General features: G+C 40.6%; 3 protein-coding genes across 5 annotated transcripts in view; 1 reads left to right on the top strand and 2 right to left on the bottom strand.

Annotated features, from left to right (window-relative positions):
- CLTRN (collectrin, amino acid transport regulator) overlaps window positions 1-9,039 on the bottom strand; it is a 19,902-nt gene extending 10,863 nt beyond the window's left edge. Inside the window, exons 1-3 of the mRNA XM_009980112.2 lie at window positions 8,973-9,039; window positions 8,534-8,592; window positions 2,733-2,818 (exon numbers count right to left, since the gene is read on the bottom strand). Of these exons, the coding sequence (XP_009978414.1) occupies window positions 2,733-2,818; window positions 8,534-8,592; window positions 8,973-9,039 (212 nt within the window). The remainder of the gene's footprint in view (window positions 1-2,732; window positions 2,819-8,533; window positions 8,593-8,972) is intronic.
- A 7,300-nt stretch (window positions 9,040-16,339) lies between these two features.
- Window positions 16,340-32,589, top strand: ZRSR2 (zinc finger CCCH-type, RNA binding motif and serine/arginine rich 2). Its single transcript, XM_086618898.1, is given in 12 exon segments — window positions 16,340-16,404; window positions 18,157-18,196; window positions 18,198-18,237; window positions 18,386-18,485; window positions 18,779-18,887; window positions 19,225-19,311; window positions 21,504-21,542; window positions 23,339-23,454; window positions 26,227-26,440; window positions 28,719-28,774; window positions 28,949-29,058; window positions 29,688-32,589. Coding segments are annotated over 12 exon segments (1,440 nt in total). The 5' UTR covers window positions 16,340-16,357; the 3' UTR covers window positions 30,170-32,589.
- Window positions 32,590-34,976: 2,387 nt separating this feature from the next.
- AP1S2 (adaptor related protein complex 1 subunit sigma 2) lies at window positions 34,977-70,420 on the bottom strand. Of its 3 annotated transcripts, XR_015222477.1 has the most exons (6): window positions 70,314-70,397; window positions 68,690-68,868; window positions 60,593-60,701; window positions 59,499-59,636; window positions 48,703-48,797; window positions 37,015-37,053 (listed from the first exon to the last, which is right to left on the bottom strand). XR_015222477.1 is itself a non-coding variant. In XM_086618919.1 (5 exons), exons 2-5 carry the CDS (start codon window positions 68,866-68,868, stop codon window positions 37,006-37,008), a joined length of 474 nt encoding a protein of 157 aa, XP_086475045.1. In that variant the 5' UTR covers window positions 70,314-70,420; the 3' UTR covers window positions 34,977-37,005. The 3 variants fall into 3 exon arrangements, 2 of the variants coding, with proteins under 2 accessions (XP_086475045.1, XP_086475038.1); XM_086618919.1 differs by lacking the exon at window positions 48,703-48,797 and having other exon boundaries at window positions 34,977-37,053; window positions 70,314-70,420; XM_086618912.1 differs by lacking the exons at window positions 37,015-37,053; window positions 48,703-48,797 and adding an exon at window positions 40,140-40,850.
- Window positions 70,421-72,089: the final 1,669 nt, after the last annotated feature.

Here is a 72,089-nt window from a genome sequence, read left to right as displayed (position 1 = left end):
ATGTAATGTGCAATCCTGTCCATTTTGCATTGCATCAGTCCGTGGTTACAGAAGGGCAACAACAGCATCAACTGCTGTTTCCAGCAGCACATTCAAATGCTTGTCATTACAGCTTCAGAAGCCTAACAAAAGGTGACTTTGGATCTCAAAAATGACAGGACAGGCTGCAACAATAGTTATGCTGATCCACCAGACAAATTAACTGCGGCCTGGTCCAGCTTGCTGAAGTCAATGGCATTTGGTTTCATGTGGGAGTTAGTTACTGCAGGGCTGTGGGTGTGTTAGAAATTAATAGGATGTTAAAGGGAAGGTTTGTCACATCCTGATTATGGCCCTGTGCAGAATTTATACCCTGGCAGAACCAGTATTTAGTTGTGTAAAATGCTGGTGAATTTTTCATAAGTCTTTATTTTGACAAAAATATTCAATTAACCAGATGCAAAATTTGGGTAAATTTAGATGCTACTAGAATGCAGTCACCAGCAATTTGTTTGTTCTTTTATGACGGAATAATTGATGGTTGGTCTTTTACAGCTCCTGAAGAAAATCTGCTGGCATTAATCTGTAAAAGTTCATGTAATGTAATTTATTTGCTACAAGCTCCTGCCTCTGCCTCCCTCTTCGCCACACTGCAAGCCCCCACCACCGCACACTGCTCTGCCCTCTGGGATGATGAGTGTTCCCACACCTCCATATCCATCACAGAGGAGATGGATCACCCTCCTTCTTCTGTACCTTGTTCCTTCCAGCTGCCAGCCAGGGGGGTGGGGAAAGGAGTGCGTTATTTCCAGGACTTCTAACAGGGTGGAGGCTTTCATAGCTTTCCCGCTCCCACATAACAGGCAGGTTATTTGGGGTGTGTTAGGAGGTTCATCTAGCTCTCCATTACAGAAGAGGGATTCTGAAGTCCCTTGGGATTTGAAGGAGATCTATGGATAGGAAACTCCTCAGCCTGCTGCCTAGTAAGTCACATCAGGTCTCATTGCTGCAGAGCTGTACTACAGCTGACATGCTGTCTACACATGACCCCAAAGGTACCTAGAAGTCCAAGAAAATTTATTAGTTATACCTCCAAGGTACGCCCAAACAAGTTAGACCCCATGAGGAAGTCCTGAACCATCTTAAAAAGAGGAAATGATGCTTCCACCTAGCTGTTTCCAAATACTATACTGACTTCTCCTTTTGACAAAATTAGTAGCAGGAAATTATTGATGTGTGCAACTCCACCTCCAAACTGGAGTAACACTGACACTATCATATTTGTCCAGGAAACGGAATTAAATAAGCATAAATTCTGTGATTTCTCAGAGTCGATAGAGATAAATTTCATTAAAATTTTAACTCGCTTCATATTGGCTTGGTTTTTTCCCTTTCCTGCACCAAGACTTCTAGTATTAGTTGAGTCTGCAAAGAGTCATGGTGCTTGAGGAGGAAAAACATCACTGGCTTCTGACACAGGTTTTTTCTGTGTAAAAGCACCATGACTTTGAAGGAAGAGAATAATTTAAAAAAAGGACTGGGACTAAAATAAGTATACAAAAGTAAATCTTTATGGATCAGATACTGGATGAAAACTCTGCTAATTTGAAAACCTGAGAAAAAGTACTGCATAATCACCTTCAATTAGCTTGTATCTCAAACTGATTTTTTGTGTCATTTTAATCGCGTGCAGTAGCGTACTTGGCTGTTTTCGTTAAGCTTGGTGTAATAGCTCTCTTGCTCAAAGGAGACAACTTCTGAGAAATAAAAATGAAACAGCAAGGAACGAAACACTCCTGTTATATGGAAGAGGAAAGTATCTTCTATTTAAAAGAAAGTGTGGCAGCCACAATAATCACCATGTGACTAAAGTTAACTAATATCTTTGCAAATGTGGAATATGCTTCATCTGATGCAAATGACAGCCTGAAGCAGGTTTTTTTTGAGTAAATTGAGAACCTTCTGCTCATTAGCCTACCAGAACCATAAATCTTTCCTTTGAGATTGAAAAACAATGAAAAAATAATAGGCCTCTAGAAATACATTTACAAGGTTTTTTGTTTAAGAAAGATAAGAACTCATTGAAAACACAGCTTGCTAAATGGTCTGTCTAATCTGGTATCTAATTTCCTAAGTAGCAAGAATCAGAAGCCTGAGAAGAATATTCAATACCTCAGGGTATATTTAATCCCCAAACCAATTAAAGGCTGATTTATGTCTGAACTGCAACATCTGAAACTTCTTGATGTTAGGTAACTCAACCGCTGCAATATTAGGGATAGATACCCCCAGCAGAACACAACACTAGCATAACTATCTACCCTCCAGTTCTCTGAGTCAGCTCATCTTCAGCATACTGCCGAAGCTGTGCTCTAAGAAAACATGCACCAAAGCTGCTTATTCAAGGATCTATACTGTATTTCTTGATCTTGCCAGTGTGTCCCTTCGCCTCCTCCCAGCATGGTCTCCAGAAGGTATCATGCCTTACTGCCAGATTCTGCTAGAGTGGATTGGCACAATCCCACTGAGATCCACAGCTGTGACACTTCACGTCGACAGGGATACTGGTCCAAAGACAGAACATTGCTTAAGACAGAGACTGTGATGTTTAACGTATATCTGGTGTCAAAATACTGGAACAGTCTGTTGTCAGAAACTGCGTATAACGATTTCTGCAGTTCAGCACAGCAGAGTATGGGCCACTATGTGCAGCACTGTTAATATGTATAAGGCAAATCAGAGTAGATGCTTACTGAGTTGTGCTCTTGCTGGAGTATCTTCTCATTGCAAAAGCCACCATTGCTTTGAAGAGGTACTCTTCATTAGCATCCCAGGCGTACTGTAAAGAAAGATGGAAAATAATCAGTTTCAGCAGCAGTGCTGGCAGTACAGAGAGGGAAAGGAGTCACTGAACTTGAAATGCTATATTGATGAAGAAAATGAATAAATTCTCTGGTTCCACTACGAAAATAAAGCCCTGCTCAGTATTTAGTGTGCACAAAGGACTTTTTCTAACGGCTGTTATAAAGTGCCCTATAAAGTGCAAAGAATGTTTCCAAAAACTGAATGAACTGAATGTTGCTGAAAGCTGACCAAACTGGAGATGTAAAGTTTCTTATACCAAAGACTAGGCACGTTACTAGAATTCTCCCTACACAGCTGCACCCATGGTCTTGCCTCTTTTGCTGGATAAGCTCTGCTAAAGTAGAAGGTTTAAATCCACTCTCAAAGACCGTTTGGCTCTGCCCAAAAATATAAAAAGAAAAAAAAAAAGTGTGAATGTTGAAGGTACTTTCTGGGATTTAGATGTCAGGACTCCAGGAAATTAAATGAGACTATGGCCTTATTGCTGCACGCCATCCTTGCAACAGGAAGACAGACTCAACTGTAGCACAAATTACTACATCGCATGTGAGACAAAAGTAAGAAAAGAGCATCCTTACTACTTCAATAAGAAGTAAAATGCAGGCTCCAAAAACCGTTCTCTGTTGTCTTGATGAAAAATCGTGCTGCCATAATTTCACTTTTCTGAGATAGCTTCTGTGGGTTCCCCTGGGCTTTCATTCACATACACAATTCTAATGACCTGTAAGAACTGCACCTATTACATTTTTATAACAAGAGCCATGACTGAAGCATACCGATTGAATTTCCCCTTTCAGTAGATTACAAAGATTAATAGTTTCTTGGAATGATATTAATGGAGGTTAAAGGCAGCTTTCTTCAGTCAATCAGAACACAAATCTAATCTTTAACTTTCAACATTAAAAAAATCTGCACTGTAATCATCCAAACCAGAAACCCAATGGTGTGGATACTTAATCCTGTTGGCTACTTAGACCTACTTTTTCATGGGCTTTTATAACACATTCAAAAACCACCAAAGCACATCAAAAAGCAGTTGAGTACACAGCACTGAAAACGCTAAATCTTAATTCTGGTTTTTAAATTCTGATATTGGATGCATGGAGCTGCAACCTCTCCACAGAAAGAAGGAATCCAACTTCCAGGCATCAGCCCTTATTTTGCTCTGACACCCTGTGGACTAGGAACATAAGCAGGGAAGCAAGCAGTCATGTAAAGGGCAGAAAGTCATACTGATCATATTTATCATCCCTAGACAAATGACGGGTTGTGACATAAGCTCTTTGAGATTTGGTAGGACAAGGACAACAAAGCTGAGCAACAGACAACTTCAATAGCATTAAAATCCAGATGCAGTGCTGAAAATCTGGGTTCTGACTCACCACTCTTGCCTTGTGAATTAAGGGAGGTATAAGCACACTGTGATAAGGCATGCCAGTCTGGGAACTAAAACTGAAAAATAAAAAGAGAGACTTTTCGAAAATAAATTATAAAAGCTTGTATTTTGATCCCACCGCACTGATGAAAACGTGCCAGTAATGACAGCAACTAGTACTAAAAGAGATAACATAGTAGAGGACCTAATACAGATGAGAGCCATAAAACTATTTATTGTAATTTTAAAGACATCAGTATTTAAACCATGGAGCACAATTTGCAGCACTAAAAGGGAAGATCTTCCTTTTTCTGTGTGTAGTACTGTTGACTGAATCCCTACACGCCATCTGCAATCTTTAAGATAGGGTCCAAAAAGACAGAAAAAAAAATCACTTGTTATCCACTGGATTAAACCAGCTGTAGAGATAATTTAATCAGTTGTCTCAAAAATGGATAATGATGAAGCACACTCCATTTGACACTTGCACAGACACGAATGCAATGCAGCACTACCAAGTATATGTACTTGATATGTTCATGTTTAGTGCAGTACATGCACAATTGGTCACTAACAAGTATTCAGTTTTCATAAATAATGCAGTATCTTAAAGCTTCTTTAAGTCAAAGTAACAAACAGGGTATCTCAAAACAGGGAAGATAATTTGGAATGAGGAACTCCAGCTCTAGCTGAAAGAGTAAGCACTTTAAAAAAGACAGAATAAACAGAAAGGTGCAAGAAATGGAGAAGGAGAGCAGCAGAGAAAGTTCAGCAGAAATCATGAGTCTGCTGAGTGAAGAGAAGATGCTGCAGACAACTTTCTGGGCAGAAGGGCAAGAAGCCCCAGGAAAACAGTGATCAGATGGGAGGTAGAGGAGATGGAGATGGGTGTGGTCTCCATATGAACAAGAACCCCTGTACACGACTGCATGCAGGAATATGCAGGGGGAAGTGACATAATGAGAAGGAAAAGTATGGCAAGAATACTTTTGAGCTGATAAACTCTATCAACTCAGGACAAGTGGGCACGAATTGCCAGAAGGCAATTTCTAATCCTCAGCTTTCTCCAGTCAGAGGGATAGGTGCAAAGAAACCTGAATCGTTCTACGATGGGGCTTTATCAGTTCCATCTTTATCCTCCAATTGCAAAGGCCTGGACCGCAGCTGACGACTGAGGATGTTGCTTCTGTTCTTATGTTCCTATGAAGTGCAGCTATTGATGCACATTTTGTGCTGCTATAGAGGAAATGTATTAAATATCATTTACAACCACACACTATAAACATATGATAATTCTGTTATCAACGAAACCTTACATTATGGTATCAGAACTATTAATGTTTACCATCATCTTTGCTCTACAAAGGAACGGACAAAAAGACCTTGGCTCAGTTGCACTTGCCATCCTTTACATGTTAAGGAGGAGCAGAATCAGACACAGCTGACTGTGAAAGCCAGTCTTAAGTGCCTGCTAGTGAAAGAGGAGGTTGATGAGATAATGGATAAAAGATGATGAGCACAGATTGTCGGTGGGATGAAATGCTATAGCAGCGCTCTAAGGAAGACAAAAATTAAGCTCGTAGAATGAGATTATAATGTCACAAGACTTCCCTGAGCAACCTGATCTGATTTCAGTATTGACCTGGCTTTGAGCAGCAGGGGACTAGGGACCCTCCAAGGTTCCTTCCCTCCTAAACAGTTCTGTGCTTTAACTAGACAGCCATTCAGACTGCAGTGTGGCTATGGACACACGAACCCATTTCTGGGCCCCATTTGGTGGCAAGACACCAGGTGCACGTCAGCCTTTCTCCCCTTCCTCTTTTACCCTGAAAACAGCCCAAATACATGAACCAGAAGGGCAGTGCACCTTCTACTTCAGCTGGCTACAGCCCCTGATGTCACAGCTCTTTGACTCTTAGGGTTAAACTGAGCAGTGACACAGAGTTATGCAGACTTTTCAGTGCACATCACTTCTGCTCACTCCCTAGTTGTCTTTGGCCCTTTTGAATTAACTCTCTACCACTCTGCTAACTCCACGAGTAGGAAGCAACTATGACTACCAGCTATTCCAGAAGCCACTCATAGAGTCAACACCATCCTCACAGAGACTCATTGATCACCTTCCTTCCATTTAGGCTTACAGATACCACGTTTTCTCCCATCAGTCAGCAAACAACATCTCTGTCAAGTACACCCATTATTTGCAAATAAAATAACAGCTAAATACTTACTGTATCTTAGCTGCTCTTTCCAGCTCCATTATGATAAGAACTATATGCATACATTAAATGGCACTACCTGCCTCAAAGTACAGCCTGTCTTGTGAACAAATTAAAATATTGTGTCCTGTCTTTATTGGCCTCACAAAAAGTGGATGGCATGCACTAAACAATGTGGAAAACTACACTAACCCATTTCCTATGCCCTTGAACGTATGTTGGAGTTATCCTGCCAGTCCTAGAACAAAATGTCCACAGTGTCAGGGTTTTCTGTTACCATCTAGCTTGAAGTGACTTGGAAATGAATGAAACAGAATTCAGTAGAAGAGCATCATGCCAAGATAGTCTAAGCTGGCTGCATCCTATTGTGATATCATGACAGTATTACATTTTAATTTGCTAAAATAAAAAAATAAAATAAAAAAAGGAAAGTGTTCCAAATTCTTCAAAATGAATTTCAGTTTGATAGTAGTTTCGGTTTTCAATTTCAGTCACTTGCAGAGAAGATTGCAATGGCTATGAAAAGGAACTACTATCTATGCACTTAGTAAATTGTTCATTATTTGTGGGTAATTTTGTATGGCATCATACCACTTTCAGCATGTTTTTGTTCTAAAATGCTCTTCTAGATTGTCTCATTCTTAGGCCTTTCACATACTTTCTTATATGAAATAAACTACCATCTATCTATAAAAAAACAATAGACTCCTCAGTTACAGCTTTTTTCTTGTAATATGAAGTGCCTTTAAGATTAACGATTTGTATCATACCCTTTTTGGATGAAAAATAAAAAAAAAATCACAAATGATCAAACAAAACCCCCTTATTTTATTACCGTTGGAGAAGTAAACAGAACTAAGAAAGAACATTATGGGAAGTGTAATTTTCATTCTTTGCTACTATTTTGAACCAAGATTAAATCAAAATATTAGCAGTTACTATCAATAGGGGTTTCAATAATGATTTAGACAATTTTTCAGCCACATGATTACGCTATTTTTAATAAATTTTTAAACAGACAGGCTCACTCTACTGTTTACTTAAAGCCTCTCACCCAAGAGAATTGACTTCAACACGAATTTCCACAAATACTTTAGTATATATTTTGAATATTTCTTCCCAGTTTGTCTGGTTTATGAAGTTACCAGCAGAATTAGGTCCCTGCTAAAATTAGTTTAAATTACCTGATATTTCAAGGTAATTTTAGAATGGCTTCTACAGTCAGAGGGAGATTGTCATACCTCAAGTCTCTTACAACATGTAATGCTTGTTTTTTCCCAGACCTGCTAACATAATCAGACACTAGGCTTCTAGTGGAGATGACTGTCCAAGACATTTCATATCTAATTTTATGCTGAGCCTTGTAACAGGCTGCAAATTTGCTCTATGCATTCAAAACTGCAAAGTACTAGGCTCTGCCATATCTCATAGCGCTTTAGATCAGGGAGGACCATTCTGCCATCTAATCTCCCAATCTCTTATGTATCACAGACCCTTATTGCTCACACCAGTATTTCTACATTAAGCCCAAGGGCTTGAATTAAACCAAAGCACTTCAGTCCTCATGAGACTGTGCACCACCAGCAGAGAAGAAAGGCCACTATCCGAAGTGCTACCTAAGTGGGGAACTGATGAGATATGCTTTAATGATCTCTACAGATCATGCTTGTCTGAGAGCCTGACACAAAGTCCCATTTCATAAAGACCTAACAATCTTTTTCTGCTTCTCCTCCCAGACATGCTTAACTTTACAACACTCTCAAGCAGAAGTGCTTTTCTCAAAACACAGATTTATGCAGCACCTGTCATGCATAAAGTGTAACATCTCTACTGTCTTTCCAGGAAAAAAAAAAAATCTGTCAGAAAATTATCTTCGTGAAAAGGCAAGCTATATACTTCTTTTAAAGGATGCCATTTAAGGAGTGGGCTACTGAAATGTCAAGAAATGGATGCCTGGCTCATGACTTGAGCAAGCTATTATAATCAACACTTCAGAACAAATTACTTACGCTGCCTTCAGAAATTTTACAGTATATATGCCTACTATTTTGGCAGATATTCAGTTAGGAAGAATATGTGAAGATACTTTACTTACTGCATTATCTCCCAAAGCTGTTTTGATACTAAGCCGTACTTTGAAAGCATTCTGTGCATCTGACACAAAGAGAAAAAAGCAAACATACATTGATAGTCAGCCAAAATGGGATTTTAAATCATTTACTTCTCTAATTATTTCACAAACGGCAGCTTCTAAATGTGTCTTAACAGATCACCTGGTTAGAAGAACAGAAGTTACTACCATGAAAAATGCTGCAGCCCTACAGGGTCTCAGTGAGGTTTACCATGACCTCTTAAAGTGAGATCAACTTCTGTACTTAATTTGAAAACTGATAAAAGAAGCGAATGCTCAGCGTTTCAATCTTCAAACTGGAGACAACCAGTTAAAATAAAAATCTGAGAAGCTGGCAGCTTTGTAGGCATAAACTCATAGCTACGTTTACCTGGGGAAGGATGGGATCAGCTCCAAAACTTACCTGGCTTGCAGAGCTCAGCATGAGCAATGGCAACTACAGGGAGAGTAAGCAGCAAAACCCGTAACATCCTGTCAGCGTGGAAAGGTTGAGGCAAAAAGAAGTGAGTCTCCCCTGTAAAGCACTCTTAAACTTTCTGTGACCCAGGATTAAAGCATCAGCAGCACAAGTGAGCAACCAAGTAAAAGGTTTAATAATTAACCCTGCTATTTTAGCTAAAACAGACACTAGAAACAACTGTCTTCCGTTAGTCATTTACTACCTTTCTCTGTAGTAAAAAAAAAAAAAAAAAAAAAAAAAGCCATAAGAAGTTTTTAATTTTCCTTCTTCCTTTTCAGAAGAATACAAAACTTCACACAGTGCTCCAGGCCAACCTTTTTTTCCCACCAGATGCACCGTCAGGCAGGCACACGAGACGCCTGAGGGACGTTGCAGCAGAGCAGTCGGCGATTGTGGTGGCGGGATGCTCTGCCGTTACCCACAGCAGGTGAATTTGAAGCTCGGCTCCCACCAGATCCCAAAGGAAGCTGTCACCCACCTTCCTTGGGAAACTGACTCTCCCCACAGAGGACCCTTGAGGATAAACAAGGACTAGGCACCTTTTTCATCCCTCCAAAAGAAATGCATGATGAACGCAGAAGCCCTTGCCCCAAAAAACAGGGCTCCAGATTTGTTCCTCATTTGCCTTTGAATGGACAGCACTTCTGACGGGCTGACCTGGTCGCCCCAGTGCTGTGATCCCCCCATCCCTGACCCAGCCTCACTCCTGTGTTCTGGCTCAGGAGCTTGCTCAAGCCTGGCAGAGCAAACACCTCGTTCCACATTAAAAAACACCACATCTGAGGCATTGCTTTGCACGAATAGAACAGTTATAAAGGTGGAGAACTGCTCTCTGGCTGTCAGAAGACCATTACGGTAGCAACCAGAGTAAGAGGTGCAATAGAAGGACTCTGTAGGGAAGCATGTTGAATAAAGACATATTCTTGTTTTGTAGACATGACACGCTGTGTATACATACACGCACACATGTATGGAAATATTTTAATGACGCACTCTACATTATTAGTCAAATGTTTACCAAGACAAACAAATAAATGCAGAGAAGAAAGAATTCAAAACTGAAATATATCACATGTACTTTAAAACTTTTTGCAATCTGGGCAGCAAGAGAGGATTATTTTATTCCACTCTGGTGCTGTACTCTCCCTGTAGCCATTCTGATTAATGGTTAGTTCCTAAATTGAAGATTGCTTCAAAATTACTTCCAGTTGATCCTTCAGCACTGAGAAGTGTGTCTTGAGACTGCAAACCCAAAGATCTTCGTAAGAATGACTACCAGTGAGAAAATTTTACTTAACTGTGGGACTGAATTTATGGAAAACAATAACCAGCATTTACTACATAAGAATACCTGGACTTTCGGGTAACAGAGAACTTACTGTTTCACTAATTTAATCTTATTTTTAGAAGCCACTGTGAAAGGACTTGATATCCCATCCTTAAAAGTCATTAAATCATGCTGATCCCTGGGCATCCGTTTACTCTCGCTAGGCAACCAGTTCCGAGTACAAAACTATTGGACACACTATCTGCTTTGACGTTCAATCTACGCCTATGGAAACAAAAAAGAGATGTATTTATTTCTAATAACAGCTTAAATTAACACGCTGTATGTACATGCATCAAAAGGAGAGCACTACAAAATTTTTCTGTAAAATCTGTAATTTAAGAAAATCTTGAAAGAACAGGAAAGTAATCAGTTTCATGCTAAATTCATGTGTGGTGCTTCAATAATGAGCGTTTCAACTTTGTTGTACCTCTGGGGAAAATACTGGAGAACTTAGGAAGAGAGCGGAAAAGCCAAGCGTTGTTTCCCTGCTGCCAGAAGGCAAATGGAACTGAGCGTCAGTAGACGGCATCACCACTTCTCCCCGCTGTGAACCACTGTAAATCAGTTCTTTCCCTCGGAATCACATGCTGTCAATCGAAGGCACACGACGCCCAGCAGGAACAACCTCGGAGGACATGACTGGATTCGCTGATCAGGGCTGCTGACTTCCAGCCAGGATGGCTGATTTTCCCCAATTTGTCTTGCTGTCAAGCAGCAAGACGAATGATTTTTTCCAGCAGAGAGGGGAGGAGGCCAGGAGAAGAAGCAGTGTGATAAACACTCCAGCTCAGAGCTCACAGGGAGAGCATCGTGCAGTAGATATATACGTGCACGGCAACTTGGACTCGTGCCAAACGCATTCAGCTGACTGCCCATGTGCTTATCCGGTTGTACACGCACAGAGCACTCACTGCACACAAGCAACCGATTGCCGCACGTCTATACGTCTTTTTCCAAAGCCAGCGTGTTTTTTAAGCAAGCCAGGTGGACAAGCAAGCCTAGACCAGGTGTTAGTAGAAAGCTAACTTTTCTTCAAACCAATGACATGTTCAAAAACTGTCCTGAAAAGGACTGTAACTTTTCAGGTTACAAATGGGGTATATCAGCATAATCGAAAGAGGCAGACATTCTGCCACTTCTTATCTCTGTACTAAATCTACACGCGTGGATAACTTTCTGCCCAGCCTCTTTTCTGCCGTTTTGGCCAGCTGCGTAGCACCATTTCAGCATGTCTGTATTCGTTTGCCACTGATTAATCAGTCAGGCATCAGTTTGCTCGAACAAATGACAATCTACACGCACATATGCAAGGGATGTTTTTAATTCTGTACTTCATGAGGTATTGCATTTTTACATAGTTCCTCTTTTACAGTAACTTTGTTTTTCCTGGCTGCTGTTGAGCTGCAGGTCGTAGCCATACAGAATCTCTTGCACAATCTGCTTCCCAGAAATACCATTGCACTAGTGCAAAGAACTATTTCTCCTTTTGCGCCAAATGAATTTGTCTGCCTGGTTGAAAATAACAGTATCTCTAAATTTTTTTTCAGTGCTCGTGACCTCCAGAAGTTCGTTTATTATCTGTATGTATATACTTACTAGAATATCATAATTTGGACTTCCAAACAAATCGAGAGAGGACTGACATTTCAAGAAAGCATATGACTTGGTAAAACAAACAAAAACCTTCCATCTCCTCTATATGATTAGCAATGAACTTGTCTGCTTCTTTCAATGTCTTTGAAATGGAAAATCCCAGGAAAGTAAAATATTGATAGCTATCATATAAGTTAATTAACAGCTATGGCCAAACTTAACCTCCGTTTTCGAAATTGACAAATTAACAGTTTTAAACTCTGAGGAAGTTAATCTTTAGTCTTAAATAGATGTGTTCAACTCTTATGAGGAAAGAGTCAATGTGCTACTGTCAGCATTAGTCACTGATGGAAATGTACCTGGAGAGCTGCAGATCTAATTGTACGCAGCGCTTAGTGCAAGGGTGCAAGGAAAACAACGAACGCTCACGTCTGCTGCAGACTTCAGAAGCTGATGAGATTAGGATCTAAGTGAATGTCAGCATCATCCAATAGACCAGGCTGGCTGATACAGGTCCAGCCTAAGTCTCATTAAATGGGATTTTTTCCACTAACCTTTGGGGGATCGAGGTGTTGAATAAGGACTGCCACCACTGTCATCATTGTAATCATGTAAAAGTGACTTACATTATCACAGAGTTTTTATCGGTGCTCACAGAGGCAGACAGTACGTGAGAAATCATTTACCCTTGAGACAGTAGCGTAGCCATTAGGCAGCAGGTGGGGGAAGGATGTGCTCTCTAGAGTTGATGTAATGAAAGAGAGTTCATCTAGTGGCAGGTGTCCCTGCCCATGGCAGGGGGGTTGGAACTAGGAGATCTTTAAGATCCCTTCCAACCCAAACCATTCCATGCCTTCCAGTACTTAAAGGGGGCCTACAGGAAAGCTGGGGAGGGACTTTTCACAAGGGCATGTAGTGACAGGACAAAGGGCAATGGCTTTAAACTGAAAGAGAGCAGATTTAGATTAGATATAAGGAAGAAATTTTTCACTCAGAGGGTGGTGAGGCACTGGAACAGGTTGCCCAGAGAAGTTGTGGATGCCCCATCCCTGGAAGTGTTCAAGGCCAGGTTGGATGAGGCTTTGGGCAACCTGGTGTAGTGGAAGGTGTCCCTGCCCATGGCAGGGGAGTTGGAGCTAGATGATCTTTGAGGTCCCTTCCAATCCAAACCAGTCTGTGATTCTATGATTCACGTATGTTGCCTTGAAATGTGCACTTTGCAACGGAAAGCACCAAGGATCGCCCACAATGGGGCTAGCACTGAGAAAGAACACACAGAAGCTTCGAGCATAGAGGGGGCTGTGAAGGAAGGTGCTGCTGCTGCCACTTCACTGTTAAGTTTATATTACGGTCTACAGCCCTGAATTGTCAACGAAAACTGACCACTTCCAATCTCAAACCCACAATTCTTTAGTCAACACGTATTTTCTGAGCGGATCAAATCCACGCAAGTGATTTACTGTCATTTTCAATATGTTCTCTTATGCCTATTTTCTTCAGCCAGGAAAATACAAGCTGTACGATTCCATGTACTGCTCTTCCACTGGCACGTATGGCAAAAATAATTGTAACAATTTTTAGATGATCTGTATGCTTATAAAATGTATCTTACTTTTTTCCCCAGAGGGCTCGGACACACAACAAAGAGAGTGAACATTTCTTATCTGCTTTGTCAGTCCACACTGGTAGGAAATACGAGAGAAGCGGAAACCGAAAGAACCACATGGAAATGAAGTGCAAATGTATGCTAAAGGGACTACCTATACTCTTGCTCAGAGCTGGTCTACTGTGCGTGCATACTTCTGTACACAGATCTTAAAAGACACGTGAAGATTTATCATGCAACATGGTATGCAACTTCAAGTCGTAGGAGAAGAGCTTCTCTGTTCTGTGCTAGTCTGTGAAGTACAATCAGTGCACCCAGTACCAACCTTCTCATGATGGGGTTCACATAGCACCATACTGTGCGGGTGTATTTTTCTTTAGGAAACATAAAGAGTGATTTGCACAAACTTCTTGAAGGTTTCCACAAAAATAAACTATGCTTGAAAAAGCCCTTACACAGGGATTATAGACCACAGGCCAAAAACTACAGACCAGAATGCTACATTACTTTGGATATGTGAACGGTTCTTGCCTGGAATAGCTGTATCTGTTTCTTTCTGACACTGTATCAATTAAATTGTACAGAATTCTGTGCCTGTACTTTAATATCAAGCTGCTATTACGTGTATAAATTAATAAGAACAAACAAAATGGAGAAAAACGCATTTATTGTATTCCTGTTTCAAAGAAGCATGACAGCTTTTCCCAGAACCATTATGAATATCTGTAACAGCTGATGTATTTCGTGTTTGCTTATAAAGAGATCCTCCTTTTCACTACTGAAATACGTAAGCTTAAGACAGTTCTTTGCCCAAGTATATTGGGAAAACGCCACAATGAAATGTAGCACACTAATGAAAGAAATGATTGAATTTCTCAAAACTGACTTACAGATAGTTTAAAGTAAGGTTATTGTTATGGCACTTACTCTGTTCAAAGGAGGATGAAAAGTTACAATTGTAATTCCTTAATGAAAGAAGATTTATGAAAAACAATTGGTTGTGTTTTTTTTTTCAAAACTTTCATGGGTGTCAATGGTTCATCAGTTGTAAAATGCACAATACTGCCATCTCCTGTACCTAAGAAGCAGCAAATTACATGTTATTTTACATGTATGTTCTGCACAAATGAACAGTGATGTTAACTCTTTCATTTTCAAAGACATTATAGGAACACGGTTAAGGAATAGCAGAGAGGTCATGGTCTGAATATTCACTGGTCAAATACCAAATGTAACTGCCAACTATAGCAGTCACATGCTTGCTTTGAATTTCACTCAGCTTCAGAATAAATAAGAGGACATTCAGTATGCTGTTAATGAACAGCACAGTCAATTAGTCTGATTTTGACAAAGCCTGCTCTGGTATGCCTCACTGCCAGCAGCTCGGACTATTTATGCAATACGCTAGCTCTAGGATATATAAACTAAGCTCCTACATTGTGGTTTATGACAATAATTAAGATCTTAATCAACAATGTACATTATTAATGAATATGCAAAACATCCTCAAATAAAACCTATGAATTCGTTGCCTGTGAAGGCTGCAATCTATAACGCATGTCACCAAGCATTTAATTACTGACAACTCGTGTATCTCGACCCATCACATCCATGACGGTCTGTACATTGTAACTAATTTCCTGTCATGAAATGTGTTTATAATGCACACAGGTAGTACGCCCTAGAGATCATGATGAGAATGCATCAGCGGTGTCGGCTAGATTAATCAATATATGGGTCTGGTGTGCCCCTGCTACACGGGAGCTATGACTTCCCTCAACTCTTCCAGAGGATATAGGCCAGGGCAGCAACCCATAGAATCATAGAATGGTTAGGGTTGGAAGGTACCTTAAAGATCATATAGTTCCATCACCCACGTTCACAGCAGTCAAGAGACACACTACAAGCTGGCCTCATGGTGGGCATGGTACACCTCATGTTTCCACCCGTATTTCACAAAGTAACAAACACAACTCTCAAAGAACCAGCCCTCGGCAGATAATTGCTGCAGCCGGAGAAGCATCGCGCAGCACATCACCTGCACTGTGCACCAACAGCCCAAGCTGGCTTCGCACCGTGCACCACGGGCGCTGCTTTACTCACTCACCAGGGCTGGGGAAATTACAGATAACCGCAATGAAAGATTCAGCGGACTGAATCTTTCCCGGTCTTTAAAGAGAGTTTAGGAATCTGGAGTTTAAAACGCTACTTTTCCACGCATTCACCGAATCACAAACGCTTTTGGCAGGAGGAATAACACAAACTCCATCTCATCTTCTACAACGTGTAATAGCTCCGGTCCTTGTCTTCCGCGTTTCGCAAAGGCAGCTCCAAAGCCGCTTCTGCCTTCCCCCGCCGCTCCCTTTCCCCAGCCCGTCACAGCCGCGGCTCCAGGCGGCTACAACCGGCTGCGGAGCGGCTGGGAACACCGCGACCGCGGCCGCGGCCGCGGCCCCATCCACCATCCACCACCCCCCGCGCCTCCCAGCGCCCTCCTCACGGCACGGCACGGCCCTGCCCGCCCGGGGACGGCCGGTGCCGGGGCCCGCCCCGACGAACCACCGAGCCCCGTAACAGCCCCGCGCCCCCCGCCCACCCTCCCGTCTCCAGGGGCCGGGCCCGGCCCCTCCCCCTCCCCGCCCCACCGCCCCGGGGCGGGGCGACGGGGCGACGAGGGGGGGGCGGGGCGGGCCCGGCGCGCGCGCGCACGCGCCGCCGGTCCCCGTCTCAGCTGCCGGAAGGGATTTCGCGCCCTTCCGCCGCGCGAGGGGTCACGTGACACCCCCTTGGTAACGCAAGATGGCGGCGCCCATGTTGCTGCCCGAGTCCCCTCTGGGAAAGTTGAGGTGAGGCCGAAGCCGACGCCGGCGCTGGGGTCTCCCCCGTCGCTTCTAGGGGGAAGGGGAAGGGCCCGGAGATCCCCGAGGAGGGTCAGGGCCTGGCTGAGGCCGCCCGCCTGGCCGCGCCGCGGCCGGAGCTGAGGCCGCCTCGCGGCCGGGCCTGGGAGTGGCGCAGCTACGTGCGGCAGCGGCCATGGCCGACCGGCCCCCGCCGCTCGGGGTGGGGGGGTGGGGAACCGCCGCTTGTGGGGGGCGGCGGTCGGGACTGGGGCCCGGCACTGGGGGCGGCGAGCGGGGCCGCGGGGGCCGCCCGCGGGGCGGGGCCGGAAGCGGGCGGGGGCGCGGGGCGCTCGGTGCTGCCGGAACCACCGCCCGGCCCGGCCCGGCGGCGGGGGGCGGCGGCACTAGGCCTGCGCTGCCCCCCGCCTGCCCGCGTTGCTTGCGGGGCCGGGGGGTCAGCGCCTCACGCCCGGGGGAAGCGGCGGCCGTGGGGCGGTGTGAGGCTCGGCGAAAGCCGCGGCGCGAAGAGACCGCCGCCGTGTGAGTGGTCGGGCTGAGCCCCGGCCGGTCCCCTCCGCATGTGATGGGGTCCCCGGTCCGGGCCTCCGAGCGCCCGCGCTCGCCTCTTGGTGGAGCGGCCTCGCTCGCCAGTGCCGTCTGGCCGGCGGGGGAGGTGAGCCCCAGCCCTGAAGTGGCTCCTTGCGCTGTTTGCCCGTCTCCTTATGTGCTGCTGTGGCCTGGAAGCGAGAGGAGTTGCTCTTTCTCTTCCGTCCTTGGGCTTCAAGAGCACCTAAGAAAGCCGGGGAATTGGGAAGGAGGTGTCCTCGCTTGCCAGCCCTAGCACCTGCTGAGCAGATGAGATTCTTTTCAGGCAGGTGATGTTACAGGACGAGTTGTCGGGCTTGCTTGAGCAGAGGTAGAAGGCTCAGATGCGGGCAGAGCCTGCAGTCAGGCGTTGGTCTCTGAGGGCAAGCGCTCTGCTGCCTGGATAACCACCACAGTGTAACTGATGACATGCACAGGTGTGCAGATGGTGAGGTGGTGTGGAACTATGAAGAGAAAGGGTTAGAGATGTGGGTGGAGTTTTGGCTGTGAGTTATACCTATGGGATCTTTTAAAATTACATACTCCAGAACAGGAAGATTTTGGTTTCCCATCAATATTTGGTGTGGCAGAATGACAAGAGATGAAGATCATCCTTTCTCCCTATTTTTCCATTACAAACTGGCTAGAAAGAAGAGAGCTAGAATGAAAAATGGCAGAAAAGGAGTTGATACAAAAAGGCTTTCGTATACTTGGAGGAGTTTTAACCATAATGAAAGCGTGGTGCTGTTTCTAGGCAGCCTTTCAGAGTTGTCGGACAGGCAAGGATGAGTCTGGCCAAGCTTCAGTAGCAGAAGAGTAGACCTGAGCAGTATCTGCAGTGATTGTTAAATGTGCTTTTGTTACCTGTACGTTAAGACTGCTGCCTGTAGAGAATATCAAGGGGGAAGGGACTTAAAATTTCATACCTTGTAAAAGAGAAGAAGACTAGAACGTGCTGGAAAGTGTGCCAGAATTATAGGGTGGTAGGTCCCCAGTTTTTTCTCCCTAATCGTGTCATGTCAGGTGCCTCTGTAGAGTTACTGTTTCATGTGAATAGCTGTTAATTTTGCATTTTGGGGGGTTATGTACTGCTGATGTAAATTGAGTGCATGTACGACAGTAAAAATCCTTTGTTTGGCTGTTTTAACGTAAATAACACTCTCTCATCTTCAGCCATCAAAAATACAGAGCTATTCTGAAGAAAGAAAAGCGGAAAAAAAAAGCGACAGGCACTTGCCAAGCTAAGAGACTCAGGTAACTGTGAAGTGTTTTGTATTGTCAGTGGAACTAATAGTGATTCATTTTGTTTTCTTTTTAGTTTTTTAAAAGGATATAATGTTGTTTATCTTTGCTGACTATAACATCCACTTATTTAGATGCATTGGTTTGTGTGTTTTCTCAGAAGCTACAGAAAAAGATGAATCAGTATCTGAGGAGGAAGAGGAGGAACTGGAAGAAGAGGAGGAAGAAGAAGAAGAAGAAAAAAAACTTGAGGCAGAAAGGTGAAAAATCTAGAAAATGGCGTATATGCAGTAGAAACATTTGTAGTCAGTTCCGTTTTGATACTTTGAAAAGTTTCAATATATTCTGTAAAATAGAATCCTTTTTGTATGTTTTAGGCTACACCGTTTTTCACTAAAGCCCGAATGATTCCTGTGGAATTTTCCATTTTAAAGAAGATCAGATAAACAGTAGTTAGTGCTGAACTAAAGAATTTCAATTGCATGCATGACAATTGCATCAGTTGTGGGTAGTCATTAAATTTTGTCTGAGTGATATCTGGTTTCCTTGGTAGACAAAAACTACATGAGCAGTGGTTACTGAGAGAAGAAAAGGCCCAAGAGGAGTTCAAGCTTAAGAAAGAAAAAGAAGAGGCTGCAAGAAAACGTCAAGAAGAGGAAGAGGTGATGTATAATCCGAGTGTTACAATTGTGTCTGGCAATAAGGTAGACTTCGTGCAATATCTTTTACTCTTCTGTAGTGGACCCAGTTTTCTTGATGTTGGTATGTTTGAAAGCGTAAACTCTTCTTTCTTCCATTCTAGAAGAGCAAAATTAAAAAGGAAAAAAAGAAAAACAACTCTTCAAAAGGGTTTTTGTCCAGAGATTTAGTTGTTTATGACTGTATGAAAACTTAATGATCAAGGAGTTCTAATACAACATGATAGTTTTGAATTTGACTGATTACAAAGCGTTTGTTTGCTTCGATAATTTTTTTAATTTTTTTTTTTTAATCATAAAGAGGAAGATCAGAGAAGAATGGGAAGAGCAGCAAAGAAAAGAGAGAGAAGTGGCACAGCAGAAGCAACAGGAGAAGAGAGAAAGAGAGGTGATTCCTGGCTGTGGGAGGATAAACGTGTTACATATCCTCTTACGTTATCGCATTCAACTATGGATGTTGAAGAGGGATTTTACTCTAATTAGCAAATGTATAAAGGTGTTAGTTATTTCTTCTCTTCGTTCTGTCTAAATTGCTGAAACTATTTTTCACTGTTAGAGAGGATGTAGTGAATCCATATACCTAGTAGGGTAACTAATCTTAACGCGTTTGGTTGTTCATCATATGTAGTTTTTGATACCAGTTAAATATAAAGGCACAGTGTGAATGCAGGTTCTGATATGTGCACTTTTTGCATCATGCATTAAAGATAATCCTTACTTCATGTCCCAGTTGAACACGGTCAGTGTTGAAGAAGACGCCTAATGAGGATACGGAATATGGAATTACATTGCTGCTGTTCCTTAACACAGTTCTTTATCAAATGATATATTACAGCTCTTCTTTACCTGACTCATCCAACAGGACGTATCTTTTTTTCCAGAGCTCCTTGGGTGGAGAAAAAGAATTATACTGACGATATTAGTAATTGATAACATTTCTGTTAACAATGCGTTCTTCTTAAGTTTTAGAAGTTGAATGACCTGGATGTAAGATGTCCTGTACAGAAATCCAACGTGAGGACTGGCCTATCGCCAGTAAAGGGTGATTGCAGCTTTCTAGGATCCAGTCGTTTTAGCTTCTCCACATTCCCAAAAGATTCCAGTCATTTCACTGAGAGGTGTCTTGCTACTGTGTCTGGTAGGCACAGCTGGAGAAGAGACATGAGCAAACAGTATTGTCTCCTGCATTTAATAGTTGGTTGTGTCACTGATTACGTAATGCTTACATGAGGAATGAAAAAGAACAGCAGTTGTTGTATTTCCTGTCTTACTTCCTCTTGTGTTAAGTGTCCATTTCTCTCTTGCAGAGTAAGGAGAGAAAATGATGGTCACATCCGTAAGGTTGAGATATAGCTCTAAGAGAGTTGAACCACCATAACAGTGGGATTTTGTTCCTTCCCTCTCTTTGTGTCTGGGTTTCCCCAGGCCCTCAGTGGGCTAATTTGTTTTCCTGAACTAGAGGGAAGCTGCTTTCTTCTTCGTTTGGTTGTTGGTTTGTTTTGGTTTTTTCTTAGTTACTGTTTTAGGGGTTTAGTGAGTTTAATTGGCTCATGGAGGGCAGTGACAGGCACCCAGAAGGAAACTGAGTATATAGCTGGGAGTGGAGCCACCCATTTCAGCAATGGAAAGTTGTTCAGTTGATTGGGCCTGTCTCTTGAAACAGCTCTTTATTCAAGTTCTGACTTACTGATTTTTTTTTTTTTTTTTTTCCCTCAGATGAGAAAATAGATTTTCTGGTTCGGTGCGTTTTTGTTTGGGGTGGTTGTTGTTTTGTGTTGGGTTTTTTTATTTAATAGGGTGGATAATATCTGGCATACTTGGTGATTAGTACCAGATGCTGTCTGAGTCCTCATCTTGGATTGCATTATTTAATTTTTGTTAGCTCTTCCTCTTTTTAAATTTAATTAATTCTCTTCCAAATTATAGCAGTGCTAGCATATTTTCTTATATTGGTTATGGTTAAATGTCTGTTTTCTTGCAACTTCCTAGAATAATTTGTTAGAACTAATTTCCAGCTGGGTTTGGAGAGTGACTACTGTTTTGCTCAGCTGACTTAGAAGAAGAAAGGGAAAGAATATCCTCATTGTTTTCCTGTATTTGGAAGGCTAGATAAAGTGAATTTATTATATTAAGGTTTCTTAATGGTTATATGTTTTGCTTTAACAAAGACTCACAAAGTATTGTGTTTCTCTGTGTTACATAGAATGTTCTAAGTTAAAAAGTTTAGTGCAACTATATGATTATGATCTTAACCAGACTGAGTACTAAAGCAGGAGATGTATTTAAGTATTCAGTAGTCCAATGATAGTTTTAAAGAAGAAAATTAAACTCTTTAAATTGTCTGGAATTTAGATTAGAAAATCATCTATATGAGGGTCTTGTCTGATGTATCCTTTAATAACTTTGTAGTACATGAATTGCTACAGAGCAAAAGTAAAAGTTCAGTTTTTAAAGCAAACTCCATCAAAATTTCATTATGCATAATCATTGAGTATTGTAAATTGGGTTCTTAACTAAAGAAACCAGATGTTTTGCATGTCCTCAGGGTTTTCACTAGTCCTGTGTTTGCACCGTTTGTAGGCAGCTGTGCAGAGGATGCTGGATCAAGCTGAAAGCCAGGTATGCTCAGAGACTTTTTGAAAAAGAACTGGAAGTAATTTAATTGCCATCCAGTGTTTGCCTTCTGGCGTGTTGTCCATCTGCTCTCAAGAATCTAATGACTTGAATAAATTGAATATGTAGTGGCTTGCATGAGCTGTAAACAATTATTTACTGGGTGAAACATAATTAAGCATATTTGTGGCTGGTTGGTGGCAGTGCAGTTGTGCATGCTTATTCCTGTTGAGGAGATCTGAGTCAAAATCAATCTGGAAATACTGCTGTGTGCTGTTAAAAAACTCTATGCGTGATGGTTTATTTGTGAATTAGAATTCTAAGTAAATCTGTCAGTCCTGGGTGGCAAGACAAACTTGTCTTTTTAAGCAGATGGCAAGCTCTAAATAACAGGATTCAGCAGTAAAGAAGGGCACAAATCCTTAAGGAAAAAAAAAAAAGATGGGAGAGGGAGAAGCTGACCACTTGTGTGCCTGGAAGAGCATGGATCTGTAGCTGGCAGTGCGTAGTAAAGAAAACTCAGTCTTCATTTGAATCTTAGAGAGGATTAATTCAATCCTTCCTGTTGCCTTAGAGAATAAGGTGGCTTTTTATCCCTGTCATATGGTTAAACTTGTGAAGATTCTTGCTCTGCTTAAACCACTGCATGAGTCTGAAAATTAAGTTTTAACCTAGTTAACCCATTGTATGTTGATTGCCATAGCTGCATTGGAGTTGCATTCAGTTCCAAGTTATGTTTAAACAGTTGTTTAGGTAGGGAATCCAACTCTTTATTTCATAATATGCCTAGAAAAATGCTCTGAACTATTACCTGCCCAGAGCTCAGGATGTATTAGCAGCCACTTCTGCAAGGCAATAGGCAGAAATGTGGTATAGTATCATTTCTGGGTTCAGTTAGTTACTGCGGAAGTAATAGTGCTGTTTTGTGGAAAGAAAATTATGGCTGAGAGTCACGAACTGAACTGGTAGCAGGGTCAAATGCTGCTTGTAAATTTTCAGTTGATTTAAAACAAGAACTTAGGCTAGTCAGCTCTTAATTTTGTTAACCAAGAGATCTGTAAATTCCCTTTTTAAAATGTGTGTTTTGTTTGTAGTCAGTCAAGGCTTGCAATGTGATAATCCCATTTTGAATTACAGAAATCTTAATGGCCCGAGATGATCAGTATGGAGACTTTTACTTCCAGTGCTAACTATGAATTTTTATTTTTTTTTAATTCTGGCCTTTGGCAGGTTACTTTTATTTTAGGCTTTTCTGGCCGCATAAAAAGCAATAATAACTTTACTGAGCTGTGAGTTGTTGCAGAGACAAATAAGTAAATAGTTCTGGCTTTCTATCTGCCAGGGCTATAAAGCACTGCTCCGCGGGTGCTGGAGGTAAGCACGTATGGGCTTAGCTGAAGGGAAAGAACCTGTCCCAATATTTTTAATTCTTGTAGATAACAAATGAAATTGCTGTTTGAGGGGCAAATATATTGCAACTCTTTTAGTTATAAAAATCTTAAGAAGCTTTTCCTTTAGCAAAAGAAAATATCCAGTTTGGTGATTTCATTTTATTTTTGTTAAAAAGAAGTCATGAATATAGACTTGTTTTAAAGCCGAACAATTATCAAAAAAAGAGATTTCCATCACCAGAGACCCAAGGCATGGGGCAGCTTTGTAAAACAATGATTAAAATAGGTTCAGCTTGCTTTGTAGTAACTCAGCGCTCGTAATTGCCTGTGGATTTACTTGGTGGTTTTATTTTGACATTATGTTTCTTTATTCTTTTCTCACTTCTGTGTATTTTAATGTTTTTTCCACAGCTGGAGAATGGTGTGACCTGGCATAACCCAGAGCCCCCAGAGAATATAGGAACAGAGAAGGACAGAGCGAATTGCCCTTTCTATATTAAAACGGGTTCCTGCCGATTTGGAGACAGGTAATCAATTGAGTATTTACCATTATGGAAGTGTTTTGGAGAGATGAAAGGGAAGCAACTTCATTAGGTCATATACAAACGGAAGAAAAATTGCTATACAGATTGCTTTCGTGTATTTGGATATGGTTCTGTTATTCATGGTGGAGCTAGACAGTGAGAGCAGAAGCGTTGCCTGGCTGGAATTGAACTGTGTGTTGTTATGGCCTGCTGTTGGCAGTGCGTTCTGGTTACATTGGTCAAACTGACTTTTCCTCAGCTCTGATACATGCACAGATATATTCAGACAGAATATATTTGATTTCTCTTACTAGTACAGGACCGATATGTCAGATGTTGTTTTCTTATCTTGTCTAATTTGCACATGCTGCATCGTTTGAAAAAATAAAATCAAATTTCAAATGAGCTAACGCAAGTTATGGTACATCTGCACAGCTGGGAAAGCTGTTGTGCAGCTTCCAGAATTCTCCTGTTTGTGTACTGTTTACGTGCGTGATACATTCATTCTTGGCTCTCCTAGACTGTTACGGGTGCCCTATCTCGGAAGGAAAGTATAGTAAAAGGCAAGGACAGAGAAGGACAAGATGAACAGCTTCTGTAGGAGGACTGGCTAACTAGTCTTGCCTCTGCTTTCAAAGAGGTGATGGAAGAGCTCTGTGGTAGATGAACACTCAACTCATGAGTAGGGTGGGAAGGATTATTTGCCTTTATTATTAAATAGTTTAATTAAGCGTCCCTGACTGTTTACCAGCTTTAAGGAAAAAAAATAAAAAGCAACGAGCTTTCTCTCATGAAACTTGTTGCTAGCGGACGTAGAAGAGGCATAAATGGGTTCATGGAGTACAAGTTCATCTGTGACCATTAAAGATGATGACCCATCTAGTAAACCTCTGAATTTTTGTGTGTGTTAAGGAGGAACAATAGCTCAGCAGGGCAGGACCCTGATACTTATCACATCAATCTTCAGCATAAACTAGTAAGGCTATTGTACTGACTTGTATCACAGAAACGTGTGGTCCAGTTAGTGTGGTTTTCTTTAGCCTAGAAGTAATTTGGTTTAGTGTGATGTATATTGTGGATAATGATGTGATAATTCAACTCTATGGAAGCTTCAAGTCCACATCCTTTTTCTATTCTGAAATATGTGTTGAATTCCTAAATAAAGCTTTGGCCAGCTATTTCACTGCAGACAGCGTTTTTGCTTTTCAAATGTTTAGTTCTTTGTAATCATTGCAGTGTTTCTGTTTCAGCGGTATTTAATGGAGGTAACCTCCTCAGATTAATTATTAATTGGTTAAAAATCAGTTTTGCTTTGAACTATGAATAGGCTTGGTAAATAAATACTGAGATACATCATATTCTGCCCTTCTTCTCTCACCTGTAGTTGTTGATCTCAGCTGCCTCTCCTTCATCTTCCTTCCTCCTCCTCATGTACCTACTTCCTTCATATTCTGGTTGTTTTAACCTCTAGTGTTGACCATAAGTTGAATGACAGAGATACAGCTAGGACTAGGACTGGAAGAATGGGTTGGAAGCTGAAATGGACCACAGTGGTGAAAAATTGAAAGCTAATGTTACCAGAAGAAAAATTGTTTAATCTTGTCAAAGCTCACTGTGTCTTGAAGAAGCTAAAACTGGCTGAGTTCACAAATTCCCCAGTAATTCAAATACTAATATTTTGTGGGAATACTGGATTTTGGGTCATTCATTTTCCTTGTGGTTCCTTTTGTTCTGTCATGTATCGTGTTCATTTTGTGGACAGACAATATTGATTGGGTATAACACTTGGAGTTCTGTCATTCAAATAGAACAGTGAAATGGGGCAGCTTCTAAAATTAAAAAAAAACCCAAACCACCATCAAATTAATTGTCTCTGGTCTTAGTTTTGGTTTTGCAGTTTTCTGTTGTTTGTTTTTTGAAGTCTGAGGTGCCAACTGGAAAGTGAGAGTCAATTTCTGACTGATGCAGAAAGAAATTTTGTATCTGAAGTCTAGGTTGTAATTGCCCGTTTTGAGCCCTGACCTCCCTCCAATTTGTCTGTGCTTTGCCAGTGCTAAATAAGAGAGTAGACTAGTCTGACTGTTTTTCTGATTGTGTCATGAAAAGGAGAAATGCGTTGGAGAGTGCATGACCTGGTTGCTCAGGGAACTGTTTGAAATGGAGATCATAAACATGATGGATGGGGAGGGAGATCTAATACTTTTATGGCTGCCAAGATGATGCAGATTAAGATAAGACTTAGAAGAATGACTTTTTTAGAAGTGGAAAAATATCAATCTCATACTCATCCAACTTCAGATCTAAACATGCTTTCCTTCCCTCGCTCCCTCTCCCTATGCCCCACATGGTGAGGACAACTTCAGTAAAAGTCATTCAGTTGGCAGAAAGAAGAGCAGGGACTTGCTTTAAAATGTCTTAAAAGATTGTCAGTAGTCTTCCTCTAAAGCCTTTCAGAAATGGGGAACACATTGAACCCTAATAGCCTAAAAGAAATTACTTCAGCTCTAAGTACGTTACTGGTATCTATAGCTTTTGCAGATGTGCTTTTTTAAGCAAGAGTGTATTTATGCATGGCAGAAAGCATTAAGATCAATTGTTAAAACAAATCTTCCAAAAGATTCGTTTTGGTAATTGAAATATGTTCATCTTCCACTCATGGATTTTCTTTTGTAATAGCTGTTACTCAAAATGGGAAATGTTGGAAGTTTCAACAAGTGCATCTTCTACTGAAAGTGCTGATCTTTTCACTTTCCCTTCTTCACTGCAAATGCCCAGGTGTTCTCGCAAGCATAACTATCCAACATCTAGTAAGACACTACTCGTTCGAGGGATGTTCATTACTTTCGGCATGGAGCAGTGCCGGAGGGATGACTATGACACAGACGCGAGTCTCGAGTACAGTGATGAGGAGACCTACCAGCAGTTCCTGGAGTTCTACGAGGATGTGCTCCCTGAGTTTCAGAACGTGGGGAAGGTTGTTCAATTCAAGGTATGCAGCTGAGTGTAATAGCTTGTTAAATTTGTAGCGTATACCCTGTAAGTTGTGTTTTACTGGCCTTAACAGGAATTCTGTCCAGCACGCCCCAGCTAAATCCCATCTACATTAGAGAACTGAACAGCGTCCTTACAGCAAACTCGGCATCTCTCATGTCCCCTGTAAACTCGTCATTGCTGCTACAGAGCACAGTCTTACTCTGGATGAATCTTCTCTCCCATCCCCTGAATTGTTAGAAAAGCTTGTGCTTTTACCTTGCAAGTTATTCGTACTGCTCAACAAGTCCACTTACCTCTCAGTCCCTTCTTAGCCCGTGATAAGCCCCAGATGGTCCACTAAGACTGTTAGACAATATAAATATATCCGGGCCGGGCTATTGTATTTGTGCCTAAGGATTGAAATAGTGGGGGTATAAAATGTATTTGGAGTATACACCCAAACAATGCCATTGTAGGACTGGTTGGATAAAATAAAATCAAATGACAATGAACTGAAAAGGTAGTAGATATTTCAGTGGGAGGAATTTTATATAAAAGGTAAATGGTATTGAGATTTGTCATCCATCTTTAGTTTCTGCATTTGGTGTGCTGAATGTTCTTCCCTGAATTTTTCCCATTTATATGATGATTTCTTATGGGGGAAAAAGAGGGACCTGTAAATGGAGATCTGGGAGATGAATGATGTGTGTTGAGTCCCATGTTGCCCCCAAATACGCAGCTTGGATGGGGAAATCTCCTGGTAGCAAAATCTACTGCAGCATCTGTTCCTACTTGCCATTCCGGAGTGTTTTCCTGCAGTCACCAGGAGGCACGCAGTGCCTTTTCTCCTTTTGTTTCCATCTACTGACAGCTGCCTCAGAACTGAGCTCGTATTAGCATTTCAAGCAAGAGGAAAGTAGAAAAAGTGCGTTTTCAATAGTGGTATAATGAGCTTTATAGGTAAGAAAACTTCATTTGTCTGGAGGACTGTCCCCTCCATATTTTGGGTTGTGGGATATTAGCAAGCTGTGCTCCATCCTAGAAGACGGGATTCCCAATGGAGCGTGGGTTGAAATGCTGTCTTACCGTCAAACTCGGATCCTCGAGTTTGTATCGCTGTTGTTATATGCAACTGCTTAGTTGCACGTACTTGAGTTCCCGTGACTAATAACGAGGTAAGAGCTTTTAGTGTGGCATTTCTTAGCTTCTGAAGTAATTTTGCAACTGTAATACGATTCTTATGGGTTATTTTCGTTGTATTAGAGATTCTTAGGAATTATGTGTTAGCTGCAGGGATCTTAGCTGTGACCGAGTTAAGTCTCTGCTACTATTCAGAATCAGATTATACACACCCCTCTTCCAGCTGACTTCCATTTCCAGTGTAGCCCAAGGTTTTACTCTTTCTGTTCTTTCTGGGAGGCTACTCCAGAATCTGGCAGATCGTGACAAAACACACGGCTTTTCCCATCCAAAACTGGCCATGGTGAAATCATTCTTGCTTGTTCTCATGTTGACATTGTTTGTCTCAAAGTTTGGCTGCTTATTCTGTGCTATTTAATTATACGACTGCTTGTTCTTACGTCTGAAGCCCTTGCCTAACCCAGCGCACAGAGAGGTGTTGTGTTCTCTGAGAGTCAGTCAGGGTTCAGTGATGAAAGGAGCCACTTTCCTCATCCGGTGGGGGATATGGGAAGAGGCCTGGCGGCAAAGAGGCTGGGCTCACAGTTCTGCCCTGGAGAACTGGGTTCTAGTCTGCTTGGGCCTGCCTGTCTCAGAATCCTTTGTAACTAGCAACCAGCTTTTTAGAAGTTAAATTGTGTATTTTTGAGAACTTCAGGTATTCTTTGAATGCTGAATTATTATGAAAAAAAGGTGTTTCAGAACTGTACAGTGAAAGCTAGTGACTTCAGCTTTTATCTCACAGGGACACTGTGAAGGTAAATTGTTCTAAAGATCCTCTTACCATAATGAATCCCACAAGGATACTACTAATTGTTTTCAGAGTAGGATTTGGCGGTTGCACAGTAGGGTTGGCCCAGACAAGTGCGAGACAATTGAGTACAAGCTGTCTTGTGGACTAAGTGAAGCAGAGGTCCCACTGTTAATTAAAGCATAATGCTGGAAATAGTCAGGCATAAGCCAGAAGGGCTTTTTTTTTTTTCCCCTTCAAAACCTTTTATTTGGCTAAAATGAAGCATTCAGAAGAAAATTACGTGTAAGTTCATATTGATCTGTCATAAACTGGAATGGCATAAACCTTCTGTTACGCTAATTTTATGTTTCCATCCCCTTAGGTCAGTTGCAACTATGAGCCTCACCTGCGAGGAAACGTGTATGTCCAGTATCAGTCGTAAGTACTCACAATCTTACTAAGTTTTAGAACTGAACTCAAGTCCAGTAATGAACACTGTGTGTATAAGCCAAGTAATTCATTCTCACGCTGTAATGGGAGCCTAAAATTGGTATGTAACATCTTAAATGATTGTGTGATGATAATGCTATGTGTGATTTTTACTCGTTAAAGGGAGAAGGACTGTCAGGCAGCTCTTGCTCTATTCAGTGGACGATGGTACGCAGGCCGACAGCTTCATTGTGAATTTTGTCCTGTGACGAGATGGAAAACTGCTATATGTGGTGAGTCACAGAAACACTTGGAAAAGAAAACGAGTTTTATTGAAAGAGTACTTAAAAGGAATTAGCCTGTAGCTTTCAGATCTGCCTAATGTCGCAGTTCATTTCTTGTGTTTGGAAGACAAATATTCTAACTTAATTGTGTACATCTAGGAAAAAAGGAAACATTCATACCACGTCACACATGTCTGATTCATTCTAGTGGATTTACCTTGGACTGGAAAAGAAAGTTTGGATCCTAGCTTTGGACATAATAATCTTAAGGTGAAACTACAGAAAGTACTAATTTAGCTCTTTAAAAAGCAACTGCAGTTTCTGAGCTATCAGCATTTCTTAGCAGGAACTATCACATTTGACTTACCGATATTTATATTCTTAGATTAAGGTAGTAAAATTATTTATGAAAATTGTTTTAAGCTAAAACCTTCATAGCTGTTAGAAAGTTAATTCCAAGGAAAGTACGTATTGAAAAATAATCTTGCTTGAATTAAATTGATAGGTGGTCAGATGCATGTTTTTCTGTTTGAAGCAGCAAAAATCAGTTTATTAAATTTCTTTCCAGTAGGTACATAATGAAAAAAAGAGATTTAACAGGTCTGGTTCATAAAAAAGCAAACCCTAATCTGTTACAGGCTTATTTGAAAGGCAGAAGTGTCCAAGAGGGAAACACTGCAACTTTCTTCACGTATTCAAAAATCCAAACAATGAATTTTGGGAGGCCAATAGAGACATACGTATTTCTCCTGAACGGACTAATCAGTTGTCTAAAAACTCTGAAAGGAGAAACAGAACAAGCCATCGCGACGACTATTACAGCCGGTCGAGGAGAAGGGGCAGCCCAAGCCCCGATCATTCTTACCGGAGAAACGGAGAATCTGAGAGAAAAAAGAATCGCCGCAAAAACAAGAGAAGGCGCCGATCTGGAAGGTCAAGAAGTCGAGAAAGGAGGAGGTCTCACAGCAGGGGGAGGAAGAGGAGAGGCCGCAGCCGCAGCAGAAGTCATAGTCGAACGCGCAGTAGGAGCAGAAGTCGGAGTTCCTCTCGATCCAGGAGCAGGGGTAAAAAGAGATCGAGCAGCAGAGGAAAAAATAGTGAAACTCCCAAAACAAAGTGAGAGTTACTTTTAGAAATTGCTAATTGATCAAATACAGAGTTGACAAAGAAATCTTTCCAGTAGGGCACCAGATATATTTGAGTTTCAAATAAAGTGTTCTTGCACATGAAAATGTTTCTTCCTAATAAAGGAACCTAGTTTACTGTGTGCTAAGCTTCAGAAAATTAAAAGTTTAAGTCCTATATAAGGTGTGAATGTCAAGTACTCTAGCTACTCTGTCCTTCTGAACTGCTGCAACATCTGGATGCACACCGAGTACAAATAGAAAGAGAAGTAAAGCTTATTTGGTATATGCTTATTTCTGTGTTATTATGTGTGTGTGTTAAGTGTTTACTGTCCCTGGAAGGAGTTAGTACAGAACAGCCAGTGGTGCTGTAAATTCACGTCACGGCTTACGGCAAACCGAAGGCTGTGTAGAAGACTGCTGTTTATATTTTCCATCTGTTTATGGGAAATCTCTTTCTAGACAAAGTAAATATAATCCTGTTATGAGTTGGAGAAAAGAGATCTAAAAGATAGCGCTGTTTGATTGTACAATACTCGCCCCGTAGGAGCTTTGTGGTCGTAAGTGTTGGATTTTTCTCTCTTCCCGGACTGAGCTGCTGAGCTAATTGCCTGTAGGGATTGCAGTAGACTAAAACCAAGCAGGAAGTACACAGAAAAACAATCAATTTATTCAGTACTTTAATCCCCAAGTAAGAGTGGAGACCATGCACTTGTAATCCTTGAGAGAGGATGGAAAATACTTTGCATGCCTCTTGGTTGCATACCATTTGTAGTTGAAAACAACCTGCCTAACCTGTGATGGAGGGGTGGAAAGCCTACATCTGGTAACTGAAGATGCGTATATGTAGTTGTGAAGGCTCAAGATGGTTGCAGAGTGGCTAAAGAAACTGAGGGTTTTATAGCTGAAACAAAACTTTAGTTTTTTTTGAGAGGAGGACTTGACTTAAAGCCTTTTTAGGCTTATTTTACAGCCAGTTTAAGGCACCCTACTGCCTAGCTTCCCTGCAGTCAAGGTGGAGAATAGGGTACATAAAAATGAAGTTATCAGGACAATGCCTTTTTGAAATGACAGCTGTATTAGCAAAGTACCTGCAATTGGAGAAATCCTTACAAATATTTCTTTTGTTTTTAAATGAAAGATTGGTGCTGTTAGATGGACTGTACTTCATGCCGCTTAACTTCAGGTGTTTAACTTGGGCACCTGGGTGTCCTTACACACCTGGGGAGAGAGAGCCGTTTGTGGCAGCGAAGGTGCAGGTGCTCTGAAGAGTCTGCATAGGTACCTCCCTCTCTGTGACCTTGCCAAAGAGCTGGGGCTCCTGCCTTTAGAGTACAGTTCAGACCACCTAAGTTAGAAGCCTAAAGTAGACATGAAGTACTCCCACAGGAATATCTGTTATGGTTCCAACAACGTAACAAAAAGGCCCGGAGAAAATCTAAATATTCAAGCTTTACAGCAAGAGTGTTTTTCCCCCAGGATAATTAAGAGTGAATGAACATTGCTTCTGGATATAATATATATATATTTTTGCTTTTCTAAATGCATACTGCACCTAGCATGCTGATTATACATTTTCCTTCTTTCATGTCTAACTGTTGTCCAATATGGAGTAATACAGCAAAAGTGCTATATATTGATGTTCAGTTCAAACCCGACTTTTGCTATATATTGTCATAACTGTAGGCAGAATTGTAGCTTAGTTAATTTGATTAAATGTTTTAGTTCTTAACAGATGTAGGAGTTGCAATTTAATAGCATAACTTTTGAAATAATAACTTTGTTTGAAAGGAGTATTTCAAAGGATAGACAGCACTAAGTTTTAAATCATATTTGAGAAATTTGTGACCACCAGTTTCTCATCATGTATCTGACTAGATCTTACAGACAGATTTTCCCCGAGGTTTCTATTTTTCCGTAGATGCTCACTTGTCTAGTTGGGTCACTTGTGCAGAACATGGCAAACTCTGGTTCAGTTTCCTGGAGGAGAATTGAACTGGTGTTCCCTGCTTGCTGAGATGCACCACCACCACCAGGCCAATGACATCTTCCTTTCGCTGGTGCTGACTTGCTTCCCACAACTTACACTGGTCGACTAGCCTGCTGGTTAAGGCTCTCCTCTGGGGTGGAAGAGTTGATGTGTGCCATCCATAGAGCGCTGTACATCCTGTGTCATGCAGCAGGCTATCGCCGAGCGTTATCTGAATGAGATCTGCCACTGAGCTCAAACAGAAGTGGTGAGTGGGTGGTGGAACCTGTGACCAGCCGGGTGAAATAAGCAAAGCAGGCCTCTGTGGGATTAGAAACCAAGTGCCAACTAAGACCCATGTGAGAATTCCACAGGTAATTAGGCTCCTTGTCTCCACGGTTTTGTAACGGGATCTAAGAAGCTGAGCTGCTGAATTCGTTTTTATAAAAAAAAGTTCTTATAATTAAAAAAAAAAAAAAAGACTTGCTCAGAGATGCATGTAAAAATTTAAATATAGTTTATTTTTGCGACTAGAATGGCTGAAGCTTCAGCTTTTTTCCTTGAGGTCTGGACCCAAACTTACTGGCTGTACCTGTGCAGTGTAGGACCGGTAGCTGTAGTTATCGTTCACTTTCCATGCAGTCTGTTTATTACACAGAAATCGAGTGCTGTAGATCTGACATTTAGTTTGCATTTGTTAGCATGAAACCTGGGATTCAACCGGTTTTCTAACTTCAGAGTTCATGTATTTCAGTATTGTTTCCCTACTTCATAATCTTAAGTAGTGTTACATGCATGGTTTTGTGTTTCCTTATTAGCTGAGTGAGCTATTTATTCTGAAGAGAAAAAGAGACTTGAAGTTTCTTAAATGTTAAGCTTAAATCTTCTTTTTCCAAAGGGGAGAAGCCCCAGCAAAACACAGAAAGGATTTAAATTTGCAAGGAATAGCTTGTTCTCACTGTGTGTTACTTCGCGTATTCCACATAAAAGGACCTTATAAAGTCAATTAATATTGGCCAAGTTTTGTTTTGTTTTTGAGAGTGGCCGCTTAAAAGCAGTGGCATTCAAAATTCTTTTTTTCAGTTGAGTTCTGGAAGGATCACAGAGGTGCTTTAGATAAGCTGGCGTTTACCCAGAGCTGCTAGAAGTTGGTTAGGGCAGCGCTGGGGTCCGTCCTGATGGGGCCGGGCCAACAGCTCATTTAGCAGTGAGGATGAGGAGCGGGCACTGCTCCTCACCCTTCTCCCATGAAAGGAGGAGCACAGCAAGATGGCGTTTTCCCAGTGGCAGAAGGGGAATAGTGGCAGTGTGGTGGGAACTCCTGTAAGCGCAGGCAGCAAGTCTTGCTGCCCAGCAGTGTCTAGGAAGTGGGCTGGTGCCCCGGCAGCAGTGTGCCCTCGAGTTCTGGCTGGTGGCTGCTTCCATGCGGGTTTCCCTTTCTGCCTGTTGGGAGCAGCTAACCACAGTCCCGGGGCGGGTGGGAAGGGGTGGCACACGTTCAGGAGTTTGTTACAGAGGAGGAACAAGCAGACCCAAAAAGGCCTTCCCTCTCTGGCCCTCCCCTCTCACAGGGCAGATGGTCTGAAACGCATCCTGAGTAACTTCCCAGCTCTCCGTCCTTGGGCGGTAGCGTGTCTTTCTCAGATTCAGTTTTGCATTACCATGTCCAGTGCATCAGAAATTGCCCTGAAGTTTACCAGTAACATTCCTGTGTGCTAAACAATGTTTTTTCAAAAGAAATGGAAGAGCCTGCTTAAAGATGCTATCGCTTCCTGTCCTGTATCAGCACTTCTTAAAAAAACACGGAAGTCTATGCTAGTTAGTAACTTCAAAGCTTAATTTACTTTCTTACATCATCTAAAGAGTGCAGCTGATTTTGCTTTCACTGCAAGTTTGTTTTGATTAAAATAAACCCCTACTATTCCATATAGCCTTCTATTCAGCACTGATGTTTCAGTTGAATGCAATATCTATCTCTGATTAAAAAAAAAGAGGTAACATCATTGACAAGTTACACTTCCGTAAACCATGAGACCGATTGCAAAGCAGCCATACAAGCGCAACCCGTGGCACACAGTAACTTGACAAAGGCAGCTGCAGGGTGACCATCATCATGGCATCAACTCAAAAGGAACGGCAGGTGTTTAGGAAGGCCTCTTCAAGTCAAAGACTAAGATTCAGTGGTGAAGCTGAAGACACTCAAGGCAACAATCACTTGCCTAAACAATCCAAAAATTCTATTTGATTCTTTAGCTCCCTTCCACCCCCTTCTCCATAAGATAGGAAATATAGGAAACAAAACTTTACTTTCATATTAGATTTAAGAAATGCCCTAAGATGGCAAGTTTCCCCCATGCTTTTGTTGATAACATCAACCAGTTCAGTTCTTTTAGAAAGCTGGAGAAGAGATTAATCAGAGAAATTTTTGGTTGAGACTAGGATCGTGAACGTTAGATTGACTTGCTCATACTTCCATGTAAGGAACTGAACATTGAGTCTGTATTATCCAGAACCCTCTCTCAATCAACATGTGGTTTGTTTTAATTTTCAAATGAAGTGGCACTATCGCATCAATTGAACATCCACTTTAATAAATTTCATGTTTAACCTGGTAAGCCTTCCAAAAACTTGCTAATTTATTGCTTTCTGTACAATTTAAATGGATGTACATAACTAATCTTGGACACAGTATACTCACACATTTTTTAATAAAGTGCTCAAAGAACAGGTTAAGCACTGTAATAAAATTTCCCTTTTTTTTAAACTAGCACTGAGTAGCCTCTTCTTTCATCTGCAAAGACCAGCGCTAATTACATATAAACACACAGCAATGGTGTAAAAATGGACATTTATTACAACTAAACCAATGTGACAGACAGAGGTCAAACAGTTTATTTATCACAATCACAACAAAGCTTAATCCGGCCAAGCACATACAAGTGACAGTGCAAACTTCAAAAACATGTTTAATACACATAAAATTGCTTCGGGTTTGACTCAAGGTGATATCACCGCTTCTGTCTCACACGCAGGGTCATTCTGCTACCGCTTTGACCTCATCTGTCCCTGCCTGTTGTGCTCTGGGGACATGGCCACCATGGCTTTTGCGTGCCCTAGGTTAAAAGTGGTCTCGAGCAATCAGGTATGTTTAAATCCCAGAAAGGGCGTAAGTAGACAAATTCCAACACTCCAAGTTCACAGGCTCCACCCCAGCACAGCCCTAGAAAGGTGCAGACCCACCCCTGCCCCAGCTGGCCCTTCCACTGCTACCAGCATTGACGCCGAGATCAGGATCACGGGGCTTGTAAGTGCCAACACAGAGCCTTTCCTGGCAGGTTCCATGTATCCTCGGTCGCCCCAAGCCCACAGCCTTGCTCTCCAGATGGCTGTGCAGATGCTTCTGCCAGCAGCATGCAACTGCTCCCGGCAATGACTTAGCCAAAGCTGAGTTTTGTGAAAACATGGCACTACTTACTCAAGTGAACAAGCCAAAACATTGACTCCTGGAGTGAAGTTACTGGGGAAGGAAGGGAGGGCAACAGCTCCACCTTCTCAGGGACCACGCAGACACGCAGCAGGCAGAACTTGGCTATGCCGAAGCGGGGCACTACCTCCTCAAAACTCAAAACCATATGCGAAACAAGTTTCCTCAAGTGAAACAAGTTTAGTTTATAATTACTGAAAGTCTGCTACAAGTGTCAAAATATTACTTGATATCACTTTACATGATTTGCAGTGAATCCAGCACACAAATCCAGCATTTAAAAGCTCTCACTGCAAATTAGTTGGTTCAACTGTGCATTACACAAGAGTTTCATAAGGGATGTGTCACATATTAAATGTGTACATCAAGAAAAGCAGTTGAAATGACACTGACAGTTACTGTGTTTAGGTTTTTTAAAGGTACCTATACACTCATTAAAACATAACTATAAACCACCAATAAATACAAATTAATTTGTAGAGTCTGAAAGAAAATAACAAAAGTCCCTTTTATAAAGCTCCCTTTCCCATCTTCAAAAGTAGTTGTTTATTTTTTATTATGCACCAAATTTTTATTATGCACCTGTCTATACAGTCAGAAAGCCCACCTCCTTTCTTAGGCTGATGTTCAGAGCAAGTCTCATTAGATCTGAAAATAGTTTCCTTATTTGCAATGATTTATTTATTTTTTACTACATGCATTCCCTTTTTAGTATAGTAACTTGCACAGTTCTACTCAAGGTAGCTACACTTAAATACACCTTCATTTCTAGTGAATTGATCAGTTTGCAGTTTTCTTGCAAAAAGCAATATCACATTAACAGTTTTTACCAGTTTGATATGCAGATCCTAACAGGATTCTTTGGTATAATGACAAATTCAGTAGTAAACAGGTATTTCCAATTTATGCATCAACTGAAATAAGCAAAATTATCACAAGTGGTGACTAAAACGTAGATGAACGAAAAGTCTTTGGTTGTATAAACACAATTTCTACACCATAACATTTCCTATTTGGAGTTGTCCATGTAGTTTCTTGTCATTAGATATGCTATGTCATAATGATACATTTATTTCCTGAAGTCAAGTTTGCTTATAAAAAACAGTACACTTATTGAAGTCAAATGCAATCTTCGTATAAATGCAGTGAAGGGAGACACCGAGTCAATTTAAATCTAATTCCCGTTCATTTATGATTTTTGGACTTTAGTTTCTTGTTCCCTTTTCAAAGGAGTATTTTTCTTGTAGGCCTGAATGAAGCAGCTTAGCAAAACAGTAATACTGACAAACAGCATCTTACACCATTAGCTAAACATTACAATGAAGGCAGTGAACATTTACAGTATGAAACACTGAGATGTCATCAGCTGAAGTGAAGATTTATGTCAATCCAATTTCTTCAAGTACACTACGTGGGGTCTCTGCTTCCTATGGAGGGAAAATTTGAGACAGTGGTAAATGGACCCTGTGCTTCTATTGAACAGCACCATACATGAGTTAGTATGAAAGATGCTTAATTAAAAAAGAAAAGCTGAAAGACATGAAAATATAAAAGTACGGCAGTTTGCAAACATGGTATTAGCTGCACTTTTCAAAGAGCTGTTAATTAGATTCTCATGGTTCACAGGAATAGCTGGTGGATTTTATTGCCCTTAAGCGGAATAAAAATAAAGCAATTCAGATGTACCAGCAGGGAACGAATTACAACCTAGTAATAGATAAATGAACTGGGGAGGGATCAGGAAGCATCTTGCAATGAAGTCAGTGATTTTTGTGGTGAATTATTATAGGGGTCTCAAAAATCTGTTAGGGAAGAATGAATGAATCAATGGATGAATGACATGACTGATGCAACTAAGATACAGTATCCCTTAAGTTCTTTATTAAGACCCTAGACTTTTTACACCAGTCCCATGCTTAGTTCATAAAACCAGGTCAAGGTACCTTGGTACACCTGGTGTCAATAAATTGACCCGTCCAGAAGTGGAGGAATTGCCAGGATTGGAATTCTATTATTCCATACTGGGCATGAAGTTTTAGGTTAATTCTAATCTTAAAAAGCTTTGTTTAGATTCAGAGCAAGGTGTTTAAATACAAAATTCCAAAGGGTTATAATCTGGTTTTAATTCATTATTCCTATACCATCTGAAAAGAAATAGTAGTTTAACTAGAAACATTAGGCTGTCCTTTTCCATAATTATTAACAGTATCATAGTAAATAAAAAGGGATACTGTGTCCTTACGGAAATATCAACAGGTTTAGTATCCAGAATAGGAATAAACTTACTTTAGCATCCTAAAACAAGACAGGTCATGAAGCAGAAAAAAAGGCAGATAATAGTTAAGGCAGCAAACAAACTATTTTTCAACTGCTTTCTAAACATTTATTTTTTAAAAAAATCATCAATAAAATAAATAATTAAGCAGCTTAAATCTTACAAGTAACACTAGAACATTGTCTCTATCAGCCTTGAATACGTAGCACAAAATGATCGAGTTTACAATCCTCATTCAGTCCATCTATAAGATGATTTAGTATTGAAGGAACAAGATATGGTATTTTAAAGGCAACTTCATGTGAAATAAGTCAGTGCTTGGAACAGGCCATCTCTGAGCACTTCGAGATGCCTTCCAAAACCCAGCAGCAAGTAAGAAATTGTAAGAAAAAGGCAAGCTAAAACTGGAAACAAGATATTTGGTGTAGTAAAGATGTAGCGTTTTTTTTTCTCACTGATGCAATATTTAAATATTCTTAGAACTGTAGTGACCTTGATAAAGGCAGACAGGATGGCAGGATTAAAGATTTACATGTGTATTTTAACACAAATCCTCCAAAAGGAGACACTGATTGAAGAAAAGGCTATGTAGCATTTTTAATACAACTTGTCGTATTATATTCACAGATTACTTAGTTGCATTCATTTTAGTGGACACACATCTCCCTTATCCACCAACTTAAAGCATTTTACTCAAAAAAATCCTACATTCTTAATTGTAGCAACAGAACTCAGTATTGTAACAGAATTTCTCAGGCATTTCAGGGTCTTGAAAACATTTGTAACAAAACCAACTTTACACAGTTCTAAACTGATTAGACAACAGTGGACACTTACAGTTACTCAGTGGTAAAGCAGGATATTTACTAAATTACCTGAAAAAAAAGCTCTTCAATAGCTATGAAGAAATACAGTGCACTGCTGCTACTATCCTATGGGCTCCACTGCCAATTCAAAGTTGTGGGCAATTCTCAAACGGGCATATACTTAAACAAAAATTAAATTTCTTCAAGTAAATCAAGGTCATTGGCTAACAATGAACTTAAAGCAATGTATTTCAAGGACACTGGCTACTCATCCACAAATATCTCACCAGTAGAACTCAGTAAGATTTTAATTTTTTAATACCACGGCAGTAACCTTGAGGCAGACACATGCCTTCTTAGGGACATGGCTTAATGAGGACTTGGCAGTGTTAGGTTAACGTTTGGACTCTATCTTCAAGGTCTCTTCCAACCTGAACAATTCTATGATTCTATTGTATCATCTCAAAAGAGACACCTAAAGGCTAATGTGTTTTGCTAGAGGAATAATTTCATTAGCTATGACTTTTAAGAAACAAAACACATTATATTATGTTTTGTTCACGTTATTTGTTTTAGGAAGTGTCAAACATTTTATCCAATTGTTACAGAAAACATTCTGCAGTTATTATACACTACCTGCAGCTCAGAATCACCCAAGGCAAACAATGCAAATTTGAAATATATCAGAACACAGATGAGGGAAAAAAAAGTCATTCACATGAGACAAAAGTGCATGCAATACTTTATTTCAGACATGCCAGGAAAGCTAATTCATTACCTAGTCATTTAGAAGCAAGCAGCTGTATACAGATAACAAGAAAAACAGCATCTCATTACAGCTCAATGCACAGCATTTTAAGCCAACAGGCATGAAATAATGCAGGCTAAAGCAGCATTAACCAGACATTCAAACACGTTGTTAATGTCTTACAGAAAAAATGGCAAACTTGGAAATGGAAAACCACTCCTATGATCTTGTTTTCTAAGATTTCAGAATGCTGCAAATCCAATCCAAATCTTTTGTCTAATCCCCTAAATCTCCTACTTTATGTCAGTTTAACATTTGAAAGGTAGTGCATTACCACATATAGTAGGTGGAACTAGCTGTTTGCTGTTAAACTCAGTAACCACCGCCTTGCTAATTACATCTAAACAATTTTCAAAACCAGCATTGGTTTTAGGTTAAAAATTATTCTCTTCTACTAGGTGAACAGAGGGTGCAATACATGCCCTCTCACTCTGCCCACACTTTTTATTTGAAAGGTACCTATCATATTCACCCCTGTGGCAGTTCTGATATATAAGGTAGTCTGCATTTAAAACTGGAAATGACAATTGAAGGAGACTTATTTCAAGTATGCTGTTAATGGAGTTAAAAAAATAAATCCAACCCTAACCATTCATAAAGCCATGAACTTGTTCTCTCCTTCAGTAGCAGCAACTGTTCAACTACTCACGAGAGTGTTTTGAACATTTAAATCCAAATGTTGTAATCTCAGATTTACTTCAGTCTTTCTCTCTGCCCTAATCAATTCTGCCTTCCTCCTCTTTATAATTCACACTATCGTGTCAGTCTCAGGAAAGGATATTGCTATGTGCATCTTTAAGATACAAGGTCTGTGTAGAATTGTGTGCAACATCATTTAATACTTGTGTGTATAGACATTTCACATACTACTACTCCTTCACTAGTTTCTCTTGTAAATATTAACTTCACCTACAGGTTTTAAGCGTATGTTTAAATACCACCACAAATTATTTGAAAGATAAACACAAGTCAAGCAATGTTACAGTATAGGTGTTGTAGTATATAGATGTTTAGCTCTGAAAATTCTACAGAACTTTTAAGCATAAGACTTCAAGCTTACACACAATAAAAAAAGTTAAACCATATGCCAACAAGCACAAGTTTTGTTGAAACAAGACACGTGAAGAGACAACACTGTAAAACAGAGGGGGAAGAGGAAAGCACATCAGCAGAGAATGGTTGTGGTATTCTATTAGATTCAAGATGACTGGATTCACCAAGCTGATGATAATGTTCTGTCATGAGTAAGTCACAGGTCTAGCTCCTCTGAAATTCTGCATGCATGATGAATGAAGCCATTTAGTACACTGGGACATTAAAGTATTCATGACGTGGCTACAAAAGAAATGTACATATTCTTATACATAATAGAAAGGTGGACAGATATGCAAGAAAACAAAAATATTATCTCACTATTGTATCTCTGACATGAAAAGGACATTTGTCACAGAAATACAATATTGTATTTTTGACTATTCTAGACCTTGGGGAGGGGTGGGAGGAGAGAACCATCATTTTACTCCCCCGTACTTGCATGCCGAGTCTAACAACGGACAGGACAACTTCACATCGTAATTACTGTATTATGTAAGCTCAGAGTTTCTTCCCAGCCAAAAATTGTTTGAAGCTGAGATGCTGTTCCAAAGATGGGTAACCCTATATATTTGCTCCATTCTAGCCTCTTCAGTAGACATCAGCTCTTGGCTACTGTCAGAGACAGGGCACTGGGCTAAGTGAACTTTTGACATCACCTACCCTACCTGCTCTGACAACACACATCAGTAACAGGTCTCTAGAAGACAGCTGTGAGCAGCACCGTGCCACGGTAGTACAGCAGTGGCATTACTTGCGACAAAAATTATCTATTAGAGTGCCTGTTTGAAAAGTGGTAATATCCAAGACACCTCTCAGTAGGCAAAGTTTTCTCTGTTATGTCACTGAACTTAATACTCTCTTATATTAACAACATGAGCATTAGTAAACAATTTGTTCAAAGTTAGAAGGCAAGCAATACTAAATTTTTTGTATTAAGAATCACTGCTCTGAAGATAGATGAGGACATTTTTAATGGAGTAATAGGAATTTAGGAGTATCAGTGCCATGCATGCCCCATTACACATCTTGTGAGAGGGAAAAAAAAAGCACATAACTCTCTGTATATCAGTTACTATCTTTCATGATATACCAATTAAAATCTTCCATCTATTTTAGTATCCCACCCCTCTGTCTTAAAACAGAACTGAGAAAGTTCCCATGACTTCTAAACCTAACAATTTCCTCTGTGTCATCTCAGTTTATTCACACATTCAAGCTTGTACATTTTTGAATTCTAATCTACAATTACAAAAAAGCACAACAAAAATATCCTAGAAGCTTTGCAGGATTTATACTGCTTTCCAGCGTTGGTAATCTGAACATTATTCCATAGTAGTTAAAATTCTTCTGAACAAACCAAGTACAAAACCAGTAGTTCTCAAAGCAATAGTACCTATAGCTCAGTGACAGTTGCAAATAAGTTGTATGAAGTCTGCTGTGATTTGTGGTAGAACTCAATAGAATTTGATATATAATAGAGAATTACAGATGTGAATTTTAACTCTTAAAACCTCTCTTACTGCTTACATCGAGCCAGCCTACATCAAAAACAAAATGCTGGGGCACATTCCTAACTGGAAAAGGAATTGCATGATGGCAGTATACAGCACTTGCCTCAAGGAGCAGGAGCTTTGACTAAAAAGAAAATATTAACTCTCGAACTGCTAGAGCTTCCACAGACAAAAAAAAATTCCCAGAGAGGTACTTAGGGAAAACTTATGCTTTACTTTCACTGCTGGCATGACACAGATTCATGAAGCCAACTGAAAAACATCCATATTGTAACAATCTCAAATGCCCGAGTTTTACCATTTCACATTTTCAGTTTTTACCTGGAACATACATGCACACATGACTGATTCTCCTCCTCGAAAAAAAACAACTCATGTCCTCCAGTGTTTCACCCTTGGAAACCTGGAGCCATCAAAGTTTTTGCTTTCACTGAAATGCCTGTCAAATCTTATGATTTCTCCTTAATTTTACTATAGCTCTCTGGACAGAAAGAAGAATGAGAGCAACTCATTTTCTAATGCTCTTAACGAGGCTGGTTACCATTCGCTGTTGCTGTCTGCAAAGATTATCCCAGGCTGCACACATTTGTTACCACGCTCTTTGGACTGGAAGCACTGATCATGTTCCCTTTTACACAACTGGTATGAACAGATAAGGACATGGAAGTGTTCACTTCATGTTTATCCACTTGTTACCTTTCAAAACTTTTCAAACTTCTACTCTCTCCCACACCCTGGGGCTATTCCCCGCCCTGTTAACTGTCTTTGATGTGAAAATCCTGGTACAAGAAATTAGATGGTTGACTCAAATTACTGTTATGAGATTAGTGTCTCATCTTGACAGAAATTTATTATCTACTGATCAAGCAAGACAGATTGTCAGATAACAATAGGAAGAAAGTGGTTATTTCACTCCTGGCAGCTTTTTAGCTTACAGAACATGTGAACGTCACCTGCAACTAGACTGGCAATAGAGGGACATTGTAGAGGTGAATCTAAAAGATTAAATGGAAGACAACAGTAACTGAGATTCGAAGCGATAACACAGCAGTATTGTGAGATGGAAAACATGGCAGTTTCAGTGAGACCTCTGTATCCCACTGAGGACATCTGAGACCATCAGGCACAGAGGGTCTGGCACTTTGGGCAGCCTGACAAACAACAGAAAGGAAGAAAAAGTTTTGACAATTTGCCATTACAGAACTACAGTATCTCATAAGCTCCAACTATGATTTGTTAATTTTTTTACTGTGCTCCATGCCACATTGTCCCCAAAGTAGTTAGCCTGCTGGTCTGAATACCAGACAATTTGGGGAAAAGGACAGATGTCAACTTCTACAATCAGTATCCAGACTACCTTGCCTTCCTTCTGTAGGACTCCGCAGACCTCAGACAACATCTGAGCCTGTGAAGCATGTCCTTAAGATGGCTAGCTATCTGGATCTAATGAGTTTATAAATGAGTTCATCTAGCAGCTAGGGAAGAAGCAATTATATCCTTACAGCGCCATATGATGGTAAACTAACATGAAATACTACCCCTGAAAAATCATCACATTTAAAAATTTGGACGTAAACTGTTTATCTGACTTTAATATATAGGTCTTAGATCCTAGTTTTGCCAAAGCAGTAACAGCTCTACAATACAAGCTGCACGTTGCAATTCCACAATGTTTTAAAGTTACTAGAATCCATCTTTTTCAAACGGACATCTGTGTTTACAACTCATTTTTAAAAGCTAATAATACTCTCTGAAATTTTCAGCCTCAGTCATGATAGATTTTGTTAGAAAAACGGTAGAGTTGATTTGAGTGAACAGAACTATTTAGCTAGCTCCACCCAACTGACATTTTTCTCAGCCAACTTTGTCATGACCCAATCTAATTAAAAAATCATAATCAAACTAAAATTAGAAGGGACTTTGTTTAATCCAGTCCCCCAAACAGCACACCTGTAACATTCCTGAGAGATACTTCATCTGTTAAAGGCATCTAGTGATGGAAACTTTTTAATGGCCCCCAAGCAATCTTCATTAAAGATGCTTCATTACCATCATCACTGGAAAATCTGCCTGACATCTACTTTGAAATTATTTTCTTGCAGCAATTTGTCTATCTTAAGTCTGTAGTGGACAAGAAAACAGTCTATTTCCTCAGGCAAGAGAGACACAAGAAATTATTTATGCCTACACCAAACTGACTGAAGTTCAGCATTTTGCGGTTTTACTAACAACATTACACAGCAGTGACACAAACTTCATGAATACTTGGCACGCCTTCTTTTCAGGGAAAGTTTACTTAGTTTTTGTTTCAACTTCTTTCCTGTCAAAACCAGCATGAAGTCTATGAAAGTAAGCCATGTTAAACTGCAGGCAAAAATTACAACTGCTACCTTTTGATAAAGGCATGTCTTCTTTTCCCCCAGCATCTAAACAAACCCCAAGCTAGAAAAACAGACAAGATGTGGGACCGTGGAGCACACGGCAGTTGAGGAACAATACTACAGAAACGGGCTATGGGGAAAAGCGAGAGAAGGGATGATGGTTTCTGTTTAGAAACATGATGTTCTGACAGTAGGAAGAGATTAACATTTAACAAGCACTTGGTTAGCTTCTACTTCAAAAGTAATTACTTTTACACTCCACTTCTGAATCTTTATTAGGAAATATTTCTAATGAAAGGCTGCTTTAGGAAATTGCTGCTGTTCACTTGCATTTTCAGGGATTTCAAAACAGTAGAGTATTTCTTTTAGCATATCTTTGGTTAGCTAACTACTCAGAAACTCCCAATTACATGGTTACTGGGAAAATTCTACTTTACTTCCAAAAGGAAAACAAAGTGTTTTCTCAGAGAACCTAGAAACACCCATGAGGCCTTGAACATGATCAAAGACAAATATTAACCATGCTGTTGCTTAAAAACAAAGAACAATCCTACACCAATGCTAACTCCAAGTCAAGATCTAGTCTGCAGCTTCCTACACAGAGAGGACAAAAAAAAGAAATCTTCAAGATTGGTACAAATTAGCGAACACAATACTCAACTAGGGTCTGAAACAGCAACAGTCATCATGCAAGTGTTACTCAGCAAAACATCCTAGCATATGCACACACTTTGGCTCTAAAACACCACCTCAACAGACCGGAGTAGAAGGATATGGTGTAAGATCAGAGTGGCCTGCCTGCCTCCCTCTCAAAAGCAGAAGTAAAAACATCAGTGGAAACTTCATGTTCTGTAACTGGATAACAGTGGGTGCTTTCTGCTTCTTAGTTGCTATTCTGATCTGCTGGATCAGAGGTGATAATCACCCTGGGAGGCAGTGCTTTATACCTGCCAATCAGTTGCTATGCAGTGAGCTATGAAGAACTGACAGTCTAATCTTTAAGGCTAAGGAGGGTTCTAAGCATCCACTGGAGGCTCCACTTCCCCACCACAAAAACGCAAATGCTTTAAGCAAATACTACTGCTGAATACTTTGTATTAAGAAGCTAGAGCCGAAATTATTACAAATCATTGAGCTATCTATCAGATAATCCCACAGTGTCTGTATGTTTGGCAGTTTGCCAAACTATGCACATAAGGATTCATTAATGTTTTCTTCCATCTTTTTCCAGCACTGCAGCTACAGGTTTGCATTACTTATTCCGCTTTGCTTAAGGAAGCATTTCTTAAACTGCAGGGCTGTATCTTTGAAGGGATGACCAGAATACATTGCTGTAACAAGCCATGTCACACACAGTATCATTCAGCTTCCATGGCAATGGCATTTAAGCATTCCCCTTCCTTCCTGTTCCTGCAGCACTCTGCCGTCTTATAGTTGTTTGGATGAATGTTTGCAGGGCCCAGTTGTAAACACAGAAAAGAAAAGCTGCTGACTGCATGTTTTCAGAAATGAGCAACTTAAATTGGATGAGTTTAAATGGATTTGAAATCTAGTTCTGAAATGGTCATATAAATAGTTTCTCTGGCACAAAGAAAAGAGGGAGAGAAAGGGTAACTGAAAATTCTGTAAGTCAATACGGCTGCTGAAGCTCCTTGCCACACTCCTATAACTCAAACCAACAGCAGGGGTGCAGCATAAGACAGGTAAATTAGAACTTACCCAACTGTGCTTGCTGACTTGGGGGTTCAAAGCAGACATGAGTCAAGACAAGATACACGGGGAACACTGGCTTTTTAAAACACTTAGACACACTGGGAATCGTTAAAATGTAATTTAAATTACACTATTAGCTTTAGCAGAAGTCCTGGTTGCCACCAAAAGTTGCTGCCTTTTACTTCCCTTTTCAAAGCTGCCTTCTTCCTCCTGGCACCTGTTCCCCTGCATATTCTTAGGTTTTAGCTAACAAGCTAGGAGCTGCATAATCACAGGGCAAGTGGATCAAATCAAGTGCCACCACAAAGGTGGCAGCAGGAATGGATCTGGCCTTCTCAACAAGAGTTACTGTCAGCAAAGTTTTAGGTGATGAGGAGACTGCACCCTGACTCAAGACCATGACTTTACCACCTGTAAACTGCTCTTCATAGAAAGCGTAAAGTTCTATGCAGTAGAACTTGAGCACACAATAAAAAGATTTCACCCTGTCTAGTTGTATATCACTTAGTTTTTTCAACATTATACAAGCTTACCTTAAATTTAACCAAATTCTGTACGGAATAGACTACTACTAAGTAAGTGGCTTATTACACTTGTCATAAAGCACACGTAGAACTCAACACCCTAGTTTACAAGCAAATCTCCCTGAAACAGTCCTCAAAAAACCACATGCTACTCATTTAGTGTTTGTTTATGCTTGATAGAGCAACACAGATTAAGTAACTTGAAGCTGGATGACCTATTAGTAGATATCAGGTTAATCCAAGCACGGACACTGTAAGAGTCAAACTCCTCCTCGTGCCCAAAGACAACCTTCTTTACCTCAGGTGATCTTTCTTTACCACAGATGATCTTCATTCCTATATAACACAAGCTGCACTTCCTGCCAGCAGGCAAACTATTCACATCTTTTATTACGAGCAACCATCTATCTTGTCCCTCTCCACTCACCTGAGCAGGTGCCATCCCTATTTCTCCATATTCTGTGGAGTCATGAAAACCACGTAAATTAAGCCCTTTACACAGCGACTATTCCTTCACTCGGAATTCCAAGCAACAGTACAGGCCAGGAAGAAGCATCCCATGGGCATCTGATAACACCACTGTTCAAATTAATGAGGACAAAGCACATTTCTTCAACTAAAACTGTGCCACTTACATAGAATTCATCAGGGACATATTATAGACAAGTAAACTAGAGTCACACAGAATTCTCTAAGCCTGAGCTTGCCTGTTCTAGAATTTGTCTTTCCAGCCATCTAAGACAAAAAAAAAGTAAAAGCTGTATGCTTAACGCAGGTCCCAAACAACATAAATACTTTTTAAAGTTTTAATCACAAGGAAAACTTTTACAGTCACAGTACTAATACTAACCTCACCATGAGAATTACACTCTTCGTACATGAACTTGTTATCAGGAAGAGCAGGGAAAAGCAATAAATATGGGGAAAAAACTGTGGAAAAAAATTAAGCTTGAACATTTAGATTTTCTTATCGTTGTTTTAGAATATGTTCAAATGCATATAAGAAATTCTATTTTGAACAAATGACTTATTGGCTGCCCTAATTCAACAGGTCTAATACACATGCAGATTATTATTAGCTACTTCCCGCTCCCCAACATGGATCAACAGCTGTATCATATACTAGGTAACTTTTAAGTGGTACAAATACCCATACACCAACAGTAAATTTTATTATGAACGTGTTACAAAGTATTTTGTCTATTATAATAATTTTCTTTTGTCTGGAAACTAAATCCTGATATTTATAAAGCTGCATATGAAATCAGATCTGTTACTGCAGTTGCACATTGCAAAAGCCAATTTGTTTACTGAACCACTTGTTTATCATGATATCAAATAAGCAGAGGACTAATTAAGTTTTCTCCAGCAAATCATTTTCATGTGTGCTTTAAACTTGGCTTATGTAAAATAAAATCTTACCTTTATTAGTAGGACTGCCACAACGTATTCCACTTATGCTTTGGACAAAAATATGTTGCAATGCACTATATATGCAAATAAGCTTTGTTCTGTCATGCAGCATCCGGCACTTGATATACAGTCAATTGCAGCAGCACCCAGTCTTTTTTAGGGCCCATTTTCTTTGCACAGCAGATGTAAACAGCTCATTTTCCAATAAATACACATTTATATGGGTTGATTGTAAGTAAACAAAGCCAAACATCTGTTTAGTTATTAGTTTTGGTATCCATTTCTCTAACTTGCGTTATCCCACTTAATTATCAACACCAAAGAAAGCTGGAAGAAGTCAGACGCTTCAAGTTGATGCGGTTAGTACAAAAAAGGAAAATAACAGGGAACACTCAAAGCACTCTTCAAAGACCATCATGCAAGTGTTGCAGAAAGTTAAGCCCATCACCCATTTTCTGTTTTCCGTTGCAAGGACTTAATTAAACGTGCAGCAGTCTTTGCATAGCACCCATTTAATCCATGCCACCAAAATGGTAAACTTGGTAATTACCAATCATTTAGATGGGGGTCAAAAGGGCTAATGCCTTAGATTGCTCTTAATCATAAGATATCCTCAGACAAACCTCCCCAGTCTTCATTCTGGCTCTACAAACACAAAATCAAGCAGCAGTGAAAATGTAATACCAACTACTTAATTAAAAAAAAAAAATATTCCAACACCCACCCAATTATTTACAGCTTATTACCATTTAAAACAAAAGTTAGAAAATATCGTAAAATATATACAAAAGCAAATTCAGTTATTTCACGCAAATGTCTTTCAGCTATTGTTATTCTTTACATCAATATAATTTTATTAGGTCCTACTAAAAGTCCACTGTTAAGAAAGCAAACAACAGAAATGCATCAGTAAAAAACATCTGTTTAAAGTCTCCAAGTGGATGCATTAAAAAACCTCTTAAGTTTATTTTCATTTCTTAACAAGATAAAGGCTATTAGTACCTTAAAAAAGTAAGTTCTAGAGAGTTGTTTACGAAGCTTCACCCATGCTTGAGGGAATACTAATGCAAAGATTTTTATTTTTTTTTTAAAGAAGAGAATTTAAGATCACTTATTCATTATTGTAACAGATTGAGAATGCAATAGAAATGCTACCAAATTTACATGTATTTAATTCAGTGGCTAAGTTTCACACAGTATTATTACTAACATTGATATTAAAGTAAGATTTGTTCTGTAAAGGGAAATAAGAGTTTCATTCAACTTATCTACCTGCCAGCCCTAAAGTAATTTAAACAATTTAATTCAAGAGGTATGTAATCGTGTTAACTACTAAGTCATCATTGCCACTTGGTGAGGCGTATGTGATAAGCCAGTCATCTGTATGTGGTAATGCTTGGTGCAAAAAGTTGAACATTTTTACTTTAATTCATCTGTTAATCAAACACACCTAGATTTCTCAAAGAATTGTGAACAATACGTCTTCTCAGATTTGTTTTGCGTTTTTCAAAATCAAATTTTCAGCATAAGATCTAAAATGCATCTAAAATGATCTTTTAATGCATCTTGATACCTATTACTGGAACTAATACTGTTGCTAGACAGCTTGCAACAAAAAAACATAGCTTCTGCCTTTAAAATAATAAATAAAAGCCCCAAAACACATACTGGCAATGTTCCTGACACCTGTACAACACACAGATAAGACCACAAAGAAATGAGAATCTGAAAACTGAGCACAATGGGATGCCTCCTGCAGGCATTCATATCCTTTTCACTTAGAATTCTGTGGTGCTCAAAAACCACCTTCACAAGTAGTGAGAATTTTAGGAAAGGGTAGTAGCACTGCAACATGACACATCATCTCAGACAATTCTCAGACATCAAAGTAAAGATGAAATTTTTTCCTCACTATCTAAAGGTTCAAACATTAACATTGCTCTTTTCAGCATTCTGCCAGATTCAAGGAACATGTTCTATTAAAATGCAGATTGATGTGCTCATTCAGAAAGAGCATCTAATTTTGAAGATAAGATATTCCCTTACTGTCAAGCAGTCTTCTGCAATTGTTCCTTGAATTTACTGTTTATTGACCAAAAGCATGCGACTAGGCTCCTGAAATCAGCTATGGCATATGCAGCAGTGCTAAAATTTTCATTCTATCACTCTAAGGCAGTGCTTCTACAGACAGCAACAGAAGAATATGTCTGTAGAAAAAAAAAAATCAGTTCAGTGTACAGATAGTAAATACACCCTTAATAGACTTATCTATGAGGAGTTCGGTGTACTGTTAATATACCCTCAAGAGTTTTACAAGGATTGCTTACATCAATGAACGATCAACCTCATAGGTAGTTTTGCAAAGTAGATGATGTTGATCAGTACTGAAATTCACATCAGAGAGGGTACTGAATAGTTATCAGACAGCTAGGATTTCACTTACACTAATTTGTCTTACTTATAATTGAAACTTCCTAACATTTCAATTTGCAAAGCTGACTGAATGCATACTTAATACTTAAACAGAAGACTCCTTCCTCATAACTTGTTGATTAAGAACTTCTAATCAGCACTTTGATTTAATAGAATAAGATTACTCACATCTTACATGCACACACACTAAGCAAAACAGGCAGGAAAAAAAGGAGACTATTAGGGAGACAGATTTACTGAAATGGTATTTTAAAGGTCTGAACAAAAGCTGCCCAGGTGAAAATCAGACTGCTTTTTATCATTTTCAATTCATAAAGCCAAGGATAGATTAAGATTTGATGACATGTTTCTGGAAAGACAATTACATTTGTAAAGCATTTAGAAAACCCAGCCTGCATATCTATGATAAATCCTAAGCATCATGACACATCCAGAAAAGCAAGAAACTTCACACAGAACATTAAGATGCTGAACTACATTTTCCAAAAAAGAATCAAAAGATTCACACACAGACCAGTAAAATATTTAAGTTACTAGAGAAAAAAGCAGTTTGAGAATGGCAAGGGGGTGAAGTATGATACGGTAACTTCCTGGATACTCAATGCCATTTTTTCAAGAAGACAGTTAAATCTAAAAATGTTAACTTCCCTCCCCTCATTCCTATCTGGGAGAAAAACAGAGATGCAGGTTCTACTATCAATTTTCTGGACCAATTCCTATTGCTTTAAACAGAAGAGTATGATTTGGTAAGTATTAGCAGGAAAGTCTACTCCACAGTACAAGGAGGACAGTTCAAAAATATCTATTAAAAACACAGAAACACCTTTGATATCCAAGGTTTACAGACCTGTCTGCTACTATTATATTTACAACTAGTTGTCTTTAGAGGTTTGTTTCAGAGAATCATAGAATGGCATAGGCTGGAAGGGACCTCAGAGATCATCTAATCCAACCTCCCTGTCATGGGCAGGGACGCCTCTCAACTAGATCAGGCTACTCAAGGCTCTGTCCAACCTGGCCTTGAACACCTGCAGAGAGGGGGCATCCACAACTTCTCTGGGCAATTTATTCCAAAGTCTCACCACCCTCGTACTGAAGAATTTCTTCCTAAAATCTAATCTAAATCTGTTCTCCTTCAACTTGAACCCATTTCCCCTTGTCCTATCAGTGGACACTCTTGTAAAAAGTCCCTTCCCAGCCTTCCTGTAGGTTCCCTTCAGGTATTGGAAGGCAGCTATTAGGTCCCCCCGAAGTCTTCTCTTTTCAAGGCTGAACAATCCCAGCTCCCGCAACCTGTCCTCGTAGCAGAGGTGCTCCAGCCCCTGGATCATCTTTGTGACCCTCCTCTGAACACGCTCCAACAAATCTATGTCTCTCCTATGGTGTGGACACCAGAACTGGATGCAGTATTCGAGGTGGGGTCTCACAAGAGCACAGTAGAGGGGGAGAATCACCTCTCTTGACCTGCTGACCACACTTCTCTTGATACATCCCAGGATGCAGTTGGCCTTCTGGGCTCCATGAGCGCACTGCCGGCTCATGTTGAGCTTCTCATCTATAAACACTCCCAAATCCTTCTCTTCAGGGCTACTCTCAACCCACTCTGTGCCCAGTTTGTATTTGTGCCTAGGATGGGTCCGACCCAGGTGAAGGACCTTGCATTTTGACTTGTTGAAGCTCATGCAGTTTGCACTGGCCCAATTCTCAAGCCTATCAAGGTCCCTCTGGATGGCATCTCTTCCCTCAAGTGAGTCCACAGCACCACACAACTTGGTGTCATCGGCAAACTTACTGAGGGTGCACTCAATGCTGTCATCCATGTCGCTGACAAAGATGTTGAACAGCACTGGACCCAGAACAGACCCCTAAGGGACACCGCTTAACACTGGTCTCCATGTAACGATGTTCCTATGATTCCTGATTATATGTATTCTTACAGTTCATTTCATCTAAAGTCCAGCTGAATTTATATTAGACATTTATAAAGCTATGACAATCTCTTAAAAAAACCCCAACTGTTAGCAGGTTTTATCAGTGATTTTATAAACTCAATAGTGTATAGTAGAGTCAATGACAAGCAAGACAGCCATAAACACACACACACATATCTATAAAGTCAGAAAGGCAGTTCTATAAAGATTTTAAGTCACTTTTTACTTGAACAGAATGCTACAAAGAGCAAAGTAATTAACACAAAACATATACAAAGAATAGGCAATAGCATGACAAAGCTTTGAACTTTAACTGACACATTTGGAAATACCACACTCACACAGCTCCACATAATGAAACACTTCATAACTTTAGTAATCTCCTTGCTCTCCACCCTGTGAACAGTGAATTTAAGAAGCAGTGTACTTTTTATGACCACAAGGATAACCCATATCATAACTGAACAACAAATAAACAAATTTTCCTAAGACAAGGTGCAAATCAATTCTTCCAAAGTGAAGTATATTATATACACAACTGTCATGGTTTGATGTGGAGGGGGGGTGGTTCTGGTGGCAGGAGAGGGATTTTGCTCCCTGCGACCTCCCCGGTTTTGGATCCGGGTTAGGCTTAGTTCTGGCCACCGGATCAGACTGCCATCCCCCTCGGGGTTGAGCCAATAGGGCGCCTCTGCGAATTGCCCTATTTAAGTCAGGACGAGGGAACCGGAAAAGGTTGCTTCGCCCAGGATCGACCAGAGAAGGGAGGAGGGCACTGCCCCCGCTCCCTGGCTCCCGGCCGGGCGGCTGCCTGCGTCGGGCCGGCGCCGCCCACGGAGAATGGCGGCGGCGGAGCCAGCTGGGGAACTCGGGGGCACCCCACTCCCAGGGTGCCTACTGGGCCGAGTTCACCTGGAGAGGACTGAGATCTGAGAGAAACAGCTGCATCGACAGCAGGTCAGTGAGGATGGAGCGGGAGGAGGTGTGCCGGAGCCGAGTTTCCCCTGCGGCTGATGGTGAGATAGCAGGCTGCCCCCCTGCAACCAGGACGGCCTCGGTGGAGCAGCAACCTACTCGCAGCCCGTGGGGAGAAGATGCCTGAGCCCGAGGATGGTCGTGTTGGGGGCACGGCAAGGCAGAAAGGCATCTGGAGTCTTCGTGACGACCCACGCCGGAGCGAGTGGCTACAGCTCCCTAAGTACCCGAGACTGTGGTATAGCCCACACCGGAGCAATCTGTGGGGAAGGATTGTTTCCAGTGGGCTGGACTCACGTTGGAGAAATTTGTGGATTTTTCCTCGTGGGTAGGGGATCCATTCGAGCAGGGGAAAAGGGTGTAAGGACTCCTTCTCCTTTAAGAAAGAAGCAGCAGTAACAGCACGGAATGAACTGACCTGCACTCCCCCAGTCCCTGCCCCCTGTGCTGCTGGGGGGAGGAGGTAGAGCCGGGAGGAAAAGGAAGGTGGGGGGGGGAAGGTGTCGGTTTTAAGATCTGGTTTTGTTTCTTTCTGTCCTCTCAAGTAATCGGTTTTTATTTCCCTTTGTCCTTCTAAGTAATCATTAATAAACTGTTTTGCTTTGAGAAAAGCGCTGCCTGTTTTGCCCAGGACCATGGTTGGTGGGTGCTCCCTCTGTTCTTGCCTCAACCCTCAGTCCTTTTGTTTTTTTTTCTCTCCTCTCTACTTTATTGGAGAAGGAGAGACTGTGTGAGTTTTAGTTGCTGGATCAGCCTAAAACCACGACAACAACATTACAGAGCACCACTGTAGTCAAGCATGTGTACAAAGCCTACTTCAATTGAACAGATGGTTACTATTGTTTGACTGATGGGGAAAAAAGAACACAAAAGCAGCTGACCTCTTCGCTTAGGCCCAATAGGCTTTGTTTTGGTTTTGAGTAATATGTTTTGTGACAAACCATGCCAGTCTAAGAACAAGCAATTCAACTTTTTATTCCCAAGACTAGGGGGCAAAAAAACCTACCTCTCACACTCAAAGTATCTTACAAAATGCCATTTCCACATGCATGCATTTCCTCACTTAAAACAGGCACAACTACGAAAATACAGAATACCACAAGAAGAAAGCAATTACATTGAACATACATTCCCAAATTGGACTTATTTATTCTGCTTATGTATAGACTTCACCTATCACACAAAAGCACAACTAGTTTCATTCCAGATTCTTAAATAATACCTAGAATCAACGACATAAACAAGTTCACTCTACTTTTGATCAATGCATCAGAGTCAATACCTTTGATGTAAACGGACAAGGCATACACTTCACACTTAAACCAAAGATCAAACAATCTAACTGCATTATAATCTCTTTCCTGCTACATATCCGACATCCTTCAGGAATTAAGTCTGAAACGCATTTTATGAAAGTGTCAGCTACCAAGACGCTCCCACAACTTACTGTATCTTCTGTGAGTTGGGAGAGATCCCAAATCCACAAAGATCGTAGCTACTTCCTAACCCTTAAATACTAAACTAACAACATATCCCTTTCTCATTCATGGTAACTCTCATAGCTCCCCATACATATTTTTTAAAATGTAATTAGAGATCATTATCTGTGCCTAAAATCAAGCACATACACCTGTCTTAAGAATGGCAGTCTCAAACTGACCAACCAAGCCAACTACCTGAAACCAAGCCAGAAGTCACATGTGAAGAACAGACTGCAATCAAGGCAGTCAGATCTCCGTTATAATAAAGATTTCATTATTCATTCCTGTTTCACCTTGAGAGGAATATAGGTATAGCCAAGCTAAATAATGTCATTGCCAAGTTAGGAAGGCAGTCTATTTTGGTAGTCTATATTTAAGAGCTAACATTAAGTGAAGACTGAATTAATTGCATTAATTATGGTAAGTTTCTCAGGAGACTAGTAAAGAAACAGGTGCTTACAAAGGCTGCTTCCTAAACCAGACAAAAACACCTTGTACTCCCACCCACTCCAGGCTTAAGTATCAGGGACTTTCTTTTGTCATTGCTAATGCTAACATTCCTTTATTTTGTCATATTTCAAGGACAAACTAATACCATCTCTGCACTATTACATGTACTTTCAATTAGTACATTTCATCTCCAAGAAGAAAATTTTCATGGCATATGTAGCAAATTCACCAAATTGTCTTTTCCAAAGATGCTCATTCTAAAATGAGAAGCTTAAATCTACATAGCAATCTTAAGCATCTAGTGCAAGTCAGCTGACATTAACGATTTAAGCACCCTTCTGGATATCGGATGAGGTGAGGGCTTGAAATAGCAAAGGAAATAAGGTTAATTGATGGTCTATCTATTATTTTTCATGTGGAAGGACTAGTAGATACTACCTGAGGCCAAACTGCAAGAGTCTAAAACAAGAAAAACTGACATAGCTTTTAGATTTTTGATCATTACTAAAATAGTGATGGAAATAACCAAGTATGATTTGTCAATAGATCCAATGGCCTTTTTATTGATTTATCTCTTTGAAAAATCTATTTTTAAATATTTTGGATGTTCTGCAATCAACTACTAAAAATACATACACCCTACAAAAGAACAGTGGTGGACAAAATGGGGATAATTTCCAAAATACTTTTATAAAAATTACATAGGATGAGTAACAAAAATAATTTTCACTCCAAGTCAAAATTTAGGAACTTTTTTCTACTTGAAATGAAGATGAGCAAGTCTGTAGTTTTGCTTTTAAATATATAAATAACTGTGTGTGAGATATGAGAATTTTTAACTCCTTAATTTTAGTGTTTTAGCACAGTGAATGACCAGGAACTTCTAAGCACCATACTGAATCACTTGGACCATTCAAATAAAAACACAGCAATTAAACTTTAAGTGAAAAAAAAAAATCAGATCCTCTTGTTTCCATAAAACTTATTTTGTTGCTAGTTTCATGCATGAAAAAAAGTAATTATCACGGAATCATGCACAGGATTATCTTCTAGCTGTTCACACACCACGTTCATCTTCTAGCTTCTCACACACCACGTATATACAACTCATGCAACAACATACTGCATCTGCCAACTTTCTTCTCTCAGTATAATTGAGTTGTTCACACAAGCAAAAAAATACACCTTTTCAGAAACGTGTGCCTTTGCAATCACTATTTAAGCATGTAAAATTTCTATAGCAAACAAAATATAAAATTACCAAACAAGACACATGACAGCATTCTTTTGCACAGAAGTATTTCTAGCAATAGATTTACAACAAAGCACAGAAGCACTGGAATAATTAGTTTTTACTACCATTCATACAGATAACAACCAGCATTGACTGACTATTGGTAAGTTGTCAAGTGGTAATAAATGGGAGGTGGGTAGGAAACAAATAAGAATGTTTGAGCTGAGCACAGTACTGAAGAGGTAACAAGAAAGTGGAGGTGAAAAAGGCTTAAAAGTTAGTATGTTTCAGTAACACGAACTCTAGCAGTTAGGAAGTGGACTGCACAGCACCAAGAACTTAACAACAAACTGAGGTAGGCACTCAAACAGCAGCACAACCTGGAAAACTGGAACAGAAAATACAAGTAGGCAAGGCTATTAAGAACTAATTGACTATTCAGCAATTTATGCCTCTGCATATTTTCTTTTAACATCATGCAAATAGCCACTTAATGTATTTGTAATGATTTTCCTTTGCGTAAGTATTCTGTACAGCTTTTAATCCTTAAGGTGCTTCATACGTTAATGCATGTAGGTAGCGTTACTAATTAATAATTTTGTATATACAACACTGATCAATAATTTTTAAATTAGGCAATGTAAGTATTCAGGGCCAAATAAAAGTCCTTTTGTTGCACATAATTAGAAACTGACACAGTCAAAAACAAACACACAACAACTCTGCTAGAAATGGTTTGCATTTGGAATCAAACCACATTTCATTCCAGTAGCTTTGAAGTATTCTGGGAAACAGAAATTAACTGAAAGTATCAAAAAGTCTCCAGTGGTGACAAACTATTATATTAACAACCCTCTTCACCAAACTCAGCATGCACATAGCAGCAGTTAATACAAAAACAAATCTCTGCAGAAAGAGTCCAGCTTTATCGGAAGCTCAATTTAAACATGAACTCAGACTTTTAGGGGGTTTGTAAACTAAAAATCAGATAAATGGAGCAGTTTTATACTTGATCAACAGTCAATATAATACAACTAAGAATGAAAAACATGAAAATAAAATAAAAGAGTACAGTGCTGCTGTGATAAACTGTTACGTTCCAATTTAATCAGAAAAGATTTAATAAACCTTGACAGAACAGAATCTCAGAGATGGGGAAAGGAAGAGTAATCAGACTAAAGCTATCAGGGCAGGGGAAAAGTATCACATTGGAAAAGTGATACTTCCTTTTGCATAAGATTTTTTAACTTGAAATTACATTAAATGTAAGAAGCGAATGTTAGTTGTTTGGATAGAAATTCAGTAATTGACTCCTAGAAGAGCCCTAAGAAAATTCAAAACCAGTGAGAATAAGAAAAAATACAGTAATTCTATTTTATGCATAACTAACTGTGCATTTGCAGGAGACAGACTGGAATAAATAACTAATCTGTTATATCTGTTTTCATATAAAAAAGCACAAAAGATTTTAAGAGAATAAACAGATTCCACCCCTCACTTTGTAAACTGCAACAGGACTTCTGGTTAAGATAATTCCTTCTAAGAGTAAAGAAGGACTCAACAAAAACTGCACCAGAACACAAGCAGTAAATAAATGCATGTATTTCCTTCCTAGAAAAATAGAGTAGCAAATCAGTGTGTAATGGCTGACCTTGTTCATGACACTAACTAGCTGTTGACATACAAGAACTTTAATGTGCTGTGGATTTGGCTGTACCGACAGGATTACAACTACACGGGTAAAGAACATTATGTGTTTCCCCACCCTGTTGATACCACATTCAACAAAAAAGAGTACCAAGTGGAACACAGAATGCTTATATGAGAATTAAGCAATTAACTCACTGGATGAAGTAACAAATAGAAGGTTCACATGAGGGGAAAAAAAAAAAAGAGGAGCTTACATTCATATAGAATCTTACCAGTGAAGCTCAGTGCATTTAAAAAAATTCAGGTTCATCATCCCTGTTAAACCATAAGTTCCACTGACTTGCACACAAGAATGATGATTCCCCCAGTATACTAGAATTGTGACTTCCATTTAAATATTTAAGGACCTTAACACTGACCTCAAAATTATAGCAGTTAGGTAAAACAAACAAACAAACAAACACCCAAACAAAAAACAGCACAGGCTGGATAAACATGAGGAAATAATACTAAGTTTTTCTATACCATTGAACCTCATCCCATCAAATGTTTTCCAAAGAAAAATGGTAAAGATGCAAGCTTTCTTCAAAGTTAGTAACAAACAACAAAAGCATTCAAAGTGAAAAAATAAATGTTTTTATACTTCATTCTGTATGTTTCTACAGCACTACTATTACTGCTTTGTCAACTTAAAAGACAGAAATGTGCCACAGTAAGCAACCTACAGCAGAAAGGCAGGTCGTTAGAATAAGAACTATACCTGAATGAGTCTCAAAGAAGAGAGTCTAGCTTCTGGATTTCAGCAATGAAACAGTAAAGAAGTGAACATGCATCAGGTATGACAAAAAACTAATGGTTGGTTGATAAAAAGAAGAAATGAAAGAAACACAAACAAAACTAAGTTAAAGCAGCAAGAACTATAACTATCTAGGTATACACGTAAAACAGCCACTTGCATTTCTAGCAAAATGTAAAATCACAGTAGGTTACCATATAACACATGCCAGACAAAGCAAAAAGAGCAGATAACGTCATCATATTGCACAATTACGACAACTAACTAGAAGCTACATGCTAAGCATGCTAAAATGCACCTTCTACAAGCTTAGAGAAACAGCTTTTCTAGAAGAAGCTTTTTCTAGTCTCAGCCTACCATGCTGATACTTTGGCCAGAGAAGTCGAATTTGCTTACCTCCTGTAAGAGGTCTGCCTGTTCAATGGCTTTGAGAACATTTTTCTTGGAAGTCTCTTGAACTTCCCCTCCTAAAAGGAACTCATCCAGAATGAAATAGGCTTTTTCAAAATTGAAGATGATATCGAGTTCACATACCTAAAAAGAACATCAAGCATTATTGCAAAATGAGAACATACCATCTATTGAGGTATATCCTCCCACAAAACTTAACTTCTTCACAGCTTCACCAAACCAAGATGTTAGACTCAGGCTATAACCTTTCTGGAAGTGAGGCAAGAAAAAAAAAAAAAATCAGTCCTTTGAGAAAAAATTAATGAAAAATCTTTTTTTTTTTTTTTGCTTAAGTTAAAAACAGTTACAGCAACCTCTTTGAAAAAGTGTTTTCATTGTCAAAAAGGGTTCAATTCACAACTGTCAGTCTGACATGGCTCTTCATAAGGCAAGAGAATACTCCTAATAAAAGTTCTCTTCTTGCCTGCAGTATCCAAAGGCAGATCATGCAATCTTACAGAAAAATTTGAAAACACAATAATCCCAAATTTCTTATTCATCCTGTACATTTCCTAGCCAGAAGGACTAGGAAGGCAGAAGGATGAACAGCAGTTTTTCTAAAAGCGGTAATGTACATTACTGCAGTTGTTCGTGTTTGCTATCTGGGTAAGCAGATGTCTCTTTTCTTTCTTTACCCCTCCTGCTACTCACAAACAACTGCCTCCTTCAGAAGCAGATGTAAGAAGCGCTCACACACAAGCGCGGTGCCACAAAGAAGAAAGCTGGGCACCTAAACAGAAAGCTAAGGATAAGATTTTATCTGACCTCAAGTGATATTACTGTGAAATTAAATAAATATAGGCAATTAACATCAGATTAATAACAGTTCTCCAAAATTAATATTTTAATTCTATGATTTTAACAGTTACATGGGCAATTATCAGTTTAGTTTGGTCAAGCAAGCAACATAACGTGTTAGATACACCTTTCCAACATCTAGTTGATCACGTTTTTTAAAAGTGCTGTGGATATAAACCAAAATGACATTAATATAAAGAGACTATGAATCCATAAAAATTAAAAAGAAATTACTAACTCACACTGCCAAAATACTTGTCAAGAAGTTCTACATAGCGATGAATTATTTCCAGAGTTATTAGTTCGTTGTCCTGATCTTCAATAGCACAGCAGAAATAGAGGCTTGCATATCTGTAGTAACAAAATAATCCTGATGTTAGCGTAAGAATGTGAGCAAAATTAGTGCACTTGAGATGTATTATGTCTCAGTAGCTCTTCATACTCAAGTTTACCATACTGTTACTCTAAACCAACAGCCATGCAAGTTCTACCAAAGAATGGCTGAAAGACCAGCAGACACATGCATGTAACAAAAAGGATCTGCCTCCTCGAGTCAAGACTTCAGTCTTTACCATCCTTTAACCAACAAATTAAATTAGCCTAAGAAGTGACTAGAAAAAGAAATGTATTTGACCTTTTGGCCTCCGGGCACAGTTCCGAGGTGAGATATTTTCTCTACTATCTGTAACATCCAAACACTGGTATACTAATCAACAGATTCAATCTTAGATTTGTATCACACAAGCTATACAGAGATACTAAAAACTATAGAAAATGCCTTCAGAAAGATAAACTGAATTAGTAATTTGGTCTTTACAGAGAATTTAACAAATGTCAAAAAAACCTCCAAAACTTACACTAGTGTCATATACTCCAACTGCTATTAAGTCAACAACACCACCACTACCAACTGTTCTGGTATCAGACTAACAAAAGACCATCAGCTAGTTTCTAGCAATCCACTTCCACCTTAGAAGACAGGGAATTCTTTACTGCAGATATGATCTTCAGTTCCACTTTAACAAAAGACCATCCAATTCTACTATGCCCTACCAAATACTTGTTCAAGTCATGTTTAAAAAAAAGTTGATGCAAAAACAAAACAGGAATGAAAACTGGAAAACCCATTTAGTCTTTCATAAAGTGCCAAAACCATATGCCATACAGACACACGTGGCATAAACGTGATTTCAAGTAACACCTGTTGTAACTGATAATTTACATGAACCAGAAACAGCTTTTGTTTGCCTGTTAAGAGAGGACAACTGGCCACATTAAGCATTCTGAGTAGCCAGCTCTATTGAAAAAGAAGTAATTCAGAGGTGAATGCCAAGTTTAAGATGGGTATTTGTTTCCCATACACAGAAACACAAACACCTTTCAAAGGTTACATTTTATTAGCTGGGACTTTGTAAGCCCCCAAAGAAACAGTCAGGGTTTTTGGCTAGAAGTCCTGCAAAAAAAGCTGTATTTTGTAGTATGTTCAAATTTGTCTCCCAGTCGCTTAGCTAGCATCATTTATAACCCGAAAGTCCCCTCCCTCTCTGCTCTAGCCAAGTCAAATTGCTATGGCTTATCATCATGAATGACTAATCAGAATAGCTTTTATTCAAAAGATTTAAACTACTATAAAAAAAATTACTGCCTAAGACTTCTTTCCATCCCACCACAGAACATGATGGTGGGGAAGAGAGGAAGATACATCCATTGAAGCACTTAATACTTCCCTTGCTCTTTCCCCTCTTCACCATGGTGACTTGTCAGCTCATCAGAAGTTCTATCTGAGCACAGTTCTTTGGATTTTACACTGTTGTGTTTGTGCCTCACTAATTCCTCAAGGATACTTACAATCGTTATTAGCTTGCAAGACTTAATCTGTATAAGGCATCTTTTAGACAAAGCTATTCAAAAGAGTATTGGAAAGTGATACTATAAAGAAAAAACATGTTTTCAAACCTAATGAGGAATTTATAAGTTGAACTCCATTACGTTATCTCCCTGTAGAAAAAAAAAAGAGCTTTGGCACATTAGTTGATGTTTACGCTAATTACTAGCACTCAGGCCAAATCCATCTAAACAAAGCTTTCTTCATGTTCAGATGAGCAGCACTGATCATAAAATCATAGAGTTGTAGAATGGGTTGGGTTGGAAGACTAGTTCCAACCCCCTTGCCATCAGCTGGGACATCTTCCACTACATGAGGTTGCTCAAAGCCTCATCCAACCTGGCCTTGAACACTTCCAGGGATGGGGCATCCACAACTTCTCTTGGCAAGCTGTGCCAGTGCTTTACCACTCTCATTGCAAAAAATTTCTTCCTTAGATCTATCAAAATCTACCCTCTTTCACTTTAAAGTCATTGCCCCTTGTCTTATCACTACACACCCTGTAAAACATCCCTCTCCAGCCTTCTTGGAAGCCCCTTTAAGTACTGGAAGGCTGCTATAAGATCTTCAGGCTGAACAACCCAAACTCTCTCAGTCTGTCCTCATGGAAGAGGTGCTCCAGCCCTCTGATCATCTTTGTGGCCCTCCTCTGGACCTGCTCCAACAGCTCCATGTCCTCCTTGTTTTGGCAACCCCAGTTAAACTGTCCCCTTACAGTGCTTAAACACAAGCTGAATCACATATCAGCAGACTTTAACAAATCAAATTTGACTTAAATATTTGAAATTTATCCACATGGGACAGTGTTTTTGTACTTCCCTATTACTTAAGGGTCTCTTTTGATGCACAGAACTATTTTATGCAAATACCCCAAAAAAAAGAGGAGGGAGAAAAGGGGTGAGAGGGAGACTACCTAAGAAAATACTTTCCCGGAAAGTGGTCTGCTCTCAGTGTCCTCATTTAAAAGAAAACATAACATACTTTTGGAAGACTATTTGGCAGCTAGTGAGTAGACTACACATTCATGCTGCCAACTGCAGTTTTGGAGAAAGAATACCAAGAAACAAACAAAAAAATTACTCGGTGGGCATCTTAAAGCAAAACGGAGGCCTAGGTATCTATTGTTATATAGAGAGGATATTTTTCAAAGTATTTTTAAAGTAGCAATTATGACTAATGGATCACTCCTCAACAAAAAGAAAACAAATGCAGATTTAATAAGCCTACATGGCAAATAGTGGAAGAATATACACACGTCAGTCATCATTGCAAAGCACATGAGCATACTACAAAGGTACACCTTTCTTCAGACCTAAGTTCTCAAACGAAATAGTTTATTGTAATTTTTCCAAAAAAAAGCATCCACACAGTCTACAGCAGATAAAATAGAGATTTTGCCAAGTGTAGAAGCTTACATGGAGAGTGTCTGTACAAAGATGAGCAGATTACTGTACTCAGGCTGAAAAAGATTTCAGCTCTGCAGAGGCCTTGTTTCTTCCTAATGAGCCTGACAGAAACCTGTTTTTCATAGGCACCCAATGAAAAGGCAAATCCTGACAGCAAAGTATGCCACATCACACAACAGCAAATGTAGTGCAGTCTGAAAAAAAACATTCTGGTTTTTTTTATTCCTATTGCAATTATATTGTTGGGTTTTTTTCCTGTCAGTAGGTATTAATAGCAGAATTTTTAGCCTCAAATCAGCTGCTTACACTCATTTAGGGAAATACTTTATGACAAATATCCTCCACTTGTCAGAAAGGAGATCAAAAATAGGGATCAAAAATAGTTCGGAAAAATCACCTAAGAATGAATGTAACATGGAATAGAAGAACATAAAGGAAACACAGGAGATGTAAATACTCATACAAATTCCTGCCTTCAGGTAGATGACTTTAGTGGGGTTTTTTTTGTGGAAGGAAACAAAATTTCATCAATCTCCCCCACAAGTTACACTAGTTCAGCAGTGGGACGCCTCACAATTGGCAGGCAATGCTTCAGCAGAGTTCGCTGCTACTACTCTGCTCACAGTCAGGTTCAGTAACTGCTGGGGGATCAGGTCGCTGTGGGCAGAGCACAAGCTGCAGATCCTACCAGTTCAGTGGTGTATTCCTACTAGATGAGAGCACATCTGCTTGAAGTCATCCCTGGAAGTTTGTCACCAGGTAAAGCTGCAAGCTGTAAGACTGTCAGCATCTAAATCACATTGCACGTAAATTCTAACTGCAGAAATTTAAAGCCTACAGACTTTGGCAGGAGCAGAGCTGAACTGCAAATGACAACCAAGCTGTCTTTAAGAGGCAGACAGCTGCTTAAGGGAGCCCAAGAATCTGGGGTTTGGTGATCGTTTACCATAGTTGACTCAGTGAAAACTGGGACCACTAAAGCTGTGCTTGGCAAAATATTTTTCTTCCTTCCTCCAGAAAACTCACACATTTCTTTAATAAAACAAAAAGTTCTGAGATTCGAGGACAGGCAGATCAGTCACTATTCAGCTGAAGATAAAAAAGTCAACAATAACAACACTAACCAAGACAAACATTTCTTTCATCTTTCATAGTTTCTCGTTTCAGCAAGGGTATACCCCCAGTAGTTTTAGAACTTAACATAAACTTGGTATTGGTAATTCTCTAACAAAACGCTCCTGCCTTTTGATGCTGAGGTCCTCCTAGCACCGCATGAACTTGAACCCTGTACAAAGAGGACCTGATCAAGTTAAAATAACCAAACCCAAACACCTAATTCACAATAACCATTTCATTCAGCCAGTTTTACAGAGCCATCTAATTGACATCACAGAGACAGTTTTAACAGATACAACTGTAGCTAACACATACATAAAGAAAAAGGAATCGTGCCAACTGCTGGGCACACACCCCTAGACACATGACTACACCTTAGTTCAAAGTATTTTGAACACCACACTACTAGCAGAATGTGCTCTTTTTTATGTTTCCTTCAGTGGGAGGAGGGTAAAAAGGAAGCTTTACACCTTATTTTTTCCTAAGTGTTTAACATAACCTATAATTATGGTTATTTTAAGTCAAACTATAAGACGATTGCCACAACACTAAGGGCAGCACAAGCTATGACAGTTTTATAGCTTTATACTGCAAATACAGTTCCAAACTGACACATAAAAACACAACCACAATCCTTAATCAAATTACCAATCAACAATAATCAAGTCCCATGATCTCAGTTAACCAAATGCTACCAAAGTAAAATTTACATACAAACCAATTATTCTGAAATTTCTGATTTTGAGTGCAATACACTTACATAAGCAAAATAACTAATACTGACAGAAGCTAAAATAGTGACCAGCTGAGATCTTCAAAGACAAAAAAAAAGGAGAAAAAAATCACTATCTTAAGTTCCTTATTTTAGTAAAATTAGAAATGTTAACATTTAACACATTACTCTGTCACAAGGGGTAAGCTGCACGAGCTTCTATCCTATATGCTCCAATACTACTACAGTTAGTTTTTAAAATGACAGAACGTGAAGAGCGATGATCGTATTTGCTAAGTTTCTAATCATCTGTCTGCAGACAACTCCTTCTCTGTTTTCATAAAGTACAATTGCTGTTGGCTTCACATATTTGTTGTTGGTTTGTTTTTTTTTTCCCAGCAAGTCACTTCAAATCTCTATTTGTTTCTTGAAGTTAGAGGCTCACATCCTTTCTCAATCTTGTAGTGCCTACCAGCCTGAGAAACTCTCTTCCAAAACAACTACAGAATACACACATCCCAATTCATGAACCAAGTCAAAAGCAGGGCACACTTCCATCTGTGTTTTGTAGCTTTAAAGAAAAAATTAAGGCGGCAACAACGACTGACCCTGTTTTGCAACCATTATCAATGCTAAATGTATGAAACCAAGGGAAATAACAGTTATTCACACACATTCAGATGTACTTTAAAGACACTTAGTTACATTTTCTTTAAGGTTCATTCAGAAAGCATCATTTAAGGATGAAATGCTACAGAGCTAAGGAGGCTAATCAAAATAGTCCAGCCTTCTTGATAAATGTTAAGTATCAGAAGGCAGCAAAAGCTCCTGGCTTGCCAATTTTGCATTTGAGTTCGTTCTGTTCTTGCAAAAAGGTACATCAACGAGACCCTTGAGTATACTTCTAATAATGCAAACCATTCTTTGAGTTGCAATATCTAGGTCAATTCTCTCTTACGCCTGAAATGTTGACAGTAAATACACTCTAAAAACAAGAATAGAATATCAATTTCAGACTTTTAATAGCGATATGCACATGCAATATGTACAACAGCGCTAAGTACGTACTTTTCTAGCTTATATTGAAAAATATTTGCACCAGGATGTTCAGATCCTCCCCAATAAAAGAGCAGACAAGAACAGATCTTAGCAGAGACGCTCAAGAACCTTTTGTCTGCAAGCAATTGGGAGCACCTTTTGCAATTTCACAAACCACACAAAGTTCCTGCTGGTGTGTTGCTCTTTTAGGCATTCACATTTCAGAAAGTATTAGACTTCAACTATTATGGTTATCTTCTTGGGATAATCTACTTTTGACCTAACATCTCCCTTTTCAAAGAAATCATGCTAGTTGGTACTCATCAACTTTAATTACAGTGCAATGACTGGAAAAAGTCTGTCCCACAAACCTAAAAGCTGTTACTGTCATCAGATACAGGAATTTAAACTATCACCTTTTATACCCAGTCCTCTTAATGATGTTTTAGTCATATGAAACCTGCCCAAAAAAAACAAAAGTAAGCCAAGATTTGAGATGTTCATTAGCTTGATACAAGCTTATCTTCAGCAAGATTTCACAGGCCAACTGTGCCAGATTGGTTTGCAGACAGTGAAATAAGCTACTGCAGTCAGCTGTGCACACCAGCAGTCTAGCAGATGGACTGCAGTCTACATTCAGCCAAAAATTGTCTACATACATCTCCCAGCAAATTTCTTAATTCTCCTTGACCACAGGACCCACAGCACACTACTGAGATCCTTGAACACCACAACTTTCAGCAACTCAGACATACCCATGTTTCCACCAGTCCCCTAGACACAAAAGGACATGACAAGTAGCTGTTAACAGCAATAAACTGACAGGGAGGGAAAGTAGCTGTGTGGAATCAAGTCACCATCAGAACAGCTACTGCTGTTCAAGACTGGGCAAGAAAGGGAGCAGACTGGCCAATCATGCCTAATTTTTCTGATCTAGTCCCATAAAAGCCCAGCTGAAAGAGCACTTGCAGGCATTATCACTTAAGAGAGCACAAAAAGCATTTGAGCAAGCTTGCCTACATGTATGTACAACAAGTTTTGTGAGGAAGTCGAGAGGCAGAATAAAAAAATGTGCATGTTTTCTTTAAGCACTGCCTTACGCATTGTTCCTCCTCTTTCCTCCTGCTTGTGTTACAGAACTACATGCATTAGACAGACTGGTAACATTCATGACCGTGATATTACATGCACCGATGCATATGTGAAAGCAGGACTTAAAACATCTAAACACTTTTTATTCTACCCGTTTGGTACACTTCATTTCAGCTCCAGTTCTCTCTGTCCTCCCCTCAGAGAGGATATGGCAATATTTATTGTAGGGCACAAATTATTTACCATTTCAAAGAGAAAATAAGAATGCATAAACCTTCTGAAGTTTATAACTAACTAGGGAAGAAAGATAACTCAAGGTTTCATAGCACCAGTTTTAGCTAGAAAAGATGCAGCCTACCAAATCAGGACAAGGACTACTGTTACCAGTGGAGAAAATTATTTTCACACCTCTACATTGTAGTACATTCCAAAGAGCAGCACAAACCTAAGAAACAGTTGCCAAATACTCCTAGAAAAGTTAGAGAACAACTGAGAAATGAAACGGTTGCAAAGAAAATTATACAATGCTTCCACAGACAGAAAGACAGCCATGGTTTCTTCAATTAGGAGAAATGCCTTTTTGTATTCATAGCAAAAAAAAAACCTTAAAAAAAAACAACAAAAAAACAAACTAGGTACTCTGAAAGAATGATTTCCTTATTTCTATGAGCCTTTAAAAGTAAGTTACATTTGCAGGTGATTTATACAGTCATTGCCTGAGTTTTTCTTTTTTTTCTTTTCACCTATTAAATCTTACATGCTTCATACTTGTACGCATTTATGTACTGTGTGAATCCAAACAGATAACTAAGAACCTCAACTCCTTATGAAAGTAGAAGCAAACCTCATTTCTTTTCTTCAGCACATTTCTAAATGCATGAGTGATTTTCCACACATGAATGATTCCTACTTGGTTATCAAATTAGATTTAAGGAAAAAGTCAGTCTTCCCCACAACCAGCAGAGGGAAGGAAAAAAAAAAAACACAAAACAAAACAACAACAACAAAAAATCAACCTTCATTATTTTTTTACTACTTATTACGCTGTTTGTGATGTATGGCAATAACAAGGTTAGTGAGACAGAACAACCTTTTGTAGACAATCTTCAGGTCTCTCCATTCCAGGAAGCTGCACATTTTCGGTTTGCGGGCTAATACTGTTTGAACAAGTTCCCTTGTGATTTTCTTCTTTTCTTTGTCAGATAATGGGACATACCACTTCTGGAGTCTCAGTTTCCCCTGGCGACTAAAAAGCAACATAAACTGCATCTGTTGAATTAGAAGGAGGACAAAAAAAAAAAGGATTAATCTCAATCTCTTAGTTCTAAAAAGGTTTCTGTGCGGAAAACCAAATAGGAAGCAAGATAGCCATCCAAAACCCTAACTACACCATGTATTTACAGCGGTGGCAGATGTTACACAAGATTTGTAAGTACCAATGATACAAAGGATTCCACTGAACAAGGTCAGTCAAAGCAAAGATAGCAGAAAGGATACACAAGTTTCCGAAACGGGTGTCAGAACCACCAGGTAGCGAGTGAACGCACCCAAATTTCAGACAAACCACGTCTAGCACTGGTATGGTTGCATTTGCGTTTACTACTGAAAACGACAAAAAAACAGCACAGCCACCTCCTCAAATATCCAAACTCATTTTCGATTCACCGTATTAGAGCTGTACAGCAGGAGCAATTTGCACTTAAGATCTTTCTGAAAAGCCTCAGAATACTTTAAAAGGCATTGAATCTCCCAATGGAGAGTTCTACGGCATAGAAAAGCCTAGTCTTTTCTCACATTACACAAAAGGAGTAGAGATTAAGTGGTTTCCCTGCGGTCCTATGTTCCAGATCTCGCTTCCTCTAAAGGAGTGATGTTGCAATTATATTTTAAGAGGAACTTGCCGGCTGTGTTTTCCAGCAGCTGTAACATTAAAGGAAAAGGTTTTTCTTTTCTTTTTTTCTTTCTCCCTTTTTTACTCAAAGTTGTATTGGGCTGAAGAAGTTTCCCAGGCAATATGACAGACGTGAAATATGATGAGAAAGCCCAGCCTAGTCCCGGGTGACAAGTCCGACCAGCGCCAGCACAGACAAGAGGCGGCGGCAGCAGCGGCTGCTCCGAAGCCCGGCGTTGCCGGGGCGCTCCCTGCATGGGGGCAGCCCTCCGCGCCCGCAGCCGCCCTCCCCTCTGGCCGACACCGCCGCCACAACACCCCCCTTCGCGCTCCCCCGCCTCCAAGCGACCCTCCCGGCTCGCCGCCGTCCCCGAGCAGCCGCCGCGGCTCCTCCCTACACGGGAGCGATCGCGGGCGACCCGAGACGCGCCGCCGGCCGCGCGAAGGGCGGCCGCAGAGGTGCGGGCCCGCCCCGACCCGTGAGGAGAGCAGCGCCCGCTCCCCTCCGCCGGGCGAGGGGCAGCTGCCGCCCGTCCCAGCCCGGGATGCCGAGCCAGGAAAAGCCCTGAAGCCGAGGCTGCGTCCCGCTCGCCACAGTGTAGCTGTTTGTTGCGGGGGGGAGGGAAAGAGGGAGAGCCGCTGGCCGGCCGCCCCCCGCCCCCTCGGCCGCTAACGCCCGCTCCCCGGGGCGGGCTGCAGAGGAGGGGTCGCACCATCCCGGGCAGGGAGAACAACCCCCGCCGTCTGCCGTCGCACCCCACGGCAGGCTCCGCGTCCCGGCGGGGCGAGGGAGGCGAGCCCGTCTCCACGCGGCTGTGCTCACCGTGCCCCGGGAGAGAGAACGAGGAAAAGAAGAAGAAGGAGAAAGCGGCGGCACCGCGACCCAGACTGCTGCTGCTGCTGCTGCTGCCGCCGCGGCTGCCGAGCGGGACTGAGGGGAGGGGAGATGCCGCCGGCTCGAGCCCGGCGCGAGCGAGCGCGCGCGCGCCTCAACGGCCAACCCCCCCCCCCCCCCGCGCCTCCCGACTCGAGCAGGTCGGGGCGGAGCCAGGCTCGCGGACGCCGCTCCCGGGCGCGGGGCGGGGCAAGGCAGGAAAGGGGCGGGGCCCGGAGGCGCCGCCGTTTCCCACCTCTGTCTCCGAACAAAACTTTATTAGCTCGGCGGCTCGCGGTGCCACATATGCGCATGCGCAGTGTAGCCAAGCAGAGGGGAACCTTGAAGGAGCTCGCCGCCACCCAATCGGGGAGCTCAGCGCGCGGCGGGAGGGAGGAGCGAAGCGCTATATCGACCAATGAGAGGGAGGAAAAGGGGGCGAAGGAGGAGCTGGCGGAGATGGTGGGAGGGGCTGGGGCAGGAGGCGGGGTTAAGGAACCTAATCTGCGTGGCCCGAATTAGGATAGGGCAACAGCCGGCGCGGCAACAGCCAATCAGGAACCGCAATGCAGATAGCGGTTCGCAAACAGCCAATGGGCCGGCGAGGCAAGGAGTTGGGGAAATGACATCAGTCAATCAGGCGCCCGGAGACTGAGACTCCTCCCTCGACCTCCCCGTCCCCGGGGCGGGGGGTGGGGAGCGGGCAGAGGCGGCGGCGGCGGCGGCGGGGGGAGGGGGGGGCGGCAGGAGGACCGACGGCGCCTGCTCCGCCCGGTGTTTCCTTCCAGCACGTGCGCGTCCCGCGCGGCGGGGCTGGCGGCGCGGGGTGGTTCCCGCCGGGAGCCGTTGGGTCACCGGGAGGAGCCGCGGTCCCGCCCGGGATGGGGGACGCTCCGTGCGGGGAGCTGGGCGGGGCGGGCGGCACCGAGCGTCCCCGGAAAGTTTTTCCCCAAAGTCACCTTGACTGCGAGCGGTAATGAGAGTCGCGGGGTGAGATGCTGTCGTGTTTAGCGGTGCTGTTTTTCGCAAATGCGGTTTTTTTTTTTATTCGTGTGTAGCTAGAGAGGTTTTCCGTGCCAAAACAGCTTCATTTGGCCTTTTGTTTAGTTGGCTGTTTTTGTTTCTTTGTGGGTTTGTTGGGGTTTTTGTAGTTATAATGGAGGCAGGCTGAAAATACATGGTAAAATTTCAGCACAAAGAAATTTAGAGACGTGTCTCTTCAAGCCAAAGTTGGAGCACCTTGGAAAAAATGAGGACCTAAAACTCTCTACATCATTGGTGCTCATCCCACTACCAGCATTAAAGACGGCAGTAATCGGAAGAGGTTCACCAGCTGATCCTTTAGTAGTGTAACACAATGATTGGCAGGTCTAGGGGAAAAGATTGTGCTCCCCACCGTTGCTCCCTGTTAGGAGAAGCTCCAAGCGCTTTGCCATGTGTCATGCTTTTATTACTTTTTATTATTGACACTTAAGCCTATTCTTCTGGATACAAAACAGCTGTGGCAGCAGAAACCAGTGCTGGAAATGCTTTTGTGTAAAAACGTGGATGGTCTGAAAGGAAAGCCAATTTTCTGGCATTTCAAGGAATGCTATAATGCATTGTACTTGAGAAAAACTGCAAATATGTTTCTCATGTTATAGTAGTGGCTGCAATTCTAAGAGAAAAATGACATGAGGATGAGGAGGTGTGCCTGAAACCAAACTGAATGGATAAGGCAATCAT

The sequence above is a fragment of the Tauraco erythrolophus genome, chromosome 1, assembly GCF_009769465.1.
Source record: "Tauraco erythrolophus isolate bTauEry1 chromosome 1, bTauEry1.pri, whole genome shotgun sequence".
In the NCBI taxonomy this organism is placed as follows: domain Eukaryota; kingdom Metazoa; phylum Chordata; class Aves; order Musophagiformes; family Musophagidae; genus Tauraco; species Tauraco erythrolophus.
This window is presented reverse-complemented; position numbering and strand designations above follow the sequence as displayed.

Bases quoted from the DNA above. Each gene is read 5' to 3' on its own strand.
- AP1S2 (XM_086618919.1), bottom strand. From the start codon at position 68,868: ATGCAGTTTATGTTGCTTTTTAGTCGCCAGGGGAAACTGAGACTCCAG. The intron at 60,702-68,689 runs GTTGTTCTGTCT...TTGTTACTACAG, and splicing joins CTGAAGATTGTCTACAAAAG to ATATGCAAGCCTCTATTTCT. The intron at 37,054-59,498 runs GTAAGCAAATTC...TTCCCTCCATAG, and splicing joins AGGCAGACCTCTTACAGGAG to GAAGCAGAGACCCCACGTAG.